The following is a 70,245-nucleotide window of genomic DNA, read 5'->3' on the forward strand; positions in this document are numbered from 1 at the left end:
TAGCGAGGCCCTAAGCAACTTAGCGAGACCCTGTCTCAAAGTTAAAAATATATATATACAAAAGGACTGGGGATGTGGCTCAGTAATTAAGTGCCCTTGAGTTCAATCCCTGGTACCAAAAAAAAAAAAAAATCACCTGAGCTTTAAAAAATTCTTGTGCCTGGGCTCTACCTCTACCCATGTCTCTCTGGGTGGATCCAAAGCATCATTTTTCTTTTTTTTTTAAGTCCCTTAGGAGAGCCACTACTACTATTGTACTAGGGAACTTTCTTGCCATGGGAAATGCTGGAACTTTCTCTCCTGGCAGAGGTCTTTGAGACTGCAAATTTATAAGAACCTTCCATCCAGTGAGACAGTAAAGCAAAGGGGGCGGGGATGATAAGCAGTGGGATTTCCCTGACTGTTAGGGAGTCATGTTCTTGCTGGATGGGGGTTGTGGGGCTGAAGAGCAGAGAGGTACCCTGAGCTCCATGCTGCAAATAAAGCTAGCTGAATTCTAGTCCTGCCTTTCCTGTGTCCAGCTGGGGCGGCTACTCTTCATTCTCCATTCCCAAATGCTAGGCCAGGAGGAGGAGCCCTGTTCTCTTTGGGAGCCCAAGTGCTCTACCCTTCTTTGCTACCACCTAGAACCTAAAGCAGAAGGAAGCTTTGTAGCTTAATCTCAGCCGGTGCCAGCATTTGTTAGGTCTTAAACTCAACCACCAATAATTGCGCAAAAGCAGTTATGCTAACTAAAACAATTTAGACTGATTAAAACCTTTTTTGGCTCATCAAAACTCACTGTTCTGCATCTGAGTGTGAGTTAATTTACAGATTAAGTAGAATGAAATCATGAGTAAGGAAAAAACTCAAAAGATTTAAAACATTAAGAAAAAATTGAGCCCAGACTTGCCATTTTCTGGAAAGAAATTGTGAAGCAAGCTTGCCAACGACACACCCCTTCCCTGCTGCATCCAGGCCCTCAGCTCCCCTGCACCCTGCGTCCAGAATCAGGCTGCTTCTCCCCACCTTCTCCACCATCATCCTGGGCCCAGCCACCATCGTCACCCATCTGGTTTATTGTGAAAGACTTGTCTTTCTCCCGGCTTGTACCCTTGCCCCTTGAAGATCAATCTTCCACGCAGCAGTGAGTGAGGTAATCCCATTTTCCCTCAAATTTGGCGGCTTTTATTTCAAAAATAACACCTCCAGGTTCTGCCCCTCTCCTAGACCCCACAAGGCTCACACAGTCCTCCTTCCTGCTCCAGCACCACCACCCATCATTCCCTCATAACTGCTGATTCTTCAGGACCTCAAGGTTCACTGGGTGAGGCCTCCCCAGAGTTGGACCTTAAGTTTCCACAGAGCCCTGAATTTTCCCTCCCTCCATGCACACCGTGAAATGGGCTGCTTATCTCCTTCCTTTTCTTCTCTAGCACCTAACACTTCATAGCATATGAGATGTCTTCTTAAAACAGAATGTAAGTTGTGATGGATGCCATGGTGCACACCTGTAATCCCAGTGGCTTGGGAGGCTGAGGCAATAGGATCACAAGTTCAAAGCCAGCCTCAGTCAAAGCAAGATGCTAAGTAACTCAGTGAGACTCTGACTCTCAATAAAATACAAAGTGGGTCTGGGGATGTGGCTTAGTGAGCTAGTGCCCCTAAGTTCAATTCCTGGTACACACCCCGCCCCCCTGCCAGAAAAAAACAAAAAACAAAGAAGTGTAAGTTTCATGAGGACTGAGATTTGGGTCTGTTTTGTGGCTCATGTGACTTTATGAAAGAGATTTCTCCTGCAGGGCCGCTCCCCTACTTTAATGTCAGAGTGCTTAATTCCAAATGCTCCCCCACACACATACTCCTGTGCATGCACAACCCAACCCTGGGCTAAAAACCCAGTTCCCCACTTAGCAAAAGACCTGCAGCCACTGAATGGTTAGGTACCAAGGCAGGTTCTCACACTTAGTGTAGTGGAGCCCTTTTTAGAGGAAACAGAATCTCAACCACCCCACCACCTCTCTCCGCCTGGATACATCAGCAATCTTTGTACTGCCTTTTGATGGACACTGTGAAAAAAACACTTTATAACTAGTAAACTATTTTTTAAGGTCATCCAAAAAGTGAAACTACACATTTTTTTTTTTTAATGTACTAGGGATAGAACTTAGGGACACTCAACCACTGAGCCTCATCCCCAGCCCTACTGTATATTTTATTTAGAGACAGGGTCTTACTGAGTTGCTTAGTGCCTCACTGGCTTTGAACTTGAGATCCTCCTGCCTCAGCCTCCTGAGCCTCTGGGATTACAGGAGTATGCCACTGTGTCTGGCTAAATTTAAAAATCTTTATAAGACTCGTAGACTCTGAAGAGGTTCTAGGTGAAATAACTAAGACTTAAAGAGTTCCAGGGGCAAGAGTTCCGGGGTTGGGTGAGGTACCCAGAAGATAGCTGATTCCTGGTTATTGGGGCTAGTAGTTCAGGGCTGCACCAGAAGTGGCCCTGTCCCAAGCCCTTCACAGGGTGGTGGGGAAATAACATACAGTGAGTGTGGCCAGGAGGAGTGCTTGGCCTGGCCTGGAAGGTGAGGCCATCTAGTGCAGTGGTGCCCCGGGGAGATGAGCACAGTGGGAAACAGCCTAGGGAGCCACTCTGCGCCTGTCACAGTGGAGTCCACACCTCCTGAGTGCCGCTGCAGGTCTGGGATGGGACTCAGAAACCTGCCTGAAGTTCCTTACTGCTTCTCAAACAGCAAGGCTTGAGCACCAGCATATTGGGAAATTCTTATTAGCCAAAAGAGAGCATTTAAATATTCTCTTGAGGCCAGGGACTTTTAAGCTTGGGTCCATAGCTTCTTGGAGGATTTCTGTAGAAATGGCATGCACTATTTTATATAAGTCTGTATTTTTCTGGCTTCTGGCCATGGGAGGACCTCTTCCTTCAGACCTCTCCTTTACAGGAGTCCCAGTAGCACTGCTACCTCATTCCTTAGGTAGAAAGACCTTAACATTCAAGTCTGCAATTTAGGGTTGGGAGGAGTGGTCACCCAGAGTCTGTTTCAATTTGAGGGATGAGATGGATTTGGAAGACACCAGGGCTGGGGTTGCTCATTTGATTAGGAACTGGGGGAACAATCTCCATAGAGAACATTCTGGAAATTCCCAACTGGGCAAGTGGAAATATGGATTCTTATAAAAGCATATTGGATTGAGCAGGACAAATAAAAGGAATAGAGGCCACTGCAGAGGTGCTCATGCCCCCCCCCACTGACCTTCCCCCGCAAACTGGAACTTGAGTTGAAAGAAAGAATGATGAGTCTGCACGTTTTTCTTCCTTCCGGGGTCCAAAGGTATCGCCCTGGAGATTCATGATGCCAGGTTGTTTATTGAGGGTGGACCTCTGGGAACCAGAGGGGACCTTACTCAGCGCCCTGCAGAGATAATTAAGAAGCACAATTAATTACTTTGTTGTATTCACAGCAGAGGCTGAAGGACAGTTTTCTTCCCGGTTGAGAATTGTTAGTTCCTCTCTCCTTTGCTTACTCAGTTACACAACCAGAAGATATTAAGATGGGACTTGGCCTCAGAAGGTTCCTTCTACTTTAATTATCTTCCCAAAGTGCAGTAGTTAAATATTCAGAATTTCCTGTGGATATGGCCTCCATTTTCATTTATTCAAACAGCATCTGTGGCCCCTACCGTGGGCTCAGATAAATGTGGGGTTTAGGTAGGGTGGTCATAAAATGTGTCATGCAAATCAGGACACCTGAGAGTAAAAGGCGTGCTAGTACCTGCACCAGGACCTCAGGAATAAACCCAGGCTAGCTGGAGCCAGCTATGTCTGGTCCCATCTTTAAGAACTGGTGAAGGACAGCATGTATCCTTTGCCCGCAGGAAGTCAGGCTCCAACCAGGCCTGGGGCTCCTCAGGTGAGGTTAGTCTGGGGACACCTGCGGGGGAGTCTGGAGGGTAGGTGGAGGCTCTCATGCTCCCAGATGGTCGTGTGTGTGAAGTGAAGAAGAGGGGACACTGGCAACCCAGTGGAGTGGAGGGTGGGGAGGGCGTGGGCCAGGTATGGAGCCCGACAATGGGTTTTCCCTCATGTGGAGCTAGTAGTCTGTCTTTCTGGCTAGCACTGGAGTCCAGCCTATGGGTTCGTCTAGGTCTGGGTAGGACCATAGGAAGGCCAGTTTAATCAAAGAGCGTGTCTAGAGTTCCAGTCGGGGTAGAGCTTTTGCTGTGGGCATAAATGATGGCATGTGTCCCCAGGAATAATTCCCAGCCTGGCACTGGAGCTTGCAAAGATTGCTAGAGGAGCCCTCAAAGGGTCCAGGTCTGCCTGGCGCTGGAAGGAAAGAGCCATTTGGCAGAAGTTCCTGGTGGATCCCAAGGCCACCCTGATGGTGGGCTCTCCCATCAAACTACAGCCCCTGAGGGCAGGGCCTTAAGGCCTGACTGAAGAAACCCGGAGCAGGGTGGGTGCACACTTGTAATCCCAGGGACTCCGGAGGCTGAGGCAGGAGGATTGCAAGTTCTGGCCAGCCTGGGCCTGGTTAGCAAGACCCTGCCTCAGTGGTAGAATGGTAGAGTTATAGTGGGTTCAATAATCCCCAGTGCCCAGAAAATTTAAGAAATTAAAAAAAAAAAAAAAAAAAAAAAGAAAAGAAAGAAAGGAAAAGGAATTCCCAGCAGGAAATCTGAAGGAAACTCATCTCTGCTGAGCTCAGGGCAGCAATGTCAGCCCGCCTTCCGCCTATTCCACCTGCTACACCTGCTAATTAGCATCTCTAAGTGGCACAGCCCCCTCTGGAGATTCAGTGGTGTCTTAGGGGCAGAGCCTGGAAACCCTACTAGGCATATTGATGAGTAAATTTACATGTTTTAAACATGTCTCCTCCTCTCCTGCTACCCTTAGATGTTTCCAAAAAGGTCTTACCTTCACTCTCTGCAGTACACAAGCGTGGGTGTATAATGTAGTGGGAAGAACAGACAGGGCTGGTGTCCTTGTGTGCTGCCTCCCACACAGATGGCAATCGAAACTGGCGAAGGGCTTGGGAAACTTGCAGATTCCTAGTTGCCACTGAGCCTGGAAAGACCAACTTCCAAAACCTGTAGCCACCACCACCCTGTTGGCTGCAAGGGAGGTCCAGCAGCCCCCTCAGGAGGCTCTGTGGCTGGAGGGGTCTGGCTTCTTTAGTTCTCTCCTGCACTCCTTCCCCTCAGCCACCAGTTCCATCACGGCATACCTCTTAACCACAGGACTCTCCTTTGGCTGGCTGAAATGTCACTCAAGGACAGAATTCTCCCCAGTGCCTCAGGGACCTGCAGCTGCTCTCAGGTGCCCCATGACATGTGAATGGATGGCCTGAGCATGCCCTTCACCGGTCCCTGCACCTGTCCCTCCTGGGACAGCCCCTGCAGCACCTACTTGCACCTGCTCTCCACCTGCCTGTGGGCCCTGAAGATGCTCAAGATGCAAGAGCAGTCTGTGTGGTGTCCAGGAGCCCCAGGGCCTGGGAGGTAAGTGGTGGGAAGTGGGAGGGTAGTGGAGGGCAGTGGAGGGCAATGGAGGGAAGTACAGGCTGTTGTGCCCAGGAGCCCCATCTGGCTTAGCCGCCTTGGGTGTAGGCCAGGCAACCCAGACAAAGCAGAGGTCCAAGGACAGGTGCAGGCTGCTGTCTCTCCCTGCACTGTGTCATGCGGAAGTGGACACCAGAGACCCACCCAGTAAGAGCAGAGGCCCAGGTCTCTTTCCTGTTTTCACTTCATGCTGGTTTCAGAGCCATTTCTTCCCAAGGTTTCTGAGTGTCTTGAAAGAGTGACCTGCCCTATGCCCATCATTTCCATTGCTGGACCACATGGGTGCCAAATTAATGGACAGTGAATGACAGATGGCTGTGTGTCCATCTGTCTTGGGGTTGATTTGCATGTTTCTGGGAGTCTCCATGCTTTCATTTCATGCACACAGCTCACAGTCACCTGGGCCTCCCTCTGCAGCCCCAGGAGTGTTTGCCTCCACACCAGAGGGCTGTGTGTGTCCATCTCTACACAGCCTGCACGTTGGGGTCACTTTCTGTCAACGTCTTGGATCCATCTTACATCCATCTTCTCTGATGCTGGCCAGCCATCCTCCATAGAGAACCAGGGCTCTTCTGGCCTCAGGTAGCACCTCCTTCATGGACCCTCCAAGCTCACCTTCCAGTTCTGGCCCCACAGATGCTCATCCCTCACCACTCCTGCAGCCATGTCTGTGATTTAGTGGCTACCCCAGCAGACACTTTTTGGCCCCACTTTGATGATTGGGGCTGGGGTCAGGGCTCTGTGTGTGTCACTGGGCATGGGACTCGGCTGGAGTGAGGAATCCCCTCATGGACGCAAGTCTTCCTCAGCTTCCTAAACCAGGGTGTGTGGAAGGGTTAACCAAGGAGTCCAAGGGCCCTCAGGGTCTGGTTGCTGCAAGTTCCTTGCTACAAAGGAGAGTCTGCTAATGAGGCTACTTTCCAGGAAAGCCATTCAGCAAGTGACTGCCAGCTCCGAAGCAGACACTAATGAGAACTGGCGTGGCTGCAAGGAGCAGACCCCTAATGAGGACCCAGTGAGATGGTCTAATGGCTCCCATGAATGTCAAGGGCAGAGCTCTGTGAGGGCCGTGACCAGGAGTCCAGGTAACAAGGGGGTGCCGTGCTAGGGTGGAATCTCTACCCAACCAGAAAGAGAGCAGGACAGAAACTGCTAGAAAAAAGTCTGGAAAATGTAATGCTCTTCATGGTGATGGACTGGGCAGGTCTAGCCTCCTAGCAGAGATCACGACAGGAGAGATAACAGGCCAATGACTGTGTTGAGGAGCACTGATGAGTGACAGGGGATTGGCACTGAGGCTGACAGTGTCTACTCTGATGAGCATCCAGCTCAGTGCCTTCCTCTGAACAGAGCTTTCCAAGCGGCCTTTTGGGCTGAACCATTTGCACCTCTTTTCAAGAGCGTCTGTGATGCTAATAGACGTGGTCATCGCCGCACCTCAGGGGAGTCGGGGAGTCTGTCCGAGAGGAGCTTGAGCTCTGTGTCCTGAGAAAGCAAGGTGGGCACCCTAGCTGCCTCTCCCACCTGGCAAGAGAAGCAGGGCTTGTGCCCAGCGTGTCTCACATTCTGGCGCACTTTCTAGTGTGAGCGTTGAAACCCTTCACCAATCGCCCCCAGCCAACACAACCTGAGACACCGTGGTGGGTGGTGAGACACTGAATGAGCCGGGACCAGGCAAACAAAGGCCACTGTAAGCCTGATCATTTCATGGTTTTTTTTTCAGTCAAATGTAAAAAGGACTTAAGTGGTCAACTGAGAGATCATTTTTGATGACAAGCTGACATGCAATTTGGGGCAAACATCTCAGAAAGATTATAGAAAATTGAGTGGCATTGCTATAGTGTCTGCTTATTTATTTGAAAAGTCTCCTCAGCACACATAGCTAGCAAAAATGAAAGACAGAAAAAAAAAATTGATCTTGAGTTCTAATTCATTCTTGCAGTAAAATTATCCATAGAATCATGAGCAATTGAACTATGGATTTCATTAAGGTGTGCTTTCAATAAATGTTTCTTTTTAGGCTTAACAGTTACTTATAAAAATGTTCAGTAATTAATGTTTCCCTAATCAATTGTTAGTACATTTTATATATACAAAAAAGGTTGTAATACTTATTCTAGAATACTTTCAAAAACAGAACATTTGATCACAGGAGATTAAGTACTTTATCTTCAATTCAAAAACATATTTTGTGGCAGATGAGTTTGAGAATGTGAGCTACAAGACTTTCAATCATCTGGGAGCAATGGTACAGCCCATAATCCCCACTGCCTGGGAGGCTAAGGCAGGAGGATCACAAGTTCCGGGCCAGCCTGGGCATCTTCACAAGACCCTGTCTCAAAATAAAATTTAAAATAATAATGAAAGGAAGGAATAAAAGAAAGAAAGAAATAAAGAAAAGAAGGAATGAAGAAGGATGAAAGAAGGGCTTCAAGATGTAGCTCGATGGCAGAGTCCTTGCCTAGCATGTATGAGTAGTGCAAAAAAGAAACGATCGTTATCCCAGCAGTTCAGGAGGCGGAGGCAGGAGGATCAAGAGTTCAAAGCCAGCCTCAGCAACTTAGTGAGGCCCTAAGCAACTTAGTGAGACCCTGTCTGTAAAATATAGGCTGGAGATGTGGCTCAGTGGTTAATAATACTTTCAACCATGAAAAGTATTGTATCACTATAAAATTATGTAGGAGCAGTAGGATGAAGATATGAGATACAGAAGAAATAATGCAGGCTGGGTGATGGCTCAATGGTAGAGCGCTTGCCTAGCAAATGTGAGGCACTGGGTTTGAACCTCAGCACCACATAAAAGTAAATAATTTAAATAAATCAGGGAGGGCTGGGGCTATAGCTCAGTGGCAGAGCGCTTGCCTAGCACATGTGCAGCACTGAGTTCGATCCTCAGCACCACATAGAAATAAACAAAATAAAGGCATGCTGTTCATCTACAACCACACACACACAAAAAAAAAATTAAAAATAAAGATGGGGGGAGAAAGGAAATAATGTAATTTTTGATCTTTTTTTTTGTGACACTGGGGATTGAACCCAGGGTCTCAGATGCCCTGGGTAAATACTTTATCACTGGGCTACCCTCCTAGCCCTTTGTGACCTATCTCCCTTAGTCAATGAGTGGCCAGGATTGCAGGTGTGTCACTCTCTCAGGCTGATATCTGTTCCCAGCCATCTGTTCCACTGCAGCCAACCAATTTCCACTTGTTAATGAAGAGCTGGTTCAACTTTATTTTTTAATGACAGATGAGTTAAAGTCAGAGTTAATGACAGATGGGTGTTAAGTCACTGCGTTGTTTAGGTTCCATTTATTGTATTATAAAGTGTTGTGGTTGGAACTGATCCCCCAGCCCCTTCTCAGACTGGGCTTGATTTTAAAATGTAAATATTTACCAGATGCCAGAAATCACATCCTTTGGATGTTTGAAAACTTACTAAATGCCACATTAAGAATGTACAAGATGGGATACATACTTTTTCAAAATTTATTTTTGCGGGGGTACCTAGAGCGAAAGCTCTTTCATACCAATGGCTCGGCAACTTTTCCCTCCCCTTGATGTCTGCCACCCTCCCAGAGTGGCCCAGGGATGGAGGCCAACCTGGAAACTGTCCCGTGGGCTGTCACTCATGGGGTCTGAGGGGCCGTGGCCACCCTTCCTTGTGGATTCCAGAACCCTTGCCCTTGGACTGGCCCTGCTGTGGTGGCCGAGTTGTGTACCTCCTCTGTCTGAATTGGGGCTGGGGACAGATGTCAGCCTGGGAGAGTGACAGGGAAGGACTGGACCTGTAGGCACTTTGACCATGAAGACACGACTCCTACTACAGGTCAGAGAGGCAGGACTGCCTGGGCCAGGGCCAGCATCTCCACTACTGAGGGAGGGCATGGCTGTGCCCTGCAGACTCAGCCCCATCCTTGACCACACCACCTCTCCCATGCCTTCTCACTTGACCTGAAGGAGGCCGTTTTCATAGAGTCACCGTTTATTTCACAGAGAGTAGAGATGTCGTATCGGGGGAGGCTGAAGCCCAGTCTGAGAAGGGGCTGGGGGATTAGTTCCAACCACCAGAGACACAACTTTGGTTTTGACTCTCTCCACCCTGCTCTTTTCCTCCCACCCCCCACACCCCTGCTCCCCATTCTGTCCACTGTGTGTCTGGCTGGCCTTCACGCATGGCTGCCCTGGTTGCCTATCCCTCTCATCTGCCCCTCCACCCCCAGCAATGAGATGAGAAAAGGTCTCTCCAGAGGGGACATCAGGCTCAGAAGCTAGCAACCTTCCTGAAGCCCCAGGGGCTGGGCCGCTGGGGAGGGGGTGGATGACAGCACGGATAGGGGCAGGGCAAAGGGGAGGCTTCCCTAGCTGACAGCCCCTGGGATGGGGCCAGCTGAGTTGATCTTTAACTCCTCTGACAGCAGAGGGCGCCCCTGAGTGTGGCGGCAGAGGGCTGCGAGCAAAGGCAGCCCATCAGCCAGCTGCGGGTACCATGAGTGGGGTAACCAGCTGTGTGACTTGGGTGCAGCCCCTTGCCTTCTCTGAGCCTCAGTTTCTTCATCTGTGAATGGAGCTACAGTGCGGATCCAGCGGTGGGCAAATGTTGAATGACATCTGACCGGCTCTTCTCAGGGGGGTGGATCCCTCTTCTCCCTCCTGCGGGAGGCTTGTGGCTTCAGTGGCCCTGGTCCCTTGGAGCCTCTCCCATGGCTGCACCCTCTCTTTCCTGCCCGGCTGGAGGGCTGGCCTCTTCCCTCCCTTCCCCTATGCCACCAGTGCCTGCATGGCCAGAGGGTCCAGGGAAGAAGACAGAGGAGGACGGGGAAGCTGCCTCGAGGGTGGAGGATGATGGACAGGTGGGTGACAAGGGGTCACACGGCAGCTGTCTGCTTGATGCTGTGGAAGCTGATCCTTGTGGGTGACGTGGGGATGGACATGGCCCGGGCCACAGGCACTCGGAGAGAGTGATGGTCCTGCCAGCGGTGCCATCTCTTCCTCACAGCTGAGCGCACCTGCAGGGAGGGGAGACTCAGTGGCCCACCAGGCTGCCATGTCCCCTACCCCCTGCCCCCTCACAGAGCTGTTAAAGAGGGGGGCAAAACCGAGGTCCTTCCCTGACCCCATTGCCACCTTGCTGCAGGCTCTCTCTGAGGCTCCCCTGTCACTCTCCTGGAGAAGCCCAGCCCCCCCACTTCCTTTGTTCCAAGTTACCCTTCTGAAGTGTCCAGTTTCCTTTGGACACTCTGCCACCCCACTCCTGCTCCCCACACTCCTGCTCTCCACACTCCTGCTCCCCACACTCCTGCTCCCCAGCGACTGCAGAGGAGGCTGTGGCTCAGTGGTAGAGCGCTCGCCTAGCATTGTGAGGCACTGGGTTCACTCCTCAGCACCACATAAAAATAAATACATCAAGGTGCTGTATCATCTATAACTGAAAAAAAAAAAAAAGAGCAAACAGAGGCTTTGTAGACCAGCCCCTTCAGCCCCCTGGGCTCTATTCCCTCAGGCCTGGGAGGTGACCCCAGTGCACATGTCCCTGGCTTCCTCCTCCTTAGGAAGGACTGTCACCCCCTCCTCTGCAGTCCTCACCTTCCCTGTGCAGCACAAACTGCCCAAAACAGAAAGAGAACGCCTCCATCACCTCCATTTATTTTTAAGCCTGGTCGGACCTGTTCTCGTTTGTACTGAAGGGAAGAATTCTGTCAAATGGATCATCTCTTGCATTCTAGTCCAGCACGTGGCTGGAACAGAATCAATGTTACATAAATACATAAATATCCATTGTTACGTGGGCATCCTGCCACACGCTTGTAATCCTAGAGATTCAGGAGGCTGAGACAGGAGACTCTCCAGTTCAAGGTTCAAGGCTGGCCTCAGAAATTTAGTGAGACCCTGTCTCAAAAAAAAAAAAAAAAAAAAAAAAAAAAAGATGGGGCGGTAACTCAGGGGTAGAGTGCTCCTGAGTTCAATCTAGTACCAACAAACAAAAACGTCAGTTGCTTGCTTCAGCAGCTCCTTTCCCCGCTGCCCTCTGGTCTGCAGGGCCAGAGTGGTCTCTGGCCTGGAGCTGGGTTTCTAGCCTTCACTGCTGGGCTCTGCATCCAGGCCCATCTTCAGTGGACAGACACAGCCTACATAGGTGCCCATCATTCACTGCAGTTGCAGGCCACGTGGCCTCAGGAGGGTGCTTGTGTCCATCTGGGGTATCTGGAAGCTCTCAGGCCTTAGAGTGTGTCTGCAAATCCTCACCCACCACTGCCTGGGTTTGCATCTCCCTGGTGACTCACTTGGATTCTGGGTCTCCTTAGCTAGCCAGGTTTTACCTGCTGCCAGGCACCCCCAGAGTCTGCCCAGGTCATGTGTTCTTTTCTGTGGAGGGTGGAGGTTATGGGCTGGTCTCTTTTCATCTGAGTCCATAAAGTAGTGATTGCATAGCAAAGCCTCACCTCTTTCTGGAGGCTTCCTGTCACCACCTCTGCTTTGGCATCGGTCTCCCATGAAACCCTGCAGCTTGGGCACCCTACTCACCTGGCTCCCCAAGGGCACGCACGGGGCCCTGGCATGCTATTCTGGTCTGCGCAGTTGACCCTCTAAACTGGCTGCGGGCCCTGCAGGAGGAGTCCCTTCCCCTCCTTCCTCCAGGACAGAGCCGAGCAGAGCCAAGGACTAGACCTTCCTGAAAGGCTGGGCAGCTTGACTGAAAACACCCCAAAGTGGAGTCTGAGGACCCCGAGAGCCCAGGCCACCCAGAGGGCCCCCTTCATACCTCTCCATTGAAGAAGCAGTAGAAGACAGACACGAAGAAACCCTAGGAAGGAAGGAGGGAGCAGTCAGGGCCTGGCGAGGAAGCACTCTGCCTGGAAGGTGGGGTGGGGGACAGGTTGGGCGGGGGACACCGACCCAGGACCCCAGGGGACAGAGCTGGAGGGGCTGCAGCCCTCCAGGGACAGTATACCAGGTCCAGGCTGAGTGAGGGGTGCTCTCTGGCCTAGAGCTGGGTTTCTAGCCTCCTCAACATTTTGTGGCCTGTCCCAGGGTGTCAGGGTTGGAGCCACCCTGAATCCTCAGAGGAAGTGCTGGGATGCCTGAGCCCTGAGGCCGGGATAATGAGTAAGGCCAGGACTCAGGTCCAAGCTGGCGCCTGGGGCCAGGCGGGTTCTGAGTGTGTGCGCCAATCCCTGTCTCTGAGCTTCCAGGTCAGGAGAGCTCCCTGCAGCTGGGGTGCCCACCTGGAAGGACTGCAGGAAGGAGTTGAAGTAGATGAACACAATCTGGGACAGGTCGTCCTCACCAGGATTGACGAAGAAGAGCATGTAGGTGATGCCCAGCAGAGGCAGGAGGACCAGGGTGGCCTTCACCGCCTTCCTGCGGGTGAGAGGGTGATGAGAGTCCTGAGTCTGCGCCGTAGACAGCACCCCACTCAGGCAGAAGATGGGGCCGCTCTGCCCGTGCTGCTTTTGGGAGACTGAGCAACTCCCTGGGTGAGCACAGAGGGCTCTGCCTGGAGCCGAGGAAGGCCCAGATGACCTCCTCACTTCCCCCCTGCCAGGGTCAAGACACCCAGGTATTCCCATACCTGTACTGAATCGTCTCTGATGTGGTGGAGGCTCGTAATTTTGTCATTAGGATTCTGACAATGTTGAACAAAAATACAAAATTGATCTGGAAGGAAGATGGCAGAGAGGGAGAAACAAAGGACCCTGAGTAGGGGCTGAGCTGCGAGGCCATCTCCCCTGGTACCTGCTGATCCCCTGCCTCCTCCCAGGCACACACCCCCGTCACCCAGCACCTGCCCAGGTCCCGCAGCCTTTGCTCCTCCCTGGGCAGGACATGGAGCAGCCTCATGGGCCTGCTCTCTGCCCCCAGCCCCAAGGGAGGAGCATCTAAAGGTGGTGAGCCAGAGCACAGCAGCTGCTCCTCTGGGGACACTTCAGAAAGCTCCCAGCCCCTGCCCCACTCAGGAACCCCACAACAGTCAGGCCTTGCAGTCTGCTTCAGTCCTTGCCTCTCTTGGCCACAGGGTCCCCACTTGTTGACTGGGGGGTCTCTGAGTCCCTTGTACTGCCACTGTTCCAGTCTGGCCTAAAGTCTTATCAGCCACCCTGGACGGGGGTGCACTGGCCGGATGGAGCGATTCATAACTCTGTGGCCCAGTGGAGGACTGATCTGTCAACACCCTGCACCCTGAGCTGCAGAGCCTTCTTGGCATCCCCAGGTGAGGAAGATGAATGAGCTGCCCGGCAGACTCCGAGGCTTCTGGAAGGGCCTCATTCATCTTCATTTTTAGCCCTCCCTCAGCATCAGAGCTACCCCAACCTCTGGCTCCAACTGGCCCACTGGGCTCCTGAGTCAGCTTCCTGCCACGTGAGTCTCCTGTTGGCTGCTCCCTGTGGCTGTGTACTGTCCCTCTGTGTGTTCTGCTGTGGGTGAACAGGTCTGTTCGCTGTGTGCTTGTGTGTGTTTGTCTCCTGTGCCTGTGTATGTGGGGACGCGGGTGCCTCCGTGTTTCTCTTCATCTGACTCCAGGTGCAAGCAGGTAGGAACAAGTGTGAGCAGCCGCAACCTTGGACCCTTCAGAAAATGCTCCCAGGCCGGAGGGAGATGCATATCAGCCCCACCCGCCACGTGTGCGCAGAGTCTTCATCAGGACCATCCATTGCTTCTTGGGCTGGGTCCTTCTAATCTCCCTAGGGTTCAGATCCCACTGGTGGTCATGGGAAGACACCATGGGACTCAGAGTGTTCCCTAAGTTGGAGGGTGGCTCACGGACAGGAGGGCTAGACCTTCCCTCAGTCCTGGCCAGCTGTTCTCATATCAATGTGTGGACTGGTGAGCCCTGGGGAAGGGATCTTGGGGAGGCCTTCCATGAAGGTGCCCATGGCTGGCTGCCTGCTTTTGCTTAAGGAGCACCTAACTTCCAGCTCCTGAGTTTCTGACCCATTCCCTTGGATAATGGGGCATATGTCACCTTAACAGATGGGTCATTCCTATGTGATACAAAGAAGTTGTTCTTTTCTGATTCTTTCTGACTTCTCTAGAATAGACTGTTGGAATCAAAATATATTCTCATTTTTATCGCATTTCCTTGCATTAAATAGTATTGGACTCACTAACTTATTATCCATACACTCTGGTCCATCCATCTGTTCATTCGTCTGTCTATCCAGTCATTCAGTCAACGAGTGGTCACTGAGCACCTCTTGCCTACAGGGTCCTATTCCTTGTACCGAGGCAAGGGCAGGGCAGGGGTCTAGTGTGGAGCCTCTGGGAGGCAGGACCTGGCCCCTCCTCACGCTAGGCAGGCAGTCAGTGATGCTGGCCCCAACCCTTCTCAGCCAGGTATATGCAGCCTGAGTCCTTCTTTTCTCATGAGCTTGTTCCTCAGCCTCCCCCTTTGCAATATCTGCATCAGCCTTCTTCCCTCTCTGGGAAGCCCTCTGACCCCAGCCCCTGCCCAGCTCTCTTGATATCCATTTTTTGGATGCCATCTTGCCCTACCTCCACCCCAAAAGAAAACTATTCTAGCTCTTCAGTGAGCACCAACAATTGCACCCTGACTTTGTTTAGCTTGTATCCAGTATGATTTGATCATGATTTAATTCAGTGAACCAACCCACCACCTGCCAGGTTCTGTGCTGGGCACCAGCAGGGAGAGAGAGGCATATCAGGAAGTAGATAGGTGTGGGAGGGGGTGGGGAGTTCTTGCATCTTTCCTAAAGGCTCTGAAAAGCCTGGAGAAGTGGCACATGAGCTGAGAAGTGAAGACAAGGCAGTGTTAGCCAGTGAAGGCGGGGAGAGCGTTCCAGGAAGACAAGGCCAGGAGAGAGCAGCCCAGGGTGGGAGGAGCCAGGACCCTCAATGGCGGCCAGTGTGGCTGCAGGTGCTGCTCTGCTGCAGTGGTCAAGAGACCAGCGCAGGAAGGGAAGTAGAATCACCTGGGAGCCAGACAGGAAAGGCTACCGCCTTTGGCAGTGAGTCCCTGGAGGACCTCCTACCCAACATGCAATGTTGGACCACAGCAGCGGCGGGGTGCGGGTGAGACCAGCCACCGGAAGAAGCTTCCCCCGAGGAGCTCTGCTTTGCACAAACTGCCATCTATCCTGACTCTGCCTTGGTGGGTCAGCCCCGACTGGCACCTCTGTTGTCCCTGGAGGACCCCCCTGTGCTCCCATGAGGCTCAGTGGGGGTGTGTGCTGGGCTTAGCAGTTGGTGTTGATCATCAGGCTGCCATGTGATCTTCTGATTGGGGGTCTGGACATTTTAGTCCCTATCCTCCTGAGCCAGGACAGGCCTGCAGAGGCCTAGCACTCACTGATGTAGGCCTAACACCATTCAAGGTACTCTGCCAAGCGCTGCATGACTATTCCTCAATGAGTAATTTTTATAGACAAGTACAATCATTAACTCCACAGATGCACAAACTGAGGTTCAGAAGGCTAAATAAATCAGCTCTGCCACAGTACTAGCAGGGGATGCTGTCAGGATTTGAGCAGAGGCAATAGGCTTTGGTGGCCTTCTCCTTATACCTACATCACCGCAAGAAAATGAGGGCTAAACAGAAGGAACCAGAGACAAGGCGCTGGTACTGCCAGGCTCTGGGACAGGGAATTTCTAATAGGTCCCCACTACAGATCCGAGCTCAGGAAGGCCCTGGGGGTCATCGGCACAGGGTCTTGAACCCCTGGCTCAGGTGCTGGCAGGAGCTGAGGCAGAGCCCCAAGGGTACCAGCAGGTGTCTGGAGCCCACTAGTCCTCACAGTGATCCTGTGTGGCAGGAACTAGCATGCCTGTGTTACAAGTGGGGATCTGAGGCACCAAGAGAGATCCCTCCGGATCACATCACAACCTGCAGGGGTGCTCCTGCCCACCTACCACCACCAAGGGCAGATCCAGCTTACTGGTCTCTGAGCCACTGCTGGAAGGTGAAGGCACTGTCAAGTCACCATACTTGCAGGAACCCCTCTTTGTTCTAAACCTCTGTGTGCAGAAGCAGGGAGGGAGGAAGGCAAAGAGGGAGGAAGGAGGCAGAGAGACACATAGACCTGGTGCCTTGGCTCATCTGTCCTTATGTGGTTTCAGGCTCAATTCCTGCTGTCTTTAAACCCAGGTCAGGAGAGGAGGGCCCAGGGCTTGGGCAAGTCCTCTGCTTGATTCCGTCCTGGTCTCCTGACTTCCTGTGGCTCTGTACCGCCTCTCAGGCCTCCCTGCTCATGCTTGCCAAGCTCACAGCTCCCTGTATCAGGCATTTACCAGGAACACACCTGTCTGCCCCCTGTGGCTCTGCAGAGCCTGGTGAATGATTGCAGGGAGTCCCTCTGGATGGAACTTGGAATGCCTCATTAGTCTAGTTCCCCATCAGTATTATAGGCCTCAGGAGACTGGTCCTCATTGATGTCTCGAGTTTTGCCTTCCTATTGGAATTTTCTAAGCAGGTGGGACCTGGCTGATCCGTAGAGAAATCCCAGACAATCAACTTCCCTTCTCAGCAATTTGACTATGCCTGGGATCCAGGGTGTACACTGCAAAAATAACCGGGTGCTTGTTACAAATACAGATAGACAGTAGCAGGTTGGACCTGTAGTCTGCATTTGGGACAGGGGCAGCAGAGGTGCAGGTGGGAAGTGAGCTGAGCTAGGAGCCATAAGCCACCATCCATGCAGAGCCCAGGCATCAAACAGAACGGACCAGTTGTACCACACACTGTAGAAGGCTGCCTGGACTCTTGGTCACTTTGCAAGGGTCAGTACCTAGTTTGAGGCTTTCTCTAGTGTCATAGGAGATATCTCAGAATGAAAACAGGATGGCCTGGAAATGTGGAGTTTTAGCCGGGCACGATGGTACATGCCTGTAATCCCAATGGCTCTGGAGGTTGAGACAGGAGGATCATGAATTCAAAGCCAGCCTCAGCAACAAAGCGAGGCACTAAACAATTCAGTGAGACCCTGTCTGTAAATAAAATATGAAAAAGGGCTGGGGATGTGGCTCCGTGCTTAAGTGCCCCTGTGTTCAATCTCTGGTACCAAAACAACAACAACAAAAAAGAAATGCAAGGTGGGCTGTTAATTTCCCAGGGGGAGCCTCCATTGAATGAACACTGTTCCAATTTGCATTTATGTGTCCTTAGGCAAGTTGCTTAACCTCTCTGAGCTTCTGCTTCCTCATCTGTCCAGCCAGGATAAGCCACTGTCTTGAGAGTCAGCATGCGTGGAATACTCATGGAAGGCTTTATGCCCTGGGCTGACCTGATGAATGCCACATCCTTTTCCCATGACAACAACCAGCCAGAGTCAGGCTTCCTGCAAATCAACCACCCAATTCACTTCCCAGAACCCAGAAATAAATGAGTGTGTCTTAGCAGCAGAAATGTAGCCAGTGAAGAGGCAGGAATGCCAGGCATATCTCCAACCAAGAGACAGTAGGCAGGAGGTGCATGACAAGGGGAGAGACCTGCCCCAGCCGCACATAGCTCTACCAGTTACGGGTTCAGACTTTGGGCAAATCATTCCACCTCTCTGTGTTTTTGTCTATAAAATGGGGAGCCTAATTCCTACTTCTCTCTTGCATCAAGGATGTGAGGAATGGAGGTCGTGCAGACAGAGTTTGTGGAAGGGCTCAGCTTGGAACCTAGAAGCACTCATCGGTGCAAATAGCTGGGTCCAATAGCAAGGTGGGCATGAAGCCACAGAAGGGGGCATGCTCAGGGAAGCAGGGAGCTGGGTCTTGACACAGCTCACTTTCCTTTGCTTGTGTTTCCTTGTTACCTGGCCAATAGTCCTACAGCAGGGCGCTACCATTGGCCCCGGTCCAGACCAGCCTTTCTTGGCTGGGTCCCAGTTCATCAAAAGCGCTATCTCTGTGCAATGGGTCCTCAGCAGCTGGCAGGGAGGGAACAGATCTTGTGGGGTTTCCATTCACACTGAGGGGTGAGTGACTCACGGCATCACTGCATCTGGGAGTCCAAGGACCATCCCCGCCCCCCACTTCTGACAAGGACTGGCTTCCGCCTCTGACGTGAGTGAAGCCCTGACGGTGGAATTTCAGGCAGTGGGTGACAAAACTTCCTAGTCACCATCAGTTGACAGACATCAAGGACAATCCAAAGAAGGGGTCCAATGAATCCCGGAAGTCATAACAAGGAGGAGAGTAAGGAAATAGAGATAAACAGTAATTGTCTCCATGGTAGACAAAAGAAAGCCCCACTGAGCACCTGCTGTGTACGAGAGGAGGATTGTGCTCTCTCAGAGGGTGCAGTGGCCCTTTAAGGAAGCCAGTACATACCGGAGCCTGAAATTACCGAGCCTGAAATAAGTCTTACGTAAATGCCAATTTCTTATGGGGCTTTTTTATATGTTTTTTTTTAAATGTATGATATATAATGGGTCCTTTTTGCTGCAGCAGCCTCTGCTTAAACTCTATCTTAATTAAAGCTCGTTGTGGATTAAAGATGTGGTGGCAATTATACCTTAGATGCGAATACATTGGCAAAGGGCGGGGGGCCGGACAAGGAACAATTGCTCATTATGCTGCATTTGGGATCTGCCGCTCTATGTTGGGGTGGTGGGCGGCACCCCAGAGGGGGTGGCTGGGGGCAGAGAGGAATGCAAGTCCGGGCTGAACAGAAGCCGCACACCCTACTCTTGCCCCCAGCTGCCTGCTCACTTGGCTGTCTCAGCATTGTACCTGGCAAGGGGAAGTCAGATGGGGGGAAGGTACTAGAACTCCACCAACCAGTCCCCGCCTCCACCCAGAGCTTGAGGTCCAGAGAGGAGCAGAGGGCTCCCCAGAGCCTGAGGAGGGAGAATTGGGTGGTTCTGGGAAGCGCCGTGGTGCGCAGCAGGTACAGGGTTGCCAGGGGCTGCCCAGGTGACATCTTTCCATGCATCTCTACTTGGGTGGATCCTCTGCTGCTCTCCCAGGGCCCCAGCGCCATCCCAGTTCCCACTGAGGACCTACCAGGAGCACGAGGATGATGGGGCCCTGGTAGATGTAGTCCACCAGGTCGCCAGGCTCCTTGCCAAACCAGCACCTGCAAAGATGGGGTGGCAGTGGATGGCCTGCTGAGCTGGGCCAAGGGGAACCACTCCCAACTTGGAACCAGCTCATCTTCCAGCTTGACCCTTCCTGAGCCCCATCTTCAGGGCTGCTCTTTCCTAGAAAGTCTGTGGACAGCCCCAGCCCACTGACCCCCCTGGCCCAGAGCTGTCTTTTCCTCCATGGGGTGGGTCTGATCTTCCCAGCCAGACCAAGGGAAAGTCTCCTCCTCAGTTCCCCACTCCATTGCAGGCAGCGGGACACAGGGCTGGGCATGCAGGAGCATGGGAATGGGGAGCTGGGCTCCCCTCAGTGGCCTAGGACCTATCTGCCCGGTGCCACCTGTTCCCACATTGCTCAGAACCTGCTGCTCTGTGTCCAGACGCTCAGCTACACAAAGCAACAGATGTGGAGGTGGAGCCTCCTCCTGCCCGAGCTGGGTCTTTCAGGCTTTGAGCTGAGCCTTCTGTACCCAGTGGAAGGAGCCTGCTGCCTGGCTGGCCTCACTGGCTGCCAAGGGCTTGGTTTGTTCTCCAGGGAGGCTGGGTCAGGGAGAGGCTTGAGCGTCCAGAGGAAGGAGTGGGCCAGGTCTCAATCTGGCACTGCCAGCAACTACTGGACCTCAGGGAGGGTCCATTGACTTTAGGAAACTATGTCTGTTACAACTTCAGAGGTTATCCAGTGTACACCAGCCTCAGACAGGAACCTCCCCCGCTGCCTGAATTTCTGGTCTCTTTTTGAACACCCCCTTTGACAGGAAGCTCACAACCTACCAAGTCAGACCGTCTAGTCTTGGGCATCTTTTACCTTTATGAGCCTTTCCTAATGTTAAGCTCCTGGAATTCCACCCCATCTTTATCCCAACCCCTAAATACTCTGCAGCCCCTGAAATGCTATAGAGACCTGCACACAGAGATTGATGGTCCCCAGGGACCCCCTCTCTCAGCTGTTGACAGCTAACTTCTTGGTTATTCCTTGGCTGGCCTGTGGCAGAGCTATTTTCTGGGCCATGGCTCAGTGTACCAGACTCTGATGCAGAGAGGACCCTAGGATGGGTCACTGCACTTAGGCAGAGACTGTGGTGTCAAAAAACAAGCTCTTCTGAACACCTATGGAATGGAAGAAAATCTTTGCTAGCTACATTGATAGAAGGTTAATATCCAGAATACATAAAGAACTCAAAAAATATAAAAAAAACCCCCAATCAATAAATGGGAAAATGATCTAAACAGAAAGTTCCCCAAAGAAGAAATGAAAATGGACAAGTATATGAAATAATATTTAACATCCTTAGCAATCAGGGAAATACAAATCAAACTACACTGGGATTTTATATCACCCCAGTTAGAATGGAAATCATCAAGAAAACAAATGATAATAATTGTAAATAAGGATGTGGAAGAAAGGTGCACTCACATATTGTTGGTGGGACTGAAAATTGGTATAACCATTTTGGAAAGCAGTGTGGAGATTTCATGAAAGACCAGCAATGGAACCACCCATGTGACCCAGCTATCCTGTTCCTTGGTATATATCCAAAAGAACTAAAATTCAGCATACTATAGCAATACATGCATCGCAATGTTGATAGCACAACTCACAGTAGCCAAGTTATGGAACCAGCCTAGGTGCCTGTCATCAGACAAATGGATAAAGGAAATGTGATATAGATACACGGTGAAGTTTTACTCGGCCATAAATAAGAATGAAATTATGTCATTTGCTGGTAATGGATGGAACTGGAGACCATCATGCTAAGAGAAATAAGCCAGACTCAAAAAGACCAGGTTCGAATGTTTTCTCTCATAGGCAGAAGCTAGAGAGAAATAAAGAATTAAAAAGTGGGGTGGGGGACAGGATCCCATGAAAATAGAAGGGAGAACAGTGGAGTAGAGAAAGGGGATAGAGAGGGAATGAAGAGGGATGGAAGGGGAGGAACTGTGGAATGACATTGACCAAATTTGCTATGTACGTGAATGAATGTATCACGGTGAATTTTGTTTTTATGTGTAACTATAGTGCACCAGTTGAAAAAACAACAAGTAAATAGAAGGAAGAACATAGAGGAAATGAATGGGATCAGGAGAGGGGAGAGAGAGGGGATTGAAATGGACCAAATTATGCTATAGGCATATGAATACATCAAAGTGAACCCCCCTACTATAATGCACAAATAACAACATTAAAAAAATCACACACACACAAATAAGAGTGAAATAAATACAATTTAAGATAAAACAAAAGAAGCAAGCTCTTGGGGGACCCCATCAAATGCTCATTGATGCGGCCTTGGATAGAGAGCCCAGAGACCTCGGTCTCATCCACAGATTCTTGGCCAGATCTGCTGCATCCAACTCTGAGGAAGAAGACATCTCTATGGCTGAAAGAGCCACACTTACGGGGCACTTCAAGGAACCTCAGCTCCTCATGGAATTCAACAAAGCTGCCTTGAAACCCACCATGTAAGCATTCCGGGGAATGAGGATATTTCTTCCAGTCTCAGGACAACAGGAAAGAAAACCTGCCATGGCTACAGCTTGGCCTGAGCCCCAGGCTGACCTGTGCTAACCCACAATCCAAATGGCGGCCCATCCTACTTACTGTTCATTCTCATAGTAGAGTTTGCCAACTGCCCAGGCGATGATGATGGGGCAGGGGATGCCTGAAAGAAGGACAGACACGTGCTGCAGGGGACACAAAGATGGACAGGGACCCTCTTGTAGAATTCAGGGTAGGGGACCACAGGGTTCTGGGACTACATTTCTGCTTTCCCAACTGCAGGCCATCCATGGCCCAGGGATGCCCTATTCCTGGATTACCCCACCCTCTCTCTTCTCCAAGCAGGGAATGATGTGCTTTTGGAGATTTTTGTGACAGGAAGGTACAACCATCAAGTTTCTCTCTCTCTTTTCCTTTGGAACTGGAAATCAAACCCAGGGTCGCTTTATTTGACCGAGATGCCCATAGTCTTTTATTTTTATTTTTATTTTTTTGGAGAGGGGATCTTGCTAAGTTGCTGAGGGTCTCACTAAGTTGCTAAGGTTGACCTTGAACTTGAGATCCTCCTGCCTCAGCATTCTGAGTGGCCTGGATTATAGGTGAGTGCTACTGGACCTGGCCAGTTTCTTTTCTAAAGCCAGAGACAAGAGTCTTTGGACTGGTCACTCTGGACAAGGGAGCAGGGCCAGGTGTGGACCATCTTTTGGAGGGACTCCTGGCTTTTTCCTCTGTACCACTGGACACGGGTGAGGGGAGAGGACCTTGTCAGCAGTGCCCCCTCCCCCATGGGTCCCTGCCACTCCTGGGAGCCTCACACCATCCGATGAAGAGGAAGAGCCACTTGCGCAGACGCTCAGTGGAGTAGGTCATGACGATGGCGGTGTGGAGGTAGCAGCCTTCTACAAACATCCAGAAGAAGTTGGTGACCACAAAGTAGTTGAAGATGGTGGTGATGCAGCGGCACCAGACCTGTGCATGGGGCAGGGGTTGTCAGGGACTCCTGGGGCCCAGCAGGGCTGACCTGCCCAGGAAGGACAGTGAGGTGTGGGCCACCCAAAGTGGGTGGATGGATGTGGCATCAAACCCCACTGAATCTCACTCCAAAAAAGTTAGTACTTCCCCAACTCTTTCACTCTCCCCCTGAGACTGAGGGGCCATTCTCCCTGGTGCCCATGGGTTTAACATCTCCCCACTCCTCTCAATGTCTCTTCTTAATAAAGGAAGAGGGGAGCTGGAAGGCTGGAACTGAACTGTGTTGTGTTTTCACCATCACGTTCCGGGTCACCTTCAATTCAGAGCAAGTCAGGCGGGCTCTCGTGTAGGAATGGGATATGAAATTTCATTTGGAAAAAAAAATGAAAACCAGTGAGAGAAGAGTCAAGGGAGTGTGGGGAGGAGCTGCAGCCTAGGAGGGTTTCTGCAGAGCCTGTGGCTTGGGAGCTTCTGGACTTGGAACCATCGGCCCTGGCTGGGGGCAAGTCACGTGCCTCCCTGAGCTGTAACTGACACTGCCTTAAGGGATGGTAAGAGGAAGTGAGGGGTGGCACAGACAGGCATCAAGGAGGAGTGTTGAGGTTGTGAGTGTGGCTGCCGTTTTGATTTGCCTCCTTGGCAGAGGTGGATTTGTACCTGTCCTTCTGAGCAAGGTGACCCCCACCCCAGCACCTTGCTGTGCCTAGAGCCACAGAGTAGACAAACCAGAGCCAAGGTCTAGGCCACAGACCTCCAAGCCTGGAAGCCCGGACTTGGTCTTCTTTCCTGTTGACTCAACCCCAGGGCAACTCAGAGCCAAGGCTGGGACATGAAGAATGGTGGAGACAGCAGGCTGGGGTGTGAGCTAGCCGTGGGTCAAGGGAGCATTCAGCTCCTCCCTGTCTGGCTCTGACACCCCTGGCTCCTGGATACCCTCCTGTGCTGAGCAGCTAGCTGCTCTGCTGCTTTGCCCCATGGTCTCAGCCCTGATCTTTGGCCCATGTCTGTCTCCTTCATTGTAGAAAGTCCTGCTTTCTAGGTGGGAGGGTAAAGATTCCCTACTCCGACCCTGGCCTTTTCTGTAAGTGAAGTGATGTCTCACTGGTACTAAAGGCATCTGATTAAATCTGTTTGAACTTGACTCAGGGTGAGGTCCAATTAAGGATCAAACCGGATTAGTGTCTGCTGAGATTCAGGCCCTCTGAGGAAAAAGTGTGGAGAAGCCTCAAGGCTTTGCTCTCATGGGTGTGCTGAGGAGCTGTATTGGCCCCAGTCTCGTCTACAGTTTTCTAATGACCGGGACACAGTTGACACAAATCCAGGGTGGACACCTAACACCAGGGAAGCCCGTGATGTGGAGGCATCATTATAGCACTGACCTGAGAGAGTCGCTGAACCTCTCTGGTCTCAGTTTCCACATCTGGGTCAAGGAGGAAATGACCCCTAGCCGTCTCTCATTGGGATTCATTGAGAGAAAGTTCAACAGAGGTTAGTTCTATTCTCTCTTTCTCTAAGGCACCCGAATTCACAAGATGGAGACCGGAATGGAATAAACCAGTCAGGCTTATGCGGCTCCTAAGGCCCTGGCCTGGCAGCCCTGGCCCCTGCCTCCCTGGTCCTGGGGGGACAGTGACTGGGGTGGAAGTGAGCTCATGTTTAGTTTTGCACCTGAGTATCGAGCAGAGAATGGATACCCCCAGAGCCAGACCCCCAGCCCAGCCCCGGGTCTCCCCGAGCAGTGACCTCATTGCTTTCATGCACTTCGTGGTCGATGAGCTGTAGCAGGAACCACATGACGTTTCGCAGGATGAAGGTGGTGATGAGGTTCCAGTGAATCACGTTCCGCAGGCAGCGGATGCTCCTGTGGGAGGCCCCGGGCAGGGGTCAGCCAGCGTCAGCTGGGGTGAGTCCACCTGGGGTCAGAGCTCAGATGGGGCCGGGACCAGGGTTCAGTGGGGCTCAAGGGTCAGCTGAGACTGAAGTCACCCTAAGGCCAGGTAGAGACCAAGCCTGGAGTGGGGATAGGGCTACCCCAGGAACCAGTTCCCACCCATGGAGGCCCTGGTTGGGCCTGCTTGGCATCCCACAGGCCTGCTGATGGTCAGTGCCCAGCACCAGGCCCATCCCTCCTCTGTCAACTGGCTCTAAGGTGCTCAGAGCAGAGGTGAGGTGTCCAGGAGAGATGAAGAGGAAGAGAAGGCAGGTTGGGAGGCAGACTTACCTCAGAGCCAGGAAAAGCAGGAAGGCGGCCACCAGGGCTGCCACAGAGACACAGTGGCCCAGGTAGTTGACAACGAGAGCTATGCGGTAGTGCAGGTCATATTTCCTCTGCTGGACAGACAGACAGACAGACACGGGAGACGGGGGCCATGAACATGTGGGGATGGGCCTGGGTACTCCAGCCATGCCCACTCCTGTGTGTCTTGACCTTGGGGGCAGCAGATGCTCCAAGTGTCACCACCATGCCTCAGTCTCCATGAGCTCACTCCTGTTGGTCTTGGTGGCTCTTGTTATAAATGGCTGTGGCCAGGCCTCCCAACATGTTTTTTTTTTGTTGTTGTTGGGGGAGGCACATTTGGACATGGTCTATTCTGAGATATCCCAGAAACATACGTACAGATTAATAAAGAAAAATCTAGGCTCTATAATGCTACATCTAGGTTGAGTCTCTGCCGAACCCCGAGCTGGCTGAGCACCTGAGGGTGAGCTAGTTCATGTCTGGGCCTCAGTTCTGACATCTGTACATTAGGGTCAACCTGCCTTCCTACCTCAGAAGCAGCGACGTACGGGAAGTCTGGAGATGCCTGGGGATGGGTTTGCCCTGGGTATAGCAAAGAGGGAGTGCAGCGTCAACGAGCATTAGACATCCAAACCGTCCGTCAGGCAGTTTGTTGTTATCGCCAGGTACTGGCAATTCTCAACAAAGCCAGTGGACTCCCTCCAGCCAGGGTGAGTCAAGGCCCCACGCACCCCCGCTTCCAGGCACCACTGACTCTTGGCCTGTAAGAATGAAGAGGTGAGGACAGAGGGCTGGCCTTATGGCCCCCTGCCTGCCCCTCTGTGGCCTCACTTCTTCAGGGGAGGCAAATGCTTCTGCCTCTGGAGTGGGACTTCATTTGGGGCAAAAGTTTCACCCCCACCGAGGGCTGTGTTGGGTGAGAGAGGAGAGGATGGCGCTGGGATCAGGAGGGGGGCACAGCTTGCTGAGGGTGTGGCTCAGTGGTAAAGTGCTTGCCTGTCACGTGGGGCGCCTGAGTTCAACGGCAGCACTATAGTGACCCCGGGGGGGGGGGGGACTCTCTCTAGAGTGAGAGTGGAGCAGAGCAGGAGAGGTCTCAGCATAAAACCCAGCTTCCTGGGGGATGGGCCTTGTGGGAGGCTACGCTTGTTTTCACATGGAGTCACAAAATCAGAATGCCAGATGAGGAAACCGAGGTTCAGGGGAGGAGGAGCGTGTGCAGTCACAGCCTATTAGATGCTGGGGAGCACTGGCCACCTGGTCATTTCCTTTCTGTGTCCCATGCTGCCTTGGCCCACGCTCTCCTGGAGATGGGACCCCTTGTCCCCCTTCCTGACCCCCACCACAGTGTTACTGAGACAGGGTAGGACAGGAGGAATACGGGCATGAGGCACACAAATGAATGGTTGGATGACACAGAACTGGTTCTGTCACCCTTGAGATCCTCTGTGCTCAACCCTAGTCCTAATACCTATATGAGGACCAGGGTCACGGCAGTGGTGGGGGGTGTACTTACCTTGTCATCCAAAATGGGTTCGCACTGTGAATAGTTGATCTTTGAGGCCCACGTCCCGTTGTCTAAGCACTCTCGGTAGGCATTCCCTACAAAAGATTTCAGTCACCAAGAGTCGGGTCACTTCCACCCCTCAAGAACCCTCCCTGGCTGCCTGGTGCCTGCAGGACAAAGTCCACCTTCTTTAGTTTCCCTGGGTCCAGATATACAAGGCACCTCTGAAAATCTAAGTGAAAGTCATTTACGTGGAAATTGCACCTAATTGTGAGCACTGGATGTGTGTCTAAAGGTCTGATGCCTTTAGCGGAATAAATAATGGCCACCCTTCCCTTGGTCACTTTGTATTTATGAGTTCCATAGTTCTTTACCCCAGTGTGAGCGTTTGCATTTTAGCACCAGCTACCAGGGGCATAGCGGGCCTAGCGTGTGTTTCCAAGTGCCAGTTCTTCTTCTAAACGCTTCAGAGATGCTTGTCCATTCGATCCTCATGACAAGCCTATGAAGCAGGTACTAACACAGAATCCACCCATTCATAGGGAGGAAGCTGGAAACCGAAGCACAAAGAGATGAAGCTGCTGGCCAAGGACACTGAAAAACGAAGTCCAACCCAGGTCTGCCTCTGGGCTCTACATTCTTGACCTTTGGGCTTCTAAGTCAAGGTGAACAGGCCTGAGGGAGATTTGGGCTGTGTTCCTGCCCCTGAGCTGCCGCTGCCTGGGAGAGCACCGTGCCATGTCTCCAAGTGTTCGGGATCCAGCATCCTCCTTAAAGTTGGAATATGGTTCATGAAAAGGCAGCAATGTCTAACGTCCAACGTAGAAAAGTGCACTTGGATTGAAGGGGAAGGCCCAAAGGAGGAAAGCTGCTGGTACCTGCCCTTCTCTCAGTCCTAGCTCTGACTACTGTGGGTGGAGGCTTAATGCCTGAGCCACCCCCTGTGGACATGGTGCCCTTAACTTCCAACCAGGAGGGCCTCCTCCCCACTCCAGAGGACCCCCAGAGCCCTTTGTCTGCCTCTGCTCTGCATTACACCATGAGCTGCCTCGCCCCACCGCCCCCCACTTGACTGCAATTCTGAACAGTGCATCGTTTGGGGGTGATTTGTACCAGGGTTCTGCTCTGGCTAATGGGCAGGTTTTTGTGTATTTTTTCTTTTTGGCTTATGTTCGATATACAATACAAAGCTAATGAAAATAAATAGCTCACAGAGCACCAAGTCACAGGGCTGGAGGGGGAACCTTAGATTGTATTTGGAAGCAGCAAGTTCTGAAATAATTAAGTTACTTAAAAACCCACTTCCGTTGGGCCGACAGTGAGTTAAAAGCAACGGAATTATTAAGGAGCACTTGCCAGAGAGCAAAAACAACGGGGAGATTCTATTAGCTTAATTATTCTTTAATTTGGTGCTCTGAGCTCTGATTTTTCAAACTCAGGGTTATGGCCAGCCTAGTCCTGCCTCTGGGGCCTGTCAGCGTGAGGCGCATCTCTGGCGGGTTGAAGGAGTCAGTCAGGGGATTGTCCTGGTCTTATCCTGACCCTTGAGGAGAGGAGACCTGTCCCTCACCCTTGTCCCTGGCAACTGGCTCCCAGGTGGTCTTGGACCTCTGATGCATACAACCAATCTTTCTCACAAACATTCATTCCACATTGTGATTCTGAAGTGGGCGGGAGGTGGGGGGACTGCCTCAACATGTGAGTCAGGGACATCACTGAAGGAAAGAATAAAGGTATCCTGGCAGATAAGAATAAGGGCAGATCCTTTGTAAGATTCACATGTCTTTCTGATGGGGGTTTAGAGTCCCTGTGAGGTGCATGAAGGGTGAGGTGAAACAGACCTGGATTTGGGTCAGAGCTGAAAGGGCAGAAATAATGATCTTCTTGGAAAGTGCTCATAGGTATCCAGTTTTCCTGAATATACTTCCATCCCCTCGCTTTCTCTCTCCTGGGCACCCCCAGTCCTGTTCACCCCAGCCCCACACTCCAGTCTTTGTCTTGTGACCAGTCAGAGTTGTCCAGGTGTGAATCTGGTCTTTCTGAGAAGTGTGGGGGCTCTCTGAGGTCAGGGCTTCAGAATATCTGTTTCCCAAGCATGACATCTCGTGGGGACACTGACTGGGAATGGGCTTGTGGAAGGGAGTGGGGTCAGGATGGAGAGGCTGCAAGGGGAAGGCTTTTCTGTCCTCCCAACAATGCCTCGAGGCCCCGAGTGCCATGGATTCTGTCCCTTCCTTTCCTTGCTCTGCAATCCACCTCCTCCTGTCCCTCTCTCAGCACTTTCTCCAGTCCTTTTGCCTGGACAGTCTTTTCATGCCCCCCTGCTGCTTGTCCTGACCCCTCAACCATGCTGATTCCTGCTTAAAAGCCACAAATAGCTCTCTACTGCTTTAAGAATAAAGTCCCACCTTCTTGACAGGAGACTCAAGGCCCTCAACACCCAGGCCCACGTCTCCCACTCTCCCTTGCAGTTGACGCTGTGCTAACAGGCCTGGCACAACCCCGCTCTGTGCTGGCCCAGCCTTAAACACCCTCCTGAGTCCCACTCACTCCTTTCTCTTGAACCCCAGTTCAAGTGCCACCTCCTCCATGGATCCTTCCCCAACACCCCAGGTCTAAAGCAATCTTTTCTTTTTTCCTCTAAATACCTTCTATATATTCCTACCTCTTGGAACATAGGCCTTCACACTTCATTGTTCTTGAGCCACAATAACACACTTTGTATCATGATCCAACACACACACACATACACACACACAGACACCCACACTTGCCTGAAATCCAGTTTCACAGAGTGAAACGTATCTTGAAAACCGCTACAATGGTTTTCTTTCTATTCTGTTCTAATGTATTCTGTTCATGTCATATACAAATGCTGGTCATGACCCACTAAATTGATTTCACAGTCCACTATTGTCCCACAATCTATAGTATGAAAAGCAAAAAATCTATTTCAGATAGATTGTCGTAATTCTATGGACTGTGTCTCTTTGGACCTAATCCTTTTCTTTGCTCCCAGACTTGAGCTCCCTCGGGACAGACAAATAGGCAGAGACCATACTGGAGTCATTGGATCCCTCGTATTGGAGTCATTGGGTCCCCCCCTTCCTCAGCAACAAGCCATTGAGTCCCTGAGGGTTGAATTGAACTGGTTTGGATTGGCTGAATCTTGAAAAGCAGGGTCTGAGATGTGGCATGTGGGATGGAAGGGACTTCCCTCTGGGGGCGAGCCCTGTCTGGGGCTGAGGTTCTGGCTACAGACACTGGGATCCAGAGGATTGGAAGATAGACATGTCCGCTGCAGCTAATGAGGGCACCGAGCCCTCAGGCACAGCTTTGGATAAAAGAGAGGAAGAGCCCTCCCCTCAGGAACCACAGGAGGATGGCCATGGAAAGACTGAGGGCAGGTGGCAATGTCAGAACCACAGGGCTGGAGACGAGGTGGGTACTCGTTACCATAACAACACAGGTGCCCCTGCTGAGGATCAATGCTGATGGTGTGCTATGTGGCCTGCCATGGGCATTAGGTTCTGAATGGTGCAGGCGGGGTCTTCCACAGCAGGGCTCTGTGGTTCAAGGCTCTGTAGTTTAGGTAGCCTGTCCCTATCCCCAGAGTGGCCCGACCTGTTAAAAGTCCCTGAAGCAAAATGTTCTCCCCCTGTCAGTTGTTAACACTTTGATAGTAGTTCTTGATTCAGTGACTCATCAAGGATAGTCCAAAGGCCTGGCTAGGACATGGGGTTATAATCTAGACACAGGGTTAACCCTGGCTGGCTAGATGACCATGGTTAAGTCATATCTCTCTTGGCCTCTGTTTCCTGTCTCAGGAAAAGTAAGTAAATTGGTTCCCAATGATGCTATTAGTATCTCAAGTGAGTCAAGGTTTTGGTTGTGTGAGGCTTCCAAATTTACTGAATGCCAGTAAACCACCAAGCCATGGCAACTCCAAACATGCCTACATTACTTTCAAGTGCTTCCTAGATTGGCACCTCTATCTCTGAGACAGGGACCATGGAAGACAGGGGCTGGGATGAAACAGTTTTGGTGGTAGTTACAGTGGAAACAGTGCAAAGACAGGTGAGGTAGGGAGGAAAGAACAAAGAAAACTGTGGGGAAAGCAGCATGGTCCTTGGCTAATGGAAAGAAAATGCCAAGAAGGGAGATAGAGAGAGAAGGTGATGGCAGAGAGGTGGGGAGGGCCAGAAGCAATATTTACTGAAAGAACGAGATCAGCACAGAGGCCCAGAACTTTCAGCACCACGGACAGCAAAACTCTACTGCATCCTGCCCAGAGCAGCCCCAGTTTCTCCAGGTGGTTTCCAAGACTGCTCTAGCCCTCCTGAGGGTCCAGCTGCTCACTTCTGCCTGGCTCACACTGAGCTGCAGCTGTTCTCTTGATGGTCCCTGTAAAGAGGTAACATTTCCCCATCTATTCCAGAGTCTCCCTGGAGCAAGGCTTTACCTTTTTCTGCACAAGGTCAAGATCCCTTAAGAGGAAGGCTTGGGTGGCTTCTTTCTTTCTTTCTTTCTTTCTTTCTTTCTTTCTTTCTTTCTTTCTTTCTTTCTTTCTTTCTTTCTTTCATATTTTTCTCTCTCCCCCTCCCTCCTTCCCTCCCTCCCTCCCTCCCTCCCTCCCTTCCTTCCTTCCTTCCTTCCTTCCTCCCTTCTTTTTTTCCTGGGGATGGAACTGAAGGCCTCATACATGCTAGGCAAGTAATCTAACACTGAACTACCTCTCCAGCCTATCTGGCCCTTAAGCACTAAACAAATGATCATGCAGGGTCCTCAGGATGGATCATAGCTGATACTGTTGCCAAGTTTACTAGGGAATTCAATGAGGGCAAGAGGATCAAGGAAGGCCAAGAGGATAATCTGCTATCTTGGGTGCCCAGGCTCCACCAAATTGCATGGTGACGACAAAGCCGTCACACATATCTCAGGAGGCATCTAGGTCTCCCACATGCCCCTAGAGGATAGGCCAACCTCACTGCCAGAACTCCAGTCACTGAGATATAAATCCATGTTGGGGAGGGAGTGTTAGTCTTAAATACAAAACTTATGGGCAGCATCCTCCAGATTTTGGGCATGGATACCTTGCCTGTTCCAAGGAAAGCACACTGGAAACTAAGTCAGTGGGCATCTCCTTGGGAATTTAAGAGGGGGGAAAGCAACTTCTCCCTCATTTGGTCTGATGGGGCTCAAAGAGGGAAAGGAAGTGACATATGGGAACCTAACAATGAAGAGACAGAACAAGAGCTCTCTCCCCTGGGACACACTTCCTCCTGCATCATCCTGGAGTCAGTGTCTCTGGAGGCAGGAAACTCTTCCTGCTACACTGTTTTAGCACGTGCAGCTACTGTGCCACCTCCGCAGGGTCTTGGCCACACAGTATCCATATCATCAGAAGAAAATGCTTTAGGATCCAGATAGCCCACACTCAGTCCCATTACTGTCTGGAGTTGGAAGGTTCCAGATCCCGCCATCTCCTTGTCTGGCTTGATCTTGACTTTGAGTCACTTTTCTTCCCTTTGGTGGGAAAGGTTTCCCTGCTAATATCTGCTCCCAGCCTGGCTACCACTGCCTGGACTGGGCAATGATGCTCTGGGGCATGACGAATTGCTTTTCACCCCAACTTAAGAGACCACTGAGGAAGTGTGGCCAGAGTTTGGTGGGGTGGAGGTCAGGGGCAATGTCATGGTGCCAATATCACATTCCCCTGAGCTTCACAAACAAGTTGTATCTCCCTGAGTTGACATTCCTGCACAGCCCTCACACTACCACAGGCTGACTACGGTTAGCTGGCTCGGGAGTCTACCTTGCACACTCTGTCTTGATCCAATCCTAGCACATTGGAACAGGCAGCTGGTGACACTCATCCAATCTTAGACCCAGTCTGACCTAGGAGGGGTGCTATGTTGAGAGAGAGACTGAGAATCTACCATTGCCAAACCCAGACTCTAAGTGGGAAAGGCCTCTCATCTGCCTAGGACATCTACGGTTAGGACATTTTTATGACATTTCTTCCATATTATTTGGACACTGTTCTCTGGGCTTTGATGGCCCACTTGGGGCTTCTAGAACGCCCAACTCTCTATTTTTACTGGGCTTTTCATTCATGATGCCATCCTTGAGTGGGTACAGTGGGGATTACAGTCCATACTTACAGGGGACAGTGGGGAAGCTGAGTCACAAAGGCACTGAACAATTTAATAAAGACCAAGTTGGGTCCCAGAAAGAGGGTGGGTGGAGCCCAGCTCACTGTGTGAGGTCACCTCCCTTCCCAGGAGAGGAGCTCATGGAAGGAGGTGCATACCCCATGCTCTAGCCTGTGCTGTACTGGGCTCCTTCCTTCCAGCCATCCCTAGCAACACTCAATGGGTTGGTCGCCATGACACTAGCCTGCTGAGGGAGGAAGGGAGGAGAAGGTGAACAGGGGGTCCCTAAGACAGAGGTTTCCCTAAAACCAAGAAATGTCATCAAACTCCACCTCTGCCTCACCTAGGACAGAGAAACCAAGGCCCACAGAAGGTGAAAATCCTTCCTATAGGTGACAAGCATGCAGCAATATGATCCGAATTACAATCTTCTCCCAGCCCACAGCTCCTATGACATACTGTAGAAGACTCTGGCTGGCAATAGCCTATGCTCTCCCCTCAACACTGGAAGCAGCCCCTAGAAGAGCTGAGAGGCTGTCTCCAGATCCCTTTGGGGATGAGATCCTTTCAGTCTAGACAGAGAGATGGTCACTTCCCAAGACAATACCCAGAGGCCACAGAGTTGTAGGGGCTCTCAGAGTGACAGAAGGTCACACCAACCCAAAAGGAGGACAGCCATTCTTGATGTGACAGGACACACCAGTGCTTTGGCATGTCTCTAGAATGGGGTTCTGCAAAGCACTCCCCAAGGGTTAGGTTAGGTGGAGTGTGCTCTCCTTCCCTGTCCAGTAGATGTCTCATTACAGATGGGACCAGTGGAAGCCTTTGGTCAGGAGGGAATGGTGGGAGCCTTAGGTCAAGGATGCCAAACCTGCACCTGGAAATTCTGCCAAGGAAAGTGGGCTAAGTCCCGGAAGGAGGCAGCAGGACCCTTCTTTGCAGTCACAAAGACCATAAGCACAGGCAAGAGAAGGTTCCAGGGCAGGGCAGATAGAATGAGAGACAGAGCCGAAAGGGAGATGGAGGGGCAGTGGGAAGAGAGAAGGGTTAGGGAGGGATAGAGGGAAGGAGAGATCTGTAAAGGGAAGATCAGGTGGGAAAGAACACAAGAGAGAAATCAAAAATGACATATATGAAAAGAGATACTCAGACACAGAGACAGGAAGACAGAATGGCACACAGAAATAGAGTGAGACATGACAGAGACACAGACAGAGACGGACTCAGAGGCATCTCTGTGGAATGGGGGGAGGTCAGAGGAGAACAGAGCACCACTGCTGAGCTAACCCACTTCCCTGCTCCCTATAGACAAGGAGTCAGAGGCCCAGGAAGGGGATGGGCTTGCCCCAGGTTATACCATGTATGGACCTTCAGGATTGCTTTGGTGACCAGATATTAAAGCTGGGCTCATGGAACCCTGGGTGAAGGCAGAGGCCACTGCCTGCCCCCGAACTGAAATGCTAGGTCCTCACCTTCCCAGGCTCCCTTGCAGCTAGGGCTTAGGCATGTGACCCAGAGCCCCCTTTCCCTCTACCCAAAACATGCACCTGCTAGAGGGAGTTAGTGAACTGGCGTCTATAAGAGAGACAGAGAAAGTGCCTCCAGGAAGGGCTGCAGGCACTTAAGACCCCAGAGCAGTCGTCCAGCAGGACTGTGACCCAGATGGTGGTCAGGGCTGGGGGCACTGGCATGGCCACCTGGGGAGAACAGGGATTCCCTCACTGGCTCTGCTCCATCCCGTGTTCTTGGTGAGGGCCTCCAATCTGGTTCTCAACCCACTCTGTGGATTCCATAAGCTCTTGAACAAATTCTTCTCTCTACTTAACCCAGCAGAGCTTCTGAGCCAGAGAGGTAGCAGAACCTTGGTTAAATCCTTGTTCTGTTATGAGTTAGGTCACTTAACTTCCCCAAGTGTATTATGAGGATAATACTATGTTCCCATCACTGGAGGGGCATAAGGATTAATGAGCTTGACAACACTGCAGACTTGGAAGCTCATGGTAGTGTGAGCACACTGCAGGGGCACACAGATACTAATGTAGACTACCATGGGTAACCTTGCAAGAGTCCCTTCCTTTCCCTGGGCCATTGCTGCACCCAGAAATGGTCTCTGGGTGAGACCAGTCAAGGCTCTGACCCAGCCTCCTAGATTCGCTCATGCACATCCTGAGAACCACCAGATGGCTTCCCTCCACCCGTGGTGCCCTCTGGGGCTGGTCTCCACCCAGCCAGCTGCTTCCTTGGCATCTCTGCTAAGGTGTCCCTTCAGCTTCTCAATGTCAGCACATCTCCCACTGTGCTCAGCAGTCTCCTGTGTGCCTGGGTCATCCGTGCCCCTCCACCTTTCCTTCTCCCACCTTGTCAATCCCAGTGCCTTCTGCTCGACCCCAGGGTACAGCACCCTTTTACTCCTTTCCTTCTTGAGGAATGGGTGTCCCCTCTGCTCCTGAGCTTGTTTAGGCTCCCTCCTGCACTGACAGTGATGCTGTGCATCATCAGCTCTCCATTCCCCTCTCTGGTCTGTTTCTTTCTCCACACGAATGCTCACTAGTTCCCAGCCACAAAGCACAGTTCCATATCTGGGTCTTTACTCACTTTCCCGGAACTAGATTGACTCTCCTATGCCTGTTTGCATTGGCCCGATAAATCCAACCTGACCCTAGAGTTGCAGGTCAGAGGGCTGAGTTCCCCCACTTCTCCAGGCCTAGAGGCTTCCTTTGTCCCCTAAGCTTGTCTTCCAAATTCAACGTGTCACTCTTGGAAGCAGACTTTCCCCCATGGTTAAAAGTGAGGGCTGTGGGTTCCCTGCTTGCACTGGTGCATAGGATTGGATAGAAGCTTGAACAAGTGACTCCATGTCTCCAGCCTCAGTGTTCTTGTCTGCCATGTGGACATACAAGCAGCGTGTGTCTCATGGGGAGTGGGACTCACGGGTTCAAAACTCTGTTGGTGGAATCTGGCCCCTGGACAAGGAGTAGCCCTTGATTGTTTTGTGGCAGTTTCTCTGCACTCTGCTGAGTTGAAAGATTTCAGGGACCACCGCCTAAGCTACTCTCCCATCTGGGCGATTCCTGCCCTCCAAGGAATGAGGCTTTGGAGGGGTTTGGTATATGAAGACTGGGGAAGGAAGAGGAGCCCAGACTGCCCTGCGGGCTTCTGACAGGGCTGCTTTGTCTGCATCCTTCTTTCTAAAGGAAGACAATGAAGGCAAATGGAGAAGGAGGAGGCAGCAGCTGGCTGGCCAGGGCAGGCAGGAAATCAATCAATCATGCACTCGCATTGCCATTAGCTGCCTTGGCTCTTCCCACCTGGGCTGACTGTCTGCTGCCCTCCAGCCCCAGGTACCTGTTAATGGCAATGCCCCCCACCCCAACCCCATGCTCCTCTCATTCCCTGGGAGTTACAGTGCATAAAGCTCTTTGGTCCAAGTGGAGAAAATTGTTCATTAGACACTAGGGGATAATTGCTACCACATTTATCAACCCCAGTGCCTCGGCCTTTTTTCAGCTTCAAGTTTGACTTGATGTGAATGGTCTGGTATGTGCTGTCCCTATCCTCCTCCCCCTTCCCTCCCCCATCAGGGCTTATGACTCTATATTAGTTTTGTCTGCTGCAATTATGAATGAGGCCCTCAATATAGTGCCAATGCCTTGTGTCACATAGTAGGTGTTCAATAAATTGGTTGAATCCTATTGCGCTCATTTCTGCTCTGAAGAGACCAGACTCTGCCCTTGATACAGGGGGTGGGGTTTCCAGGCTAACTGGGGAGAACAGGAAATAGTTCAGGCTGGGTGAAGAGCAGAGAGGTAGGGTTCCCTCAGGCTCACAGGCTGTGGGTTGAGAAGTTTCATTTCCCTATTTGGCCCTGGGTGACCCTTAGTTGCTGAGCACAGACTGAATCAGGCACAATGATCTCCATTGCCTCACTCCACAAAGCTCACAGAACACACACAAAAAAACACAGTCTTGTAACATGAGAACTGGGAGGTCATTTCTCCAGCTTGCATACCTCCTGGGTTGGGGACCTCACTTCCTCCTAAAGAGGTCTGTTTTAATGGATAGAAAGCAGGATCTCAGGTGATGCAGAAGCCTTCCTCAGAGGTCCCACTACCTCTACCAGTCCCTTCCATTAGGAGCATCTTGCCCTAGATTCCCGAATAGGGCTGCTCCCTGGGTCCACCAGAGCCCTCAGCTGGTGCAGCTAGGGGAGTGCAGCTTGGCACCAAAAGCAAGCCTGCTATCTTGCCTTCTAACCATCACTCACCATGAAGGACTTGGAATGCGTGGACAAGCATGTACGCATGCATGCATGCATATGTATGTGTGTGGCAACAGAGGAGCTGGGCCACCATTCAGATTGGACACTCAGGGCTTGATACAGTGATTTGAGGAAGGGGCTTTAGACAAACAGCCCCCACATCAAGTTGGCGGGAGGGGGGGCTCTATTGTTGGGGTAAGGCTGGAGATGTGAAGGGTGTTCATTGTGGGCCAGTGATCGCTGCATCTACAGCCACACAGGGACCTCACATCTGGCTCCCATTAGACCTTCCACAGGGCATAGACATAAGGCAATCGTAGGCACAGATGCGCATGCGCACATATACCCTTCGCCACAACCAGAACCCTCTCTGAACCCCTCATCTAGAGGTGTTCTTCTTTTGCCACCCTCTTCCTCAGTGTCCAGCCAGCAGTGACTTGCCAGGAGGAAGGAGGGGCAGGCTGTTCTCTCTGGAAGGTGGGGGTGGACCTGATTCAGACCCCACGCATTACCTGGAGCTGCCACACAGGAGTAGTGCTGCCTACCATGCCTGATTCACAGACTTGGGGGCCAGCCTGGGGACATCTGGTTAGGAAAGAGGTGACACTTTGTACCTCTAGCTCCCCTGTCTATGCTCTGCATGTTCTCCCCAACATATATGCTCACCCCATCTTTCTTGCCTCCTAACCTCCCCCTCTCTTCTCTAGTAGTGAAGAATCTAATCACCACGGGGGTGGTGGGGGACACGGTAGGGGAGCAAGCACCCGCTCCAGGGTCAAGGGAGCATCCTAAAGGAAGAGATGAAGCCTTAATGGGGAAACTTCAGGTAGCAGTGCAGGAGAGATTTGACCTTAAAAAGGAGGAAATATTCCCTTCTCCCTTTCTTGACTTTTTCCACCCAGAGTCCAGGAATGGTTACTGCCCACAGTTACTGAGGTTGGAAGCTGTGCTAGGGTAAGGGCAAAAGGCGCGTCTCAACCTCTAAGCCGTCCTTCTGGTCAGTGATGAAAGGATACTGCGATACTGCGCCGTCTGCAGGTTTCCGACACAAGGTCCAGAACCCTCCCCTCTCCCTGAACTGCACTAAAGGGAGGCCGGCGCAGAGCCCGCAGCCAAGGGCCGATGGGCACTCACGGGTCGTGTTGTACTTGATACCGTTGAAGTACTCAGGGCACGGCCTCTCCACGAGGGCTCCAGCCGCGCTCCGGGGCCAGCATGTACCGATCTGGTCCAAGGTCGTGTTGCAGTAGGAATAGGGACCTGGCGACGGGAGAGAGCAGAGCGGATCACAGAGGGGTCGCTGGGGCGCAGGGTGCTGTGAGACTCAGGGCGCCGGGCGCTGAGAGCGCATGGCCCTGGAGGCACCGAGGGCGCCGGGGAAGGAGCCCGCGCCGCCTCTGTCCTCTGGCCTCCCGCCTACCCTCGGGGTCCAGGGACGGTCCCCAGCCGTCCAAGAGCAGCTCTTCAGCCAGCGCCAGACTGCAGTTGGCCTCCAGCAGGCTGTGGAGCAGTGCCGCGTCCATTGCGTCCCGGAGCTGCGTGTGGAAAGGGAGTGGGAGTGCGCGCCTGGTGTGGCAGCCAAGAGTGGGTGTGAGGGCGAGCGGCCGAGAGAGCGCAGGGTCCAGTCCCTGCCTGCCCAGCCCTGACTTGTCGGGCAGCCTCCCGCCGCCACGCCAGATTGCCCGGAGCTGCCAAGCCAGGACTTAACCGAAGAGGAGCCGCGGAGCGCGGAGCGGTGGGTCCACCCGCTCGGCCGCGGCCAATGACAGCGCCGGGGGGCGGGGCCGGGGCTGGGGCTGGGGCCGGGCGTTCCTCTGGTCGGACTCAGTCTGCAGCCCACTCCCCCGAGTTCGATTTCTCAGGTCTCGGCTCTCTTCCACCAGCAAAGTTTGGAGGAAGCCGGCAGGCGAGCTTAGGCCTGGGGTGTGGAATGCCCCATCGGAGGAGAATCCCAGGTCCCAGTGCTGCAGGGACAGCAAAAGGCACCCGCCTGTCCAAGGAACCCACTGCAGCCTCCCTTATGGTTGGATAGCTGCCAGCCAAAGTCGGAGTTTCTTCTCCGTGAGCAAGAACACTAGAACGGGGCGCGGGGCGCATCATCCACATGGAGATTTGCACCCTTTCTAAGCCGCCATAGCCTCTGAGAAGGAAATGGACTGGAGGAACCTCGAGGGAAATCGGGAGGCCACTAAAGAGAGTCTAACGAGATCAAGTGTCCTGAATGGACGAAAACCTGCACCAGTCCATGTGAGCTAGAGCTCAACCTGGGAAGGAGGCACTGGAGAGGGAAGGAGGCAGGTGACATTCAGCAGAAGTTAGAAGTCAGGGATAACACCAGGTCTCCCATTTGGCCGACTGAGAGAACACTATTGCCATTTAATGAAAAGGGAAATTCTAGAGGAGAGATTGATTGACATTAAATGGAAGATTTCAAACTCCAGGATATGAGTGGCCCGGGCACCAAAGAATGAAGTGAGAAATGAGAATATGTCTCTCCCTTCCTCCTGAATTGGACAGAACCACCTGACTGGTGTCTGTACTAGTAGAGGTGGTGGAAATCAGGTCCCACAGCAGATGTGGAGGAGCTAAAATCCTTCATGGGGAATTTGCCCAGATTTCCTCAGGAGTTGCCTGCTCATTGGTTGCATCTGCACCCCTAAAGAGCTCAAGATGGACCTGTGGCTCATGCCTGCTCAGTGAACTCAGGCTTGGGAAACAGGGATGTGGGTGTGGCAAGCTCCAACTTAGCCTGGGCTCTGTGCCTCCTCTCAGTGCCATTTACCCCAGGTGGAAGTCTAGCCTGTTTAGGGGTTTTTGTCCATCAGTGAAATCTTCTGAAGGATTTCTCTTAAGAATCTCTGGTTCTGAGTTATGAGAGGAAAAGCCTGGGGAAAGTGTGTGTGTGTGTGTGTGTGTGTGTGTGTGTGTGTGTGCATTCACAACATGTACCCATGCATGTGTGCATGTGTGTTCTGTATTTCTATCTTTAGAAGGCAGGGTAAACTTGGACCTAGTCCCAGCTGAGCTAGAGGTCCCAGGAACTGTCCTATCTCCCTATCTCCATCCTTGACTGGGAACCAAAGGTACCAGAGAAGCCTGAAACCACCCTGAACCAGTGCCACACCCTGAGCAGGGGAGGTGGAGAGCAGGCTAGGCTGCCTCTGTGTATCCACTCTCACCAGACTCCTTACTAATGCCGCTGTCACTCCCAGGCAGAAGGAGAGAGGGAGAGGGTAAGTGAGCAGTGAGGTCAGGGCTGAGCCCTAGAATCTGTCTCCAGGGCCTGCCAACTGGCAGGGACAAGGTGCAGAGTATCCAGCCAGGTCTGTTCTCTTCTTAATGGACAGTTAGAGCCTTTGGCTCAGCTAGGAGCAGCTGCAGGGGCAAAGGCCCTTGGTCTACATAATAAGCAATGCCAGCAATAGGGGAGGATGGATATGTCCTAACTCTAACCTAAAACCTGATCCTAACCCTAGTGCTAGGCAGAGTCCTGTTCCCAGTTCCTGAACTGAGCCTTGCCTCCTGGGGTCCTGCAGAGGCCAGAGTGTGACTGGCTGGGTCAACCTGTCTTCATAGGTAAAGCCTCCTTCATGCACAAAGGAGGGCCACATCACAGCCTGGAGGAGGGACAAAATCAACCATGTTTAAGCAGTGAACTTTTGCTTATCATCAGAGTCCCTTCCCAGGGAACGCATGTCACAGAAAGTTTTCTGCAGAATAGAAGGTTGGCCTGGGTGACTCGGATTATTCCAAACAAAAGGGCTTAGGCAGCAAGTTTCCTCTGGGAAGTGATCATTTCACTGAATGGGCAGTCAGGGCCTGAGTGCACCTCACAGTACCAAGCTCCTTGGGTTTCCAGAATATGGGGCCATTTCTTTGTGGGTCTTATTATTAGAGGCACAATTGACTGTTATTCTAGATGAGATAAAGGGAAAACTGGTAGCAGTTTTGGAATAAATCAAATTTACAGCTCACTTTAGCATCTGCAAATAGGCAGATGGGAGAAACTGGAAAAAGTCAAAGCTTTCCTCAATTGGGTTGAATCCAACTACACATAAACAGAAACTGGGGACTTTTGACTTGCTAAGGAAGCAGAGGTGGATTGGAGGCCCCTGGGATGGAGGTGTGGGTTCTTGGGGCTGTGGGCTGACCCAGTTGCAGACCCTGGCCAGGCAATGCAGGGAGAAGTATTTAGGAAGTCTGTGTGTCCCTAGGATGGTGGGGACAGGGAAAAGTGGCAAATAAACTCAAGGTGCTGCAGAAGAGCCCTGTGTGTCATGAACAGCTTGGGTGAAGCAGGTGCCTCTGGTGCCTGCAGCTCATGTCTTGGCCCACCTCTGATGTCATCTACTATGGTGATGGATAGATGGATGGTTCCAGGCCAGTTTACACACACCTACTACACAGTCCAATACATGGCATCAAATAAGCAGGACGTCACTGTCCCCCATCTTGACCTTATCACACCCATTCTCCTGTCCATCAAAAAAGGGGTTTAAGGGGATAGCATATACCCTTGCCTCTCTAGGGGGCTGTTCTCAGTTAGACCACATAGACAGGAGTCTTTTCAGACAGAACTGGACAAAGTTGTGGGTTTTCCTGGGAGTGACAACTGGGTGTGGAAACTCAGAAGGAGCCTGAAAGTGATCTGTGCTTGTCCTGTGGCACCAAGGACTGTGCTCCCAGGTCACACACCCCCTCCCCATTCCACCTCACTTCACCTTGGGACATGAGAAATGACATGGTACCTTCATGTCCAACAAGAAGACCAGGATGTGGGACCAGGAAACCCCTCAGGGACCACCCAACCCCACATTTTCATTTTAAGGTGAGAAGCAGGCTCCCCAGAGAGGGAAAAGGAGTTCCCTGTCCCCTCCCACCAGGTCATCCTCATCTCTGAGCAACTCAACTGGGGTCCCTGTCTCCTCCATGTGGAAGATGAGGAAACTTTTTAAAAATTATGATCATGTCACTCTTTCTCAGGTGTGGCTCCCCAAGGATGACGAGTTCAATGCAAATAAAAACAAACAAAAAACCCAGCATGAGACTCTACGGTTCTAGAATATTATATAAAAATTCCTGGGTCATGGGATCATGAGCACTTATCATCTTCTTTGATTAACCCCCCCCCCAATTTTATATTCCAGATGTCTTTTGTCAACAGATGCATGGTACTAGAAGTTGAGCAGGAGGACCTTGTTTTGGGGAGAAGTCAGAACCCTCCTCACTAAACTCAAAGACAAGGAGGATGCGGTACCATCATCCAGGGCAACAGCAAAGGGTCTGTGCCACCTGCCCAGGGGAAGGAGAGGGACAGGCAGAGGGGAGGGGAGAAGGCGGTGTGACTGCAGATATCCAGCATTGCTTGAGGGCAGAAGGTCTGGTGAGAGAGGTTGGGGCCATCCTGCAGTGAGGGGCCTCCATTTCCTCTCTGATGGCTGCTGGATTTGACCCTGACTGGGTATGCCCATGGTCTTTCATTTAACCTTCATGGTAAACCTCGGGGGCAGGCTTAGAACCTATTCTAACAGATGAGGAAACTGAGGTTCAGATAGGTTGAATTGTGTCCCTCCTAAATTCATTTGTCAAAGTCTTAAGTCCCCATACCTCAGAATGTGGCCTTTCTGGATATAGAACCTTTAAAGAGATAAAGTAAAATTGACCCAATTTGCTTAGTGGGTCCTAATCTAGTAGGATCAGGGTCCATATAGGAAGAGGACATTGGGAACAGACATACACAAAGGGAGGTCTTATAAGACACACAGAGAAGACAGTCATCTACAAGCCAAGGAGAGGGCTTCACAAAGAACCAACAGGGGCCAACACCTTAGACTGAGAGGTCCAGCTTCCAGAATTGTAAGAGAATGATTTTTCTGTTAGTCAAGGTAGGCAGTCTGGGATACTTTGTTACATCAGCCCCAGGAAACTAATGCCAGTGGGTTAGATGATATGTCAAGGGTCACATCTCTGCTAGGTGGAGGGGCAAGGATCCAACTGGATCTGCCTGAGCTCGAAATTTCCCCACCTTGAGGAAGCAGAAAGCCAGACTTTCTTCTTGGATGCCAAAGTCAGGCTGCATTTGGATGCGGGGACCCAGTGTTGGCCAGAACTTTTGATCTCGTGTTCTGGCAGCAGCTCCAAGCCAGAGGGGCACCTCCCCCTCACCCCAGCCCTCCTCCTTCCCTGCTGCTCCTTGGGTACAGCCCTGGGAAGGCCAGGACACTGGGTGGGGCCCTAGAGAGATCTCTCCAGAGCCTTGAGAGTCTAGCACACTTCTGAGCTCTGCAGCATCTGTCCCTGACTCTGTGAATTAGCAGCTGTAAAACTCAGAGGTTAGAACTCAAGGCCCAGCGGCTATTTCACAGGTCCTGTTGGGGTGACACCTGTAGCCACGGCAACAGGAGATAGTTTTACACCTTCTGCCAGCCTCGCCTCTCGCCTGAGTTTGAAAGTGGAGGGGTCATTTCCTCCCTGAGCTTCTGAAACCAGCCCAGCCTCCTTCCTTCGGGTGCCCATGGGAGAGCTGGGAGTGAGTCAGGGATGCTCAACCCAGCCTTTGTCAGCAGCAAGAGGCCTGAGGCTCACATGGGGGAAGGGGGCCTCTTGAGAGACCCCCAGCAAGACAGAGAGCAGCCCAGGATTGGAAGCTGGGGCTCCATCCACCCTAGAGAACTTGCCTTCCTTAGGCCCGGGAGCCCACCCTCACCTGTGGGTCCAGTACCAGGCAGTGGGGGGCACACATACCTGAAAGGTCAGTGAGGGTCTGGACTGCATGGCAGTACCGCTCCAGCAGTGCCCACTGGGGTTGTTCTCTGGGCACCTGGCTTGGCCTGGCTGCCTGTTGGGGGCAAAAGGGATGAGGTCAGAGGCCAGGCACTGGCAGCCATTGATGGTTCTTGTCTGTCACTTGCCCTGATCAGCCACACATTCCTCATTCCTTTTATCTCTATTGTGCAGAGGGGGGAGCTGAAGAAGGGGACAATGAAGACCCCATAGCTCAGCGGTGTCCTGACCCAACCTGGAACCCTGGAAAGGCCTTAGAAGTGGTCTGGTGCAGGGTCACCTCTGAAGCAGAAGTCTACTCTGTCCCTCAGCCCTTGAGCCATCGTCCCCTCCATTGGAAGGGATGTGCCCCTGGGAGAGAACAAAGGCCTTTTTGTCCCAAAGCCAGGTGGGGGATGTCCCCTAGTTGTTTATTCCCCAACATTTGCAGACACCTACTATGTGTCAGGCCCTGGCTGAGGGACCTCAGGACCTCAGGATGTCCCAGGCCCTGTAGGAATCCCAGACTTAGAACTTGCAGAAAGGAAGTGCATAACTACTTTATTTTCCTGTCACACAGATAAGCAGACAGTTACAAGGTCATTAGGTTAATATGCAGGAAAGACACCTAACCTGGACTTGGGAAGGTTGCCTGCCTGGAAGAGGTGGCACTTTGAGGCTAGGGGCCACAATGTCAGTTCCTATACTCACCAGGGAACAGACTTGATGGCGGCAACAATGACAATCCTACCCCAGAGACCCAAACCACCCAGTGTCCCATCAGAGTGGGTGCTGGACATGGAGGGATGATGCAGATGTGGTCATGTCTGTCCTCGAGGGACCATCTGCTGGTGGGAAAGATGGATTGGTGACCAGCTTCACAGCATTTGAATTTATTGAGGATGGCTGGGGTGGCCTATGGAACAGGTCATGCTGAGGTGGACTTTGAAGTGTGCGTAGGAGTTTGCCCACCTGATAAAGGAGGTACGAGGAGAGAGCACAGCATTGCAAAGGCAGAGAGGCTGGACGACATGTGGCGAAGGACTGAATGAGAGTGAAATTCTAACCCCGCTCCCCACCCTCCTAAGACCAGGCGTCTACTCTGTGGCCGATGTGCTTGTGAGTCTGAGCACTTGGCTGTGTGACTTTCATGGCCTCTCCACCCGACATTTCTGCCTCTGGGATTCCAGAAGGCACTGCTCCGCCAGAAGGCGGCCCCTCCTCTTTCTCTTGCTGCTCAGATGTTCCCTCCCTGGCAGCTGGGCCCATGTTTGCCCCAGAATGTCCCCATGAGCCAGAGCCCTCAAACATCACGTTCCCCACATCAATCTCAGTCCATTTCCTGTGCTGGGGCTGGAGGCCACATGCTCAGCCTCACCCTGCTGGCCTAGAGATTCTAATTAATGATCCCACCTGATCAGATGGGCGAGCGCTGTCCACCCCCTCCTGGAGCCCAGGGCGGGGGCGCAGACTGCACCTGGGCTCTGGGGAACACTCGGCCACAATGCTGGGTGCAAAGGGAGGTGAAGGGAACTGGGGTGCGTGATGCTGTGCGTGCTTAGAAAGTGTGTGTGTGTGTGTGTGTGTGTGTGTGTGTGTGTGTGTTGGTTCTGTGCAGGGCTGCCTGAGGTATCATCTGGGAGCTCTGACCTCTTGACTCGCAGAACAAACCCTGGGGGGCTGTGGTCTTGCCGTTCACAGGTGGCAGGGGCTGCTGGGAGCTCCTCAGCATCAGCTTCTGGGCATCAGAGAGGCCTTACTGGTCCAGTGGGCCACCTTCCTGGAGCGCAGCAGGCTAGGGATTGGAGGGGAAGCTCTGGGCCCTGGGACCTTCCGAGAAGACTTCTCAGGCCCTACTCAGCTGGGTCTAGGGTGAGTGAGGGCCTCAGGGTTGACCCATCACCCGCTTCACAGCCCCATTGGAGAACTGCGGGTAATGCCTCCTCGGGAGGCACAGGTCCCCAGGGACTCCCAGCCTCTCAGGCAATTCTCCACTCAGACGTGAAGTGTCTGCTGTGGAAGGTGGCCCCCAAGGCAGGCTCAGGCTCTGCATCTCGGAAGACAGCTCTCAAAGCCAGCTGCAACATTCCTGGCCCCACTACGCAGGTGCTCTCCTGCTTGACCTCTGTGGGTGGCCTGGCACCTTTTCTGAGCTCATAGGAACGGGGTCATGGTGAGACAGGGGTTTAGGATAAAAAGAGACATATACTGAACCTTAAAGGAAATGCCCGTGAGCCATTGAGATGCGGAAGACAAAGCTATAAATCTTCAGCAACATGCCTTTGGCCTGTGTCCTTGTGATATGAAAGAGGGCCAGGAAAACAGGCGAAAATGTGTATGGCTCTCTCTCCAGTCTGGGCCTAATTACAGGGCCCTTCTATAAATACTGAACCCCAGTCCACAGAGGGGCTTCTCACTCTCGAGGTGGCCCGCATTCTCCCTTGAATGTGTATCTACTTCCTAAATAAACCTCTGCCGAGGCCTCTGTCTGGCTCCTGCTGACATGCTGTCATGTATGCCAAGAGCCACCACAGGTCCTGAGTCGAGTTCCCCTCCCCTCCGGGAACTCCTCGGACCCTTCTTCTATGATCATGGCCCCTTCCCCGGGACCTGGATGGTTTGGGACTATCTTGCCTCTGATGCTGGGTCTCAAGTTGTGGCCGAGTCTCTTTGCTGACCAAAGCCCTTTGTGGGGGTCACGTGCTTGGCGTCTGATGCCTGCAGTTCCAGCTCAGGCAAGTGGATGAGCATATCAGAAAAGGATTCTGGAATGACTCCCAGATCTTGCCTCTGTCTCCTAGAACTTCTCCGCTGGTCCAAAAAGTTGGCACAGTCACAGATTTTTGTTCTCTTTCAGGGGATGGTTGGGTGGATTTGACTCAGTTCAAACCCACAGCATAACCTTCAGGTGACTATTTTGAGCAGAGTCCCTGGTGGTGGTGGAGATGGGTGGGCAGGGAGGAGAAGAGGCCCATTGGATCGTGTCCCCACAGAAAGCACATGATCCGGAGGATCAGGGAAGGCAGAGACATGTTGTGAATAGTTCTACTCCATGTCCTGTGAGTTAAGCTCTCAGAGGGTATGGAGTGCAGAGATCCCTGTGTTCAGGGTTCTGGGGATGCTGCTTCTTAGCTGTGTGGCCCTGGCAAATCTACTTAACTTCTCTGGGCCTTAGTCACCTCATCTTTAACACGGGATGATTCAAACACTGTGTGCACCACATTGCTGTATGTCAAGAAAGTGGCACTGGCACACAGACGGCCTGAGCTGAACAGTGGCTCTCGTCAAGGTCTCGTTGGAGAGCTCAGAGAGGGGGGACACATGCCCCATAGCGGGGCACACCATGGCCTAGTTCAAGTCCTTCCCCACTGGAAAGGCTTCCTAGAGACTTCATGCTCCTCCTTCCCAGGGCTCAGGCCAGTGTGGACCTACAGGTCCTCGGCACCCCTCTGTCCAGCTGGCCCCTGAAGACACAGCTTCCACCCACTTAGGAGCTCAGTCCTCAGCCCTGTGTGGTGGATGTGTGAGGGGGACCTGGCAGGCTCCCTGGACTGGGCATTGGAGCCGAGTCCAAAAGGAGGGTGCAGGCAGGACGGAGGGTGGAGAGGAGAGAGTGACTTCAGGGGCAGGAGCTGAGTGGGCACAGGAGGTGCCACAGGGGGAGGAGTGAGTGGGGAGGGAACCCCTTCCCTTGCCCCTTTATGTGGAGTCAGTGCTTACTGCATGCTGGACACACCTCTAAATGCTTTACAGAAGACAGCTCCTTTTTCATTGGCACAGCCTCATTTTGATGATGAGGCAATGGAGGCCCAGAGAGGTGAAGCCATCTCCCAAGGCCACACAGCAGATAGATAAGGGGCAGAGGCAGGCTTTGAGCCCAGACAGGGTAGAGGATGGGCTGGTCTGATATAGATAGGAATTGCTAGTCTTGGGGAAGAAAGTGAAGGATGAAGCCTGAGAAGCTCTGTTGTTTTGGACAAGTGTCCCCCAAAGGCTCACAATTTGAAGGCTTGTTCCTCAGCTTGTCGCACGACTGGGAGGTGGTGGGACCTTTAAGAGGTGGAGCCTAGTGGAAGGAAGTTAGGTCATTGGGGCATGCCTTGAAAGAGGAAGTAGATCCCAGTCCCTTCCTGTCTCTTGGCATCCTGATCACCGTCAGGTGAATAGTCTTCCTCTCTTACAAGATCCCACCATGATGTAATCCCTCTATGTAGGCCCAAAGGCAATGGAACCAGTTAACCATGGACTAAAACCTCCAAAACCTTGAACCAAAAGAAACCTTTCTTCCTTTTAAGTTGTTAATCTCAGGTAGTTTATCACAGTGAGGGAACACGAACACAGGACTCAGCCCCCAATAGGGTGGCAGTGGTACTCAGGAGGCCACAGTAATAAAAAGCCCCTCTCTTCCCGGGGAGGAGGGTGGGGTTGAGGGTAGGGAGCTTACAGGCAGATCTCTGGGACACAGGATGCAGACCTAGCAAGCTAGGCAGGATGATGCACAGGGGAGATGAGAACTTTGGATTCTGTAACCTCTCAGGTCCCAGTAAGTCCCATTATGATATTGGGATATAAGAAGAAATTCTGCTTCTTAGTCGCCAGTTCCTGACACAGGGGTCCTGAAACCCTTGTCATTTCTTGAATGACAGGTGCATCTTTCCTTCTAATGAGACTGCTCTTGGTGAGCTCCTGGATGGAGCTGTCACCGAGAAACCAAGCGGTGATTAGAAGCCTGGAACTTTCAGGCTCTGCCACTGAGGGAGCGGGAGGGGCCGGAGACTGAGTTAGGAATCCATCATGCCTGAGTAATAAAGCCTCCCTAGAAGACGACATTCCTCCTGGATTGGTGAGCACACGGAGATGGCATTCCCAGAAGAGGCAGTGTATCTCTTCATCTATATCCTTTGTCATGTCCTGTATGATAAACTGGGAAATGTAAGTAAATATTCCCCTCAGATCTGTGAGCTGCTCTTCCCATTCCTGGACCTGAAGACGGTGGTGAGGGCCTCTGACCTGCGGCCCAAAGGACTTGTAATGGGAGCTGGGAGAGAGAGCAGCCATGGTGGACTGAGCCCTTGGCTGTGGGTCTGCGCTCCATAGTGTCAGGTCCAAGCTGGATGGTAGGAAGCCATGGGTGCCCCAGGGAACTGGAGAACTGGGTGGTGTCAGAGTGTGAGAGTGCAGACGCCTCAGAGGGCTTTCCTTTTGCCAGTATCCTCTCTTCTGATGGGAACGTCTTGGACTTTGGTACTGAGTGGCTCTTTGCTGTCTGGGGGTCAGAGCCCAGGCTCCACCCCAGTATCTGCCCCATGAAATCTATAGCCCAGGGTCCATACCTGTGTCCATTCCCAGCCCAGAGCCTGGCACATATCAAGTGTTCAACAGATGTTTGTTGACTGACTGGAGGGATGAATGAGACCACAGTTCCCTCAGCCAGGTAGATACCCTACACCCCCAATAAGGGATGTTATGGTTTAGATATGGGGTGTCCCCCAAAGTTCATGTGCAGAAGGTTTAGAAGCAAACTAATTGGGTTGTGAGAGCCTTAACCTAATCAGCAGATTAATCTACTGGTGTGGATTAACTGGGTGGCACCTGTAGGCAGGGTGTGGCTGGAGGAGATGGGTCACTGGGACATGCCTTTGGGGTTTACATTTTGTTGTGGTGAGGAGAGCGCTCTCTCTCTCTCTCTCTCTCTCTCTCTCTCTCTCTCTCTCTCCCCCTCTCCCCTTCTCTGCTTCCTGGTTCTGGCCCCTGTGTACCTGCCATGGGAATCCCTGGCCTTAGAACAGGAGAGAGGAGCCCCTGGAGAGAGCAGGGAAAAGACAGCAGGCCTGATTCTGGCTGCTCCTCCTGCACGCTGGGCCCTGTTCAGGAAGAACCTGTGCCCCAGGGGCCAGACAGGAGGCCCCCAAGGTGCCACCTCACAGGAGCCAGTGGGTCTGGCCCAGCCTAGTGTTCCCTCCTGGCAACAAACTTCTGTCTAAATATAGCAGTTGGTCTAAGCTAGGGAGATTTACGGGACCACAGTCCTTGGACCAGGCTGCCCCTGACAGGAGGGAATGGGGATGAGCCCTCCCTGCTCCTCCCTCTGTCCCCCAAGGTCAGGGAAGGACTCCTTGGAGGGAGAAGCTTCCTCATTCAGAGGTTTTCATTGAGCCTAAGCTCAGTGAGGGCACAGTCAGGGGAAGGAGGAGCAGCTAGCAGGGGGGAGAGAGCTAGGAGTGGAGAAGGGAAGGAAGGAGGAGGAAAAGAAGGGCAGAGAGGAAGGGGAAGAGAGGGGGGGAGGGAGGGGGGAGAGAGGGCTGAGGAGAGGGTAGGCCCCGGAAGTCGTCTGAAGGGAAGAAGTGTATTTTCTAAAGCATCTGGGCTGGCTTCCAGGAAGGGGAGGATTTACATGTTCCATCTAATTTATAGGATGTAGAACCCGGAGTAAGGACCCCAAGACTCCAGGAGCTCACCCTGTGTCACTGCTTGGGCAGGTCCCTGTTCCCAGGATGGCCCACCCCTCCTTCCAACCCCCTCAGCCTCCAAGGCTCCTGGGGAAGCCAGGCTCTCCTCATTCTGCTCTTCTCTTTCCCTCTGAAAGCCCAGGACTCCTCCTCTCCTCTCTGCCCCCCTCCCATACCTGGCCCAGGAGGGGAAGAAGGGCTGGCACTGGCCATTGGGAGGTCCTCAACAAGTCCCTTAGGCTAAAACCATCTCCTTAATGATCAACTCATCTTTGCCTAATAGTTACTCTTTGGTTTGTTTTGGCTTCTGTCTGAATGTTCTAAAAATAGCCTAATATTAAAATTAAATTTTGGTTAAGGGAAGAGAATCTGGAGTGGGGCTGTCTGATTGGAGTCCTGGCCTTGCCCTTTACCAGCCCAGTGACATTGGGACCTCACCTCAGCTTCTTCTGAAAAATGGGGATAAGAATGGTCTTCTCTCCTCGGTTGTTGTGAAGCTGTAGATAGGTGACCCATGTCAGTGACCTGCCGTGTCAGCCATTCAGTAAAACGGACAAAATAAGCTGATTCAAGCGAGCTAGCCTTCCCCCACCCCCTGCACGTTGGAAATGACATCTTAAAAAATTAGAATTCTGAATAAAGTGACTTTAGACAGTCCAGCCGAGGAGGCCTTAAAATGTTTGCAATTAGATAAAGTACAAAATGTCAGTGAAGAGGATGCAGAATAGTCCCATTATTTGTAAACCTCTGCAAATTTGAGACTTCCGAGAATACAGAATGAAGTAGGCAGTGCCCTCAGACGAATTTAAAAAAAAAAGACAACCCAAAACAACAACAAAAAACTTAAACACCAACAAATTGGCAAAAACAGACCAAATTGGTTGATTAGGTTAGAAAACACTCAGGAGGGAGCTGAATTTTGGGGAAAAGTCATTAGATGACTTCGCTCTGGCCAAGGTCCCTGGGCACCAGGAGGCTCTGCATGTCTGCCTTTATGTTAGGGGGAGGGGAGGGCATGCAAGGCCGTGGACTTGGGGCTGAGCTGTCCTGAGCTTCCAGGTTCCCGTGGCTGGCGGCCACTGCCAGGACTTCCCTGAATTCTCTTCTTTCATTGCTGAGCCTTCTGGGGCAGGTGGTCCCAACAGAAGCAAGGCCCTGGGGAAAGCGACCCTGGGGAGGGGATTCCTGTCCAAAGGTGAGGGGCTGGATGAGAGGGATTGATAGGCTCCAGGGTCCTCCACAGAGAGGTGAGCAAGTTGTTGGAAGGGTTAGACTCAGGGCTTTGTGTATCCAGGTTAAGTACCCCTTATCTGAAATGCTTGGGATCAGAAGTATTTCGGATTTGGGAGTTTTCCTGGATTTTGGAATATTTGGACTTTGAGCATCCCTAATCTGAAATCCCAAAAGCCATTTTGCTTAATACATTTTGGATTTGGAACGTTTCATCCGCATGGCAACCTCCATTTCAGATCTGCAGATAACCTCTCCAGTGTTTGAGGAAGGCTTAGCACAGTGCTCGGCATACAGCACAGAGCACAGCTATAGTACCCTCTCCCAAGCAGCCCCCCCGAAAGCCTCCAGGGGAACCAGGAGCACCAGAGTCAAGGCTTGGTGGATTCTACCAGGCTGCGGGATTGTGAGCTGGACCATGGTGGTGTCTCCTCTCACAGCCACCAGCTGGCACTTCTACAGTGCCAGTCAGATCAGGCGCCTCCTGGGTTTAGAGAGCTCTGCATGCCCCAGCGATACACTTCAGATCCCTTGCTCACTTCCCCAGCCCTCCTCTCCAACAGCTCCACTCCACTCCAGCTGGACCTGTCGCCTCCCACCTGACTCCTGTCAGGGTTCTCACACCTTTATTCACTTTTCCTTAGATCCAATTTCCAGTTTGTAAACACACACTATTTCCTTGTTATTCTTCCTGCCAGGTTTCCTTCTGAGCCAGAACTCGACAAGGGCAGGAGCCATGGGTGGGCTTTCACATCCTGTGTCCCTGAAGTGTGAAGTCCTTGTTAAATGCAGGTTGGATGGGTGAGAAGGCTGGGAGCCAGGCTCCCCCTGGGCTGCCCCTCCCTCCCCACTGCCTGTTCCTCTCAGGTTCTCATTTCCCAGCGAGCAGAAATCTCAGAATACTTGGCCAAGGACCCAGAAAGAAATCCTATTACCACAAAGGCTCAGGGTGAGGAAGGCTGGGCTTTGGGCAGAGAAACTAAGATGTAGTTTCTCTCCAGCTGGTTACATGCTGAGTAACTCTGGGCAAGGAAGTAGTTTCTAACTCAGTCTGAGGTCATCAGGAGATGTGGGGACAGGGCCTGAGCTGACTCGGAACTCACAGCAGCCTCTGAGGTCTTGGGTTCTGACATCTCCAGAACCCAGGGCACGCTCCCTCACACGCCCCACCAGGCTCTGAAGCAGAGAATGGAAGCTCTCTCGCTCTAACAAGCTTGGGCAGCTGCCATCATGACCCCGTTCTCTGGACCCTGGCTCTCATGGTGACAGGGGACAGACAGATTAGGATGGTGGGAAAATGAGGTTAAGGGAATAATTCTATAAAATGGGCCCACTGTGTGACACCCCCCCACCACCACTTGTTTCTTTTCCAAGAAGCAATTTACCTGGCTCAGCAACCTACCTGTTAACTGCAGGAGAAACGAAGGCCCAAAATAATGTCAATAAAAGGTCCCCAAGTTTCTCTGAGTGGGGAGACTTTTGTGACCCTTTTCAAAGATCAGATCCTGAAACTCAGGGAGGTGAGAATAATTCCTTCTAACCATAAAATCTGTAAGAATTTCTGGTTAGGAATCCAATTAGAACCACTCAGCAGGGGCCAAATTAGCCTAGAGTTGTCAAGGCAGTGGGGACTTGAAAGTCTGATGTCATCTTGCTGTCAGTCGAGGTGGACCTGAGCAGGACTCTATGGAAACTTCCTTAGGATCTCCAATAAAACGGGAGTGCAGGAGAGCCACATGGTCTATGGCCTGTCTGAGAAGACTCACTCTCTCCCTTGAGCATGTCCCCTTTCCCCTCATCAAACTTATGCCTGTTACTCTGAGCGATGTGTCTGACTTGATCTTTTTGACTTGATCTCAAGAATCAGGTTAGAGGGCTGGGAATATAGCTCAGTTGGTAGAGTGCTTGCCTTGCATGCACAAGGACCTGGGTTCAATCACCAGCACCATCAAAAAAAAAAAAAAAAAAAAAAGAAGTGGGTTAGAAAGGAGGGGTGGTGTCTTGACACTGCTTCCCTTTCTCTGAAGGCCCCAGCCCTGTAGCAGAGGAAGCCCTGAGAACACATGGGTAGGGGGGCCTAAAGCCCAGTACCTCTGAGGGTAGAAGGATAAATGGTGAACCCCACTCTGCAAACTGCCCCCATTCCAAATGCAGTCTGCAGTGCCATTCAAAGGCCCTCTAATACCAGCTAGACCCTGTCTCTAAAGAAATTTTAAAAGGGCTGGAGGTTAGCTCAATGGTCGAGTACTTGCCGAGCATGTGTGAGGCCAAGGGTTCAATCCCTAGTAGCACTGTGGAGCCGGGCATGACGGTGCACACCTATAATCCCAGCAGCTCAGGAGGCTGAGGCAGGAAGATGGTGAGTTCTAAGCCAGCCTAGGCAACTCAGTGAGGCCCTAAGCAACTTAGTGAGATCCTGTCTCTAAATAAAATGTGGAAAATAAAGATGGGAGGCCAGGAATGTGGGATGTAGCTCAGTGGTAAGCGCCGCTGAGTTCAATCCCAGGTCCAAAAAAAAAAGTAATTCCCCTAGTAGCACTTTGGAAAGAAGAGGAAGAAAGGACGGTAGGCCTGTGTGGACACTGACTCATCTCAGCATGGTACACAACTCCCAGGTCCATGAGGGGACCCCACGAGGACAAGACCTTTGGCATCTTCATGTCTGGCACAACACCATAGCCCATGTTTTCTGGATGCCTGCTCCACACCAAGCTCAGTGCCAAACACTTCACTTGCATTATCTCCACTATTTCTCAACTAACTTCAGGAAGCACCAATGTCATCTTAATTTTACTGATGAGAAAACTGAGGTGGGGAAAGTTTGAGTGGCTTGTACAAGGTCACACACTCAGGGACAAAGTTAAGAATTTGAAAGGGCTCCTCTAGGCAAAGCCACTTTCCACAGTCAGTAGGTGCTCACTACGTGACTGTGGAATGAATAAATTCTCCTCATACATACAGGGACATTGAGAGCCAGGACACTGCCCCTGAGGCTGGTCCCCAGGAGAGCCGGATAGGAAGAGGCCTCCTGACTTTCAGTCTGGCTCTGTCCCTCTTTGCCCTCTGCCCTATTTTAATGTTGTAGTTCTTCCTGAAAAGTGTGGCGGAGGATAGGTCATCCTTCCTTCTGAGCCTTGGTTTCCTCATCTGTGAAATGGGAAGAGATTCCTCGGGAATGTTTCTGGGAATCCCTCCTTCCTGGTCTCAAGCCAGACTTCCTCAGCTCTTTGTTCTAGCTCCCTCCATCTTTTCACCCCAGCTCCCTTGGGTTGACCCTGACTGTGACCAGAATTTCAAGGTGGGTGGGATGGGGGAAGCCCAGAGTCTTAAGAACCTCTCAGACTGAATTTCTTCTGCCCCTCTGTCCCCTGGCTCATTTGGCATCAGAGGAGGGGTGGGGACAAGGCAGCTGTGGGTGGGAGGCAGCTCTCTGGTGGTCTGCTGGGGGAAAGGGCCAGATAGACTAGGGTGGAGAAGGACATCAAGGGTCCTGCAGGGGAAGTGAAGGAAGGATCCATGGGGGAGCAAAGAGAATGGGTTGTGGACACAGAATTTCTTGTCTTGAAGGACAGGTCCTGGTCACTAGAGTGTGGCCCCAGAACCCTCTCCTCATTCACATGGGCCTGTCTCCATCCTAGCTGGCTAGTTTTATTTGCCCTCCACCTGCCCCCTCACCCAGCCCGAGATCTCCATCCCACCTTGGGACACAGGGATCTCCAAGAACTCCCCCGTCCCAATAGGGCGAGTTCGGAGCTCCGAGCTCCTGAGGCCACCATCGTGCCCACCCGCTCCCGGCAGGCACTTACTTGGAGCAATGAGAGCAGGCAGAGCAGGTAGAGGAGGGGCTGTGGGGCATCAAGGAGACCTGGCAGCCCCGCGGGACCCCCCATGCCGCGCCGAAAGGGTAGGGTCCAGAGCCCGCAGTCTCCAGGACAGCAAGTCCCGTTCTGGGCCGGCCCCTCCTAAGGCTTGTCCCTCTGCTCCTGCTCCCGGAGGCTGAGGTAGGGCCCGGGGCACTGGGGGCATTCTCCACCACCTCCCTGAGGGTAGGGGTGGCTCCGCCCACGGCCCGCCCCCTCAGGGTTATTTATAGCTGGAGCTGGGCAGCGGTTCCAGCCCCGACAGCCAGGGGACCCAGCTCCCCAACCGCCCGCAGAGCAAGGTAATGCCTTTTGTCTGCCCGCCAGCACTGCCTGGGCGGTAGCTCCCCGCCAAGGGACAGGGAAAGGGAGGAGGGGACCTCAGGCTAAAGTCCCTGCCTGAGAATCGAATGGGGATTCTCCGGTGTCCTCTGGATCCGCACTTCCCAATGCCGCATGCAGATTCCAAGTATCTAGGGAGCTCTGAGCAGTCGCCCAAGCCTAGCGGGACAAGGTGATTTGGACCTAGCTGCCAGGGTAAAGAATAGTCCTGTTCAGATGATATAGGCTTTCCGATTTTGTAACTGCACCGTGGGTAGGTAAGAGCATCTTCTTGTTATTAGAAACATATACATTTACGGTAAAATGAGAGTCATTTTGAGGGGGGGGGGCGTGTCAAGGATTGAACCTAGGTCCTCGTGCATGTGAGGCAAGCACTCTACCGACTGAGCTCTGTCTCCAGCCCCCACCTCCAATCATGTTTTTAACTTATTTTTCAATGGTTCTGAAACACAGATGCAGCAACATCTGTGGAAGGATAAAAGCAAATGGGGTCAAATCACTAGTAAATCTGGGCAAAAGGTATATGAATACAATTTGGATCATTCTCCAACTTTTCTACACCTTTGAAATTATATCCAAATAAAATGCTAAACAACAATGAAACAAAAATCCAAAATATGACTGCAGAAACAACAATGCCAGGCCACCCCCAGAGATTCCCCAGTCCCTTGCTTGGGATGACCAGGGGTAAGTGGTGGGGATAGGGGCAAGGCTTCTGGCACCATAAAGCAGACTCAGAACCTCAGGAAGGCTCTCCTGGGGACCAGCCTCAGGGGCAGTGTCCTGGCTCTCAATGTCCCTGTATGTTTAAGGAGAATTTACTCATTCCACAGTCATGTAGTGAGCACCTACTGACTGTGGAAAGTGGCTTTGCCTAGAGGAGCCCTTTCACTTGCATTATCTCCACTATTTCTCAACTAACTTCAGGAAGCACCAATGTCATCTTAATTTTACTGAGTTCTCCAAGGCCTCTACCACCCTGGTGATACCTCTCCACACCTAATCACATTCCTGGAATGCTTGCCTCTTGGTCCTAGCAACTGATGCTTAAGCATGTAAACCCCTGCACCAGCCACCTTCAAATTCTTATGGCCCCTGAGTGTGTGACCTTGGACAAGCCACTCAAACTTTTTGCTATGTCCTCCCATGGCAAGAGGGCCCTGGCCGCTTCCTCTTATTATAAGGGTACCAATCGCATCATGGGGAGCTATTCTTAAGTCCTCATCTAACCTAAATACCCCCCAAAGGCCCCGATTCCAGATACCATCACATTGGGGATTAGGGCTTCAGTATGAATTTGGGGAGGGCATAAACATTCAGTCCTTAGCAGTGGCCTTGACCTGGCTTGCCTTTGCAAATAAATCCCCTCCCCAATCTGGAACTCTCTTGGGAGCGAGAGCTGCTCTCAGGAAACTAGAATTACTTTTTGCACAGTTGAGATCCCAGAGTACTCACTAATTTGTATTCTCCCAGCTCCCCAGGGTCATCCTGAGTAGCCAGTGATTGGTGCTTCTTTGCCTGGAGGTGGGACAAACCCAGAGCTCCCTGAGGGACCAGGCCAGGCTGGGATCTTTCTGCCCTCTGTCCTGTTTCCCCCTTTACCATATTCTCCTGGGAGTACTTCCTTTACACCCCACCCCCATAGGAACCCTCAAATCACCTCCAGGGAGCCTCTGAGGAAAGGTCTGGGTTTGACCCTATAAATGACATATGTTAACAACAAAAATAAAAAAAACAACCCTGGGCCTCTGGGGTTTCCTCTGGACAACCTTTCCCACTTTCCCTAGCTTGCTCTGTTAAGATAAAGCCATGGAAAGCACTAGAAGAGTTTGACATCCCAAGACAGAGGAAGGGCAAGAGAGCTAGGGCCTGGGATCTAGAAAGGAGAAGGAGGGAGAAGAAGGGACAAAGACAGTGGACTTAGATCGGGTGCCAGGAGGGACAGGTGGTGGAGAATGGTGATGAGATGACAGTTAGCAACGGCGCTGTCATTATCCTTTGCTGTCCATCTTCAGAGAGAGAGTTCAGGATGCACAGCAGCCTGTGTCAGTGGTACTTGGGGAAGGAGGAGGCGCTGTGGTGGATAAAGGGTTGGGAGAGGTCAGCAGCGGCAGGAAGTGGGAGGCTGGACTGGATGTTGTTTGGTCCCAGAATGGTACTGTCCTTCTGAGAAGTGCTCCATCCTCTAGAATTTCACAGCCCCCCACCCCCCTCATTCCCATAAGGAGCCTGCTGTGGTTTGAATGTTTGCCCCAAATTTCAAGCATTGGAAACTTGATTCCCAGTGCACAGTGTTGAGAGGTTGGGCCTTCGGGGGTGATTGGGTCATGAGGGCAGGGATTAACCCATTTGTGAATTAATGGGTTATTTTAGGGATGGCTTTATTGTAAAAGTGAACTCTTTCCAGCCTATTTGCTCTGTCTCATTGTGCGATATCCTCTGCCATTTTATCTTGCAGCAAGAAGGTCCTCTTCAGATTCTGAAGCCATGCCTGGTTTCAAGTTTTTTTTTTTTTTTTGTTATAGCAACAGAGAATAGACTAAGACAAAACCTTTTTATTTATTGTTTTCTTCATTGCCCTCTTTCCCCTATGGGACAAAAAATTTTGTGAGATACTGGGGATTGAACTCAGGGATGCTCTACCACTGAACTGCACCCCCAGTCCCCTCTCCCCCACTTCTTTTAGGGTAGGATAAGCTGCTGAGGCTGGCCTTGAATTTATGATCCTCCTGCCTTAGCCTTCCTAGTTGCTGGGATTGTAGGCATGCACCATTGGCCTGGCTCCCCTGTGAAATTTCAATACTAGATAGACAGACAGACAGACAGAAATCTATTATGTGCTTGGTTGTCTAGAAAGCCATAGTCAGTGTAATATCTAAGAGTGTTCTGCCTCCCATGAATTAATTTTGCCTCCTTGGGAGTGCAGAATCCAACCCTGTGATTTGGTTGGCAGTTGGCTGCTGTGGATTTGCCCAATGCAATTGATGGGGCTGGACCCACTTTGCTGACCACAGTTGGTGGATACAGGAATGGACAGCTGATCTGAAACCACTCAATCAGAGCCCTTTGATGAGATTTTAAATCTTTGCTTTAAAGAGAGAACCTATTCTAGATGGAGAACTAGAGATGCCCTGTGTGTTGAGCCAAATAGAGAATCTGAGCTTCTACACAGAGAGGATCAGAGAGCAAAGGAAAGAAGGGTCTGGTGGCCTTTGGGGGTCCGATTCAGCTGGACCTGAAGCCAGCTCTATCTCTACCTTTAGTGAGAAGGCTTTCCAGTAAATCTTCCCTATGCAAGCAAAGCTGCTTCTTTTGCTCATCACTTAAGGAATTCTGACCAACACAAGAGGGATCAGGAATCGAGCATTTGCAGAATTCAGAGTAAAAGGTGATCAGAAAAATGTAAGACACCCCATCCCCGTGTCTAGGAACCAGCACTACTGGTGAGAGCCCAGGCTTTCTGTAAATTCAATGAGGGATTGGTAATTGGGTCATGGTATGTGGCCATGAAAGGAAAGGGTGACTTTGAAGGCCTGGAGGACTTAAGGACATTGTTGATCACTCTGTGCAGGGAAGGGACAGGGAGGGGTCAGCATTCTTAGAAGACTTGCTTGGGCAGCAACATGGTCGTGGGTTGGAGGCAGAGCCTGGAGTTAAGGAGGCAGAGTGGGCTGGCATGAGCAGCCCCTCAGGGAGACTGAGACAGCTCCAGCCTAGGGCCTCTGGCAGGCGAAGTGTCTGAGTCATGCAGAGGGAGCCCCTCTCACCCCACCCCAACCTGTGGCTAGGTGATGTCCCCAGGTGCATGAGGCTGTGTCCTTGTTTGGGCTGTGGTCACACCAATTGAACCTCAAACTGTAAAGTCTGCTCTGCCTTCCAAATTTGGAACAGGCATTGATTTGGCTCATTTTTGATTCCTATTGTTTTCTCTGAGTGCTGTGGACTGTGTTTTCTCCCCCTCCCTCTCTCCCAGCTGTCTTCCTCCCCAAATCCTGGTTCAGGGAGGCCAGGTCAATGCATTCCCATCTCTAAAGAACAACAAGTCATCATGTTTGATTAGTAGAGATTAAGTCAGCCCTGGGGGGCGGGGTTGTTCCTACCTGCCCACAGAGGAGCCCTGAACTTTTGCCTGAGAACAGCTGCAGGGCTCATATTTTCTGGAAGAGTCAGGCTCCAGGGCCGCCGGGCACTCAGGCCTGGCTCCAGTAGTTGTGTCTGTGGTTTCACAGCTGCGCCCCCCCCCCCCTTCCATGTGCAGAATACTCCTAGGAGCAGGTGCCAGAGGCTGGGCCTGGCACAAGTCCCTGGAGGGGTCCAAGGGTGGTGCAGGACAGACTGCTGCTGGTCCCTGGGGGGAGGCGGCTTGTGAGGATCCCTGGGGTCTGCTCTGTGGGGCCCGCCTGCTCCAGGGGACACTATGGCCTCTGGGATACATGTTCTTGCTCTCTCTACCCTTTTCCTCTCTGACGCCCTACCTGTGAAATGAGGCCACAGAGAGGGGCAAGCAAGAGTGGCTGGCCAATGACAAGCACCGTGAGGGAGGATTGTCATTGTTACAGTCAGGCGTCACTTGATGATGGGGACACATTCTGAGAGACACATCCTTAGGTGATTTTGATTTTGTGAGAACATCACAGAGTGTGCCCACACAAAACAGGGATGCTACAACATCACTAGGTGACGCAATGTCGTCGTGTGCCCGCCATTGAATGTGTGCTCTGTGGTTGAGACGCATCCATATGTGGCGTGTGAGTGTGTTTTATTTCTTTCAGTTCAAAGTCAATAAACACTGAAGGCTGATGGTGTGCCAGACCCCACGCAAGGCAAGACATGTGTGCCTAGGCAGGAGTAGGCTCTTAGCAAACATTTGTTGAAGGGCTGAATGAATGGGAAGTCGAGTGCTCAGAGACGAGGGATTTAAGGTTTGCCTGGTAGGAAAGTTCTAGATGCTTCCACCATATCTACCTTTCCTGGACTCCTGCAAGAGCACTGACTGGAAGGCAAAAGACAGCCTGTACGTTGAATTGAATATTATCTTCTTTACTGAGCTACTAAGTTCAGGGTACATGGAGGGGAGATACTGTGGCTGTCCCTGCTTGGTGAGGAGACAGACAAACAAGCAATCAAAGGCTGGGAGGGGGAGTATGGAGTTCCCGGTACCCGCTATCTAGACTGTGGGGTTGGAGAAGGCGGGAAGAGGTTGAGGAGAGCTCAGTAGGCTGGGGATGGGGTGGGGTGGGAGGAAGTGTAGGTCGTTGCAGATGGAAGGAGGGGCTCAACAGGTGAGCAAGAACTAGCAGGCTCATCACCTATAGGCGGATTGCAGTCCACCTGGCAGCCTGGCAGGGCTCTCCTCTGCCTCCTTCATTGGCTCTGAGCCTGAAGTAGGAGGGAGGATTCCAGTACTGCCTCACTATTTGCCAGCTGCGAGTCCTTGGAAAACAGGGGTTCACCTGGAACCTTACGTATTTGTCTAAGGATCATCTCCCCCAGGTCATGGACAGGGCTGGAGAAGTTTGGATTGGCAGATGTCTGGCCTCCCTCCCCAGGGCTCTCCTGGTCTCTACTTGGCTGTGCTCTGTCCCCCAGAACAGATACTCTGATTATCAAGTTGGCCCACTGGAGGCGGGCAGCTCTGCGTTGTTCCCTTGGTCCAAGCCAGCCTGTCAATAACGAGGGATTCCCTGCCTTCCATTCTTTTTCTTCTCTTGTTCTCAGTTCTGAGGATTGAACCCAGGCCCTTGAACTTGCTGGGCAAGAGCTCTACTACCGAGCTACATCCTCAGTCCTTTTTAAAAATTTTATTTTGAGACAGAGTCTCTCTCTACATTGCTCAGGCTGACCTTGAACTTGTGATTTTCCTGCCTTCGCCTCCTGAGTAGCGGGGATTACAGGAATGCACCATCCTGCTGGGATCCTTGCTGCCTGTTCTGAGCTCTTCTGTGTGATCCTCAGCTGTTCTTGGAACAAGACAAAGCTCTGCAAGGTACAAATGAGGGGATACAGAGGTGGCCATGGCCATCGCTGGCACCTCCTGGTTCCCCCCTCCCACCTTCCCCTGACACACAGAGGTAATCAGCAGCACTGAAGGCAGAATTCAGTCAGGAACAAAGGCTGAGGCACGTGCCACACCCTCCAGCCACACGCACTGTCCTGTGCAGAAGGGAAGCCATGTCCCCGCTGTGTGAGCTGCTTTCTCCTTGGCCTCCCCATCTGTATCTCTTAGCATGTGCTGACAGCTGTCCTTTGGGATTTAGCTCAAGTTGCTGTGAGCACGCCATCCTGCCTCCCCAGGGGGAGGCTCAGTGACCTCTCTGGGCGTTCGCATGTTCCAGGGAGCACATGTTCTCATGGTCACCTCTGCTCAGAGTTCCAGCTTCTTCTTCTTTATTTATTTACGTACCTGGCATTGATCTCAGGGGCACTTAACCACTGAGCCACTTCCTCAGCCCTTTTTCAATTTTATTCAGAGACAAGGTCTCTTGCTAAGTTGCTGAGGCTGGCTTTGAACTTGCAGTCCTCCTCTGCTTCAGCCTCCTGAGGCTCTGGGCTTACAGGCATGTGCCAGCGCACATGACTGAGTTCCAGCTTCTTGATCCCATGCATGTCCCTTGTGGATGGCTTGCACAGACCCACAAGGGGAGACCCCCAGCCCCTAACCACAGCAGGGCATCACCACTCCTGCCTTATGGAAGCTCTGCAAGAGGCTGCCCTCCACCCTCTGCCCCTCACTGGCTGTTCTTGGCCTCTGCAGACTCAGGCTCCACCTGCCCTTGTCTGGAACTACTGAGACCGGGAGGTGGAGTGGACCTCTTGCACTACCCATTATGTGACCACAGTGGCCACCGCAGTCTGATTTCCATTAGGGAGTGCCATGTGGCTTATTTAATGGGATTGCTCTGGTACTTGAAATGGCTAAATGTGCCACAGGTCCCCAGAAAGGTGGGTGTAAAACTCTTCAAATAATACCACTGTGACTGCTCCTGTCCTCTGTCCTTTGACCCACTGTGATGCCCCTTCAGAGCAACCTGCCATGTTGTCTTTGACAGACCCTGTTAGTCAAGAGTTCTCCAGAGGAACAGAAGCAGTAGGGTACATACCTAAGATAGATTTATGTATTTATTTATTTTTTGGTACTGAGAATTAAACTCAGGGGCACTCGACCACTGAGCCACATCCCCAGCCCTATTTTGTATTTTATTTAGAGATAAGGTCTTACCGGGTTGCTTAGTGCCTTGATGTTGCTGAGGCTTGCTTTGAACTTTTGATCCACCTGCCTCAGCCTCTTGAGCCACTGAGATTTCAGGCATGCGCCACTGTACCAGGCTATTTATGTATTTATTTAAGAAATGGGCTCATGCCATCACAGGGGCTGACAAGTCCAAAATCTCCAGGGCAAGCTGGAAATTTGGGTAAAAGTTGATGTTGCAGTCTAGAGTCTAAACTCTGTGGGCAGGACAGGCAGGCCGGAAACACAGTCAGGGCTTCCATGTGGCAGTCTTGAGGCTGTGTTCCTTCTTTTTTGGAGAAGCCTGAGGCTTTCACCTGATTGGACGAGGCCTATCCACATTATGGAGCACCACCTTTTACTCACTCTCCGGATTTAAATGCTAATTGCATCTAAAAATTACCTTCACAGTGCCATCTTCATAGGTGTCTGACCAAATATCAGGCCACCATAGCTTTGCTAAGTAGATACTGGCATTAACTGTGACAAAGCTGCCTGTCCATTTAGCTCACAGGCCTGTGTGTCTGAACCCCAAGTAGGGACTCAGGTTGACTTTGCTTGAGAGTCTCCTAGGTCAAATGGACACTTGCTATACTACTAGTTGGGATGGGGACAGGGTGGCCAAACCCTTCTACCACATGGAGCTGAAGCTCATATGTCTAGTACATCTGTTATGACAGAATCAAACCACATTGTTAGACTTATTAATTCTAAATCATGGGATTATCAATGTTTTCTTCCTCTCTCCTCTTTGCTTTCAGTATTTCCCCAAAAGTTTATAAGAATATATATTACGTTTTAATAGAAAATTTTTATTTAAAGATGTAGAATTTGGGGTGGGCATGGTAGCACATGCCTGTAATCTCAGTGGCTCCGTAGGCTGAGGCAGGAGGATTATGAGTTCAAAGTCAGCCTCAGCCGTTTAGTAGGCCCTAAACAACTTAGTGAGACCCTGTCTCTAAATAAAATATTTTTAAAAAGGGGCTGGGGATGTGGCTTAGTGGTTAAATGCCCCTGGGTTCAATCCCTAGTACCAAAAATAAAAATAAATAAAAAGATGTAGAAATTGGGCTTCAGTGGGGGAGGTTGGCTTTGGCTTGTCTTGGGGGAAGAGAATGGCTTGCCCTCAGCCCTCAGATTGGGGAGTCAGGCTGGGCTGTAAGCTGGGCTACCAGGAGGAGGCCCACAGCCTTCCGAGCCCGGGCCTAGGTCTTCCCCACCCCACTGTGCCCTTGGTGGTCTCCAGCTTTTAGCAGCTCCCTGAGGCCAGGGGCTACAAGAAGAGTGGGACTTCTTGGCCTGGAGAATTGGGTGCCAGTGAGTGGTAGGAGAAAGGCTATGGGAGATCCACTTCAGGGTCAGATCAGATGCAGAAAGCAAACCCAAGCCAGGCTTCTACAGAGTCCTGGCAGGTATCAGAAGAGGTTGGCCTTTCCAGGGCTGGTGGAGGCTGAGCTCTGGAGACTGCTCTGTAGAATGCTGTGGCCATCATTTACCAGGGTGTGAGCCCAGCTCTGCTCAGGGATGACTGGAAGAGGCGATGCGGGCTGGTGTCAGGGAATTGCCCTGACTGGTCTGTGACCTCAAGGCTGGGAGAGTGTTGAGAAGTGATGGGGGGTCATGAGGACTGGGACAGTCAAGGAAGGATCCAGGGAACGATTGGTTGCTCAAGAGAAGGGAAAGAAAGTCATGCTTGCTGCTTCACGCCTGGGAAGGCCAGCACATCATTATTCTTAGGAGGAAGTCTATTTAGTGGGAAAGTTAAATTCTATACCAAACCCTTCACTTCTGCATCCAACTTGCAGGCTTTGTGAGTTACCTGAAAATATTACTAATAACAGCTCATGCAAATGTAGTCTGGGTCCTTGCTGGGCATGATTCTAATCCCTTTAAGTATATACAATTTGTCTTCCGTCTCCATGGGTTCCACATTCATGGATTCAACCAACCTCGGCTGAAATATATTTGAAAACAAAAATTGCATCTATACCAAACATGCACAGACCTTGTTTTTTTTTTTAACCCCTGTCATTATTCCCTAAACAATACAGCAGAACAACTATTCAGATAGCATTTACATTGCATTAGGTATTATAAATAATCTAGAGATGATTTAATGTACACAGTATTATGTAGTTATATGCAAATAGCTACACCACATTCTACAAGGTACTGCAGAATTCATGGATTTTGGCATCCACAGAGGTCCCTGAACCAATCTCTCCTTGGTACCAAGGGATGAGAATACGGGTATGGACTTAATTAACCCTCACAAAAACTTACTGTTGTGTGTGTTTTAGGGACGAGGAAACTGAAGCTCAGAGAGGTCAGGTACTGAACCCAGTGTCCCAGAGCTTGCATGTGATGGAACTGAGAGTCACACCCCAGAGGTCTGTGCTTTTAAACATCATGCTGTGGTGCCCTTCTGTGGAAAGCGCCACCCAACATCTCTGGTCCTTATAAATATCACTCTTTCTTTCCCAGAGCTTTCTGTGAAAGAACATCTACCCTTCCCTTGCCCAAATCTCTTTCTGAGTTTCAGAGCCAAACTGGGCAGCAGGCACCTGCCCCTTTGGCTGCTCTTATACTGGGAGGCTCTTTGTGAAGGGAGAATTGGAATTTCACTCAAAAGCTTTTTCTTTTCATTTTTCCAACCAAGTTCACGTCAGATGGGGTAATGGTTGATGTTGTAATGAGGTTTGAGGAAAGCACATCTCACAACAGTGTGAAACCCAATCATCATGCTTATGAACTGCAAACAAATTGAGCTTTTTCTTTCCTTAAAAAGGATAGTGCTCTCAAACTGAGTACTGTGGCCATTGATGCAGCCATAATAGAAGGTATTTGTGGGTAGAACTGCATCTCCCTGCACAATTGGCTAATGTTCTCTTTGTCAGGCATACAGAATATTGACAAAGAAGAATCAAATTGTCCTGCATTTCCCCTGGCTTCACAGGAAGAAGGGGAAACTGTTTTTTGAACATAGCATACATACCATCATGTGTCCCCAAATATTGATCCTGCGCAGTGTATCCCATGCACATAGTAGGGGCTCAGTTGAAACTGATGGGTGCAGATTTCCTGGTGAGAATTCTGTCTGCTGTATTCCAGCTGCATGATCTTGGGTGAGTAACTTCATTTCTCTGAGTCAAAATTCCCTCTTTAAAGTAGAGCTGGTAATAGCATCTATGGCGGTCCAGATGCTTCTTGATTTACAAGGGGGCCGTGTCCTTATCAACCCATCACAAGGTGAAAATATTGTAAGCTGAAATATAGTAATTCACCCGACACCACAGCTTAGCAACTGAGAGCTCTGTTGGGTGTTTCCCCTTGGGACCACGTGGCTGCCTGGCAGCTAGAGCTCCTGTCACTGATCAGCTTCTCAAGAAAGCTTTGCTAACCTGGTGTGGTGGTGCACACCTGTAATGTCAGTGACACAGGAGGCGGAGGCAGGAAGATTGCAAGTTACAGGTCAGCCTGGAAAACTTGATGAGACCCTGTCTCAAAAGATAAAAAGGTGTCGGGATGGCTGGGCGCGGTGCTGCACATCTGTAATCCCAGAAGCTCAGGAGGCTGAGGCAGGAGGATCACGAGTTCAAAGCCTGCCTCAGCAAAAGCGAGGTGTTAAGCAACTCAGTGAGACCCTGTCTCTAAATAAAATACAATATGGCTAGGATGTGGCTCAGTGGTTGAGTGCCCCTGAGTTCAATCCCTGATACCTCCCCCTGCAAAAGTGCTGGGATATAGCTCAGGGGTAAAGTTCCCCAAGTTCAATCCCCCGGAATCCTTCACCCCAAATAAACTAAGTATTTTTAGCCTGGGAAAAGATCCAAATTGAAGTATGGTTTCTATTGAAAGTGTATTGCTTTCACATCATTGTATAGTCACAAAATCGTAAGCCAAACCATCCTAAGTGGGAGACTGTACCTACTTTGCAGGTTGGTTGTGAGGGTTTCATGCATGTATCCAGACCCAGCAGTGCCTGGCCCATGGCATGCTTTCAAAGCCCAGCTGCTGCTGTGGCAGGTGTTAAGTGGGAAAGTGAGTGGAAAATGTATTTGGGATGGAAGGTCCCCCTTGTCATCCTGTCCTGATGGTTTAGACCAGAAAATGATATCCATTTTTTTTTTTTGTACTAGGGATTGAATCCAGGGGTGCTTAACTCTGAGCCATGTCCCCAACCTTTTTTAATATTTTATTTAGCGACAGGGTCTCACTGAGTTGCGAAGTGCCTTACTAATCTGTTGAGGCTGGCTTTGAACTCGTGATCCTCCTGCCTCAGCCTCCCAAGTTGCTGGAATTATAGGCGTGTGCCACCGCACCTGGCTATCATTTTTTTAATATCTATTTTTTAATTGTAGGTGGACACAATATCTTTATTTCGTTTTTATGTGGTGCTAAGGATCAAATCCAGTGCCTCACACATACTAGGCGAGCACTCTACCACTGAGTCACAGTCCCAGCCCTATTTTTTTTTTTAAACTGGTATTTTCATTGCGATAAAAGACTGGTGATGGTTGGCAAATACACAACAGAGAAAGTTTTTCAAGTGACTTTAGAAAACATCTGGTTTAATTTCCTTTATTTTAGAGGTGGAAACTGAGGCCTGGGGAGGGAAAGGGATTACTTAGGCTCCCAGAGTGAGTCCCTATTCAAGCTGGGAGGTAAGTTCCTCTACACAGGAGACTTCAACACTTCTCCAGATTAATTTCTCTGTGTGACTGTAACCTAATTATAGGTTTGAAGGTCAAAGGTCATAGATTGCCTTTGGAAAAAACAACTACTACTCAAGTTGGCAAGCTTGGTACTAAGGCACCCGGATTCACTGCTCAGGAGGGACAGCAGCCTTCAGTTTAACAATCAGGCTTCAGAGCCACGTAGCTAGTTAATCAGGACCCGGGATTGAGGTTCTCACCATGAATTCTGTCTCTGCCATGGATGCCTGAGCTGCAGGCAATGGGCATTTCCAGATCATTAGAATCATGGTGACGACATTGCAGGAACAAGAGAGCCTTTCTGCCCAGGTCCCAGGGAGGGAAAGTGACATCCAGAAAAACATTTGCCTCTTAGTTAACTAGTGCTAGTTTGAAAACCAGACCCAAATTGCTGACTTCCCAATGAGGAAGCTGCAAGAGACACTATTCTAATAGGACTCCCATGGATGATTTTCTTTCCCAATAGGAAAGTTTTAAAAAATATTTCAGAAAATCCCTCGACTCTGGTCCTTAGAAATATAGACCCTGTAGACACAGGAAAGGGGATCCACCCAGATTTGAGGACTCCAATACAGAGAGGGAGCTAGAGGACCCCCTGCGGGGAGAGAGGGTGAGGCTCTTGAGGATCTTTGTCTGACTTGTGCCTGGCCCCAAGAATGAGCGAGAGGGTATAGCCTGGAGCTACTCGAGAAGGACATCTAGAGACATGTTGCCAGCTTATGAATTTTTGCTTACCAGTCTGCAATAAGTACAGAAATTGAGATTAAGTGTTTAGGTCTTTTTTTTTTTTTTTTTTAATGGCAAGTGGCAGAAGAGTTTCATGCTTGCTGAATCTAATAAGAAAAATGGAGACATATTGTGTAGATCTTTATGGCTTATTTCACTTTTTTCTAGTAATTTATTTTTATGAATTTCTCAGAGGTACTAACCCACAGTTGATTGACAATAACAAGGAAAAAACACTGGTCCTTCACCTTAGATGAAGTTTGAGAAGCTCTGCTGTCTGGGTTTCTTCTCCAGAGACTTGGATGCAATTTATGGTCAAGGCTGCAGCCTGGGCAGCTCTGAATCTCCCAGGAGAGTCTAACAAGCAGCCAGGACTGAGAACCACTGTTGTCCCAATTCAGCAGCACCAGCATCATCTTGGAATTTCCTAGCCAGCACTCTCAGGCCCACTGAATCGGAAACTCTGGAGTTGGGGCATAGCAATCTACAATTTAAAAAAGTCCTCAAGGTCATTCTGATGTGTGTGCAAGTTTGAGAACTCTTGCTCTAGAGTGAGTTCCTGAAGGTCAGGATCTATTGCCTCTCTCAGCATTGCTCAGGGCCCGGCCCAGCAGGCATACATGTGCACATCGTGATCCAGAGAACATCCAGAACCAAAGCCTAGATCTGCCCTCTCACTGCCTGGCATCCCCTGTTCCCTCTCCTGTGGCACACCACTCACTTTAACCATATCTCTTCTTTATGTCCCTAGAGAGGACAGACTCTCTCTACCTTCTCCTTTCTCTTTGAGAAATCCAGCATTGTTTTTTTTTAAGTTTTTTGGGGGTAGGTACCAGGGATTGAATTCAGGGGCACTCGACCACTGAGCCACATCCCCAGCCCTATTGTATATTTGCTTAGCAACTCCTTTTGCTGAGGCTGGGTTTGAACTCGTGATCTTCCTGCCTCAGCTTCCCAAGCTGCTGGGATTACAGGTGTGCACCACCATGCCTGGAGCCTATCTGTTTTTACCCATTCGTCAGTCATCTATAGGTTTATTCAATCATTTGTTGAACCAAAATTTTCTGGGCTCTCTCTGCATGTAGGTGTGGCATGGACTCAGGATACAGAGTTGAAGGGAGATGCCCTAGGCCTGTGGGGGGTGCATGGCACCTTTTTCACCCTGCTTCTGGCCCTACCTTCTGGAGGGACTCCAGTAAGTCATGCCAGTGCTATTATCTACTTAATGGGTGAGGTTTGGTCTAGAGGAGCTCTTAGGGTCCTACTAGAGGCAGTGACCTAGGCTTCCAAAAGAGGGCTGGTGGCTGAGGTAGAAGGCTGGGCCCATGGGCACACAGTTCCATTCAAAGCGAGGGTCCCTCTTCCCAGCTGTCTTCCCGACCCTTCTAGCTCCCAATGACCTGCTCAATCCTGTTCTACCCTCAGCCTGGATTCTTCTGAGTTGTGCCTACCAACTTGAAAGTCCTCAATACTTATCATTTTCCAGTTATTTTATATAGCATAAGAAATACACAAATACATTGTCATTATTTTAAAAAACTCAAAATAAAAAAAAGAGACAAACTCCCCTCTTGGTTCTCCCAATATCAACCACCTTCCTGAGAACACCTTTGATCATTTCTTGAGTTTCCACACCTTAAAATTTGAATTTACATTTGCATATTTTGTTTCCAGTTTTTGTGAGGTTGTTAACATTAATGTCATAATGTTTAGATGC

At 51.2% G+C, this 70,245-nt stretch overlaps 1 protein-coding gene and 1 non-coding gene across 5 annotated transcripts; both read right to left on the reverse strand.

Moving 5' to 3' along the window:
- Window positions 1–9,932: 9,932 nt before the first annotated feature.
- Window positions 9,933–55,574, reverse strand: Crhr2 (corticotropin releasing hormone receptor 2). 4 transcript variants are annotated; one of them, XM_076863765.2, is made up of 13 exons: window positions 55,464–55,574; window positions 43,961–44,054; window positions 38,351–38,476; window positions 26,813–26,898; window positions 25,279–25,385; window positions 24,801–24,918; window positions 22,901–23,054; window positions 22,188–22,248; window positions 19,509–19,581; window positions 13,132–13,217; window positions 12,785–12,920; window positions 12,322–12,363; window positions 9,933–10,567 (listed from the first exon to the last, which is right to left on the reverse strand). In XM_076863765.2, exons 1-13 carry the CDS (start codon window positions 55,545–55,547, stop codon window positions 10,427–10,429), a joined length of 1,308 nt encoding a protein of 435 aa, XP_076719880.1. In that variant the 5' UTR covers window positions 55,548–55,574; the 3' UTR covers window positions 9,933–10,426. The 4 variants fall into 4 exon arrangements, with proteins under 4 accessions (XP_076719880.1, XP_076719875.1, XP_076719883.1 ...); XM_076863760.2 differs by having other exon boundaries at window positions 25,279–25,388; XM_076863768.2 differs by lacking the exons at window positions 43,961–44,054; window positions 55,464–55,574 and adding an exon at window positions 38,637–38,739.
- Window positions 55,575–65,750: 10,176 nt separating this feature from the next.
- LOC143384402 (small nucleolar RNA U13) lies at window positions 65,751–65,851 on the reverse strand. The gene has a single exon (XR_013089313.1). It is a non-coding gene; the product is annotated as a small nucleolar RNA U13 (small nucleolar RNA).
- Between the last annotated feature and the right edge of the window lie 4,394 nt (window positions 65,852–70,245).

Source organism: Callospermophilus lateralis, chromosome 1 (genome assembly GCF_048772815.1).
Source record: "Callospermophilus lateralis isolate mCalLat2 chromosome 1, mCalLat2.hap1, whole genome shotgun sequence".
NCBI classification, from domain to species: Eukaryota; Metazoa; Chordata; class Mammalia; order Rodentia; family Sciuridae; genus Callospermophilus; species Callospermophilus lateralis.

Excerpts from the sequence above, each read along its gene's own strand:
- Crhr2 (XM_076863760.2), bottom strand. The coding sequence starts at position 55,547 with ATGGGGGGTCCCGCGGGGCTGCCAGGTCTCCTTGATGCCCCACAGCCC. Across the intron at positions 25,389-26,812 it reads AACCCATTTTGGATGACAAG|CAGAGGAAATATGACCTGCA; the intron begins GTAAGTACACCC and ends CTGTCTGTCCAG. Across the intron at positions 23,055-24,800 it reads AAGTGCATGAAAGCAATGAG|GTCTGGTGCCGCTGCATCAC; the intron begins GTCACTGCTCGG and ends CCCCATGCACAG.